The following is a 72,089-nucleotide window of genomic DNA, read 5'->3' as shown; positions in this document are numbered from 1 at the left end:
TGGTGAGCATTGCTGATGTTACAAAGGTGACCCGCAGTGGTCGAGTGTTTTGGCCGGTGCTCCCAAAGGATAAAGAAGAAACAATTGTTGGTAGGAAAGTGGAGGTGCCTAGAATAGACCCAGTTGGTTGTTCAAAAGATAAGTCTGGTGAATCCATCAACTTGAAACCCAATGATGATGATGAGGTACTTCGTTTGATTAAAAGGAGCGAGTTCAATGTGGTGGAGCAGCTGCTCCAGACCCCCTCAAAATTTTTAGTGTTATCTCTGCTAATGAATTCCGAAGCGCACAGAGAAGCACTACTGAGAGTTCTTGAATAAGCATTTGTAGAACATGATGTTACTGTTGATCATTTTGATCACATTATGGCTAACATCACTTCTTGCAACAATCTCAGCTTTTGCGACGAAGAACTCCCTGAGGAGGGCATAAATTATAATTTGGCTTTGCACATCTCGATGAATTGCAAGGAAGATGATTTATCAAACGTGCTTGTTGACACCGGGTCTTCACTGAATGTGCTTCCGAAGTCAACTTTGTCAAAGCTATCTTATCAAGGAGCGCCCGTGAGGTATAGCGGTGTAATCGTCAAAGCTTTTGACGGTTCATGCAAAACAGTAATTGGTGAAGTGGACCTTCCAGTTAAGATAGGTCCGAGTGATTTTCATATTACTTTTCAAGTAATGGATATCCACCCGGCCTACAGTTGTTTATTGGGAAGGCCATGGATTCATGAGGCGGGAGCTGTTACTTCCACTTTACACCAGAAGCTCAAATTTGTCAAGAATGACAAGCTTATGATTGTTGGCGGGGAGAAGGCGGTGTTGGTTAGCCACCTGTCATCTTTCTCTTATGTTGAAGCTGAGGATAAGGTTGGAACTCTATTCCAAGCCTTATCTATTGCTGTTGAGAAGAGAGTTGGGGCACCTATGTCCTCATTGAAAGATGCTCAGAAGGTTGTTGAAGAAGGTACTGTTGATCAGTGGGGGCGCATGGTAAAGGTCTCCGACAACAAGGGCAGAACCGGTTTGGGGTTCCAGAAAGTCTCGTCAACTATTAGACCTGAAGATATGCGACTCAACTTCCGTAGCGGAGGGTTCATTCATGGGAATGAACAACATTTAGCTGCCGTGCTAGAGGATAATAAAGAGGAAGACTACACCAACTTTGTTACGCATGGAGGGACAAGCAACAATTGGACTGTTGTTGATATTCCAGTTATTTTGCATCGATCTAAGTAATTGCTTTTGTATTTTAAAAATCCTTCTCTTATGCCTAAGGGAGAAGTGAACATTGTTTGTGCATTTTAAATTGATCATCAATAAAATTAATTATATTCATCCACATCTATGATGTTTGTTTTTACTTTTTGCTTTATTCTGAAAATGGTAATCACAAAAAACATAAATAAATAATATAATTGTCCATCTGCATGATATTTGGTCACAAGTTCACTTCTCTAAAATCAAAATATCAAATCATTATGCAGGTTGGTTCCTAACCCCATTGAATACAATGATCCTTCTCCTTCTCCAAATTTTGAATTCCCTGTGTTTGAAGCCGAGGAGGAAAGTGATGTAGAATTGAGTGATGAATTATCTCGTCTTCTTGAGCAAGATGAAAAGACTATTCAACCGTTTGAAGAGCAGATTGAGCTAGTCAACTTGGGTTCCGAGGACGATGTGAAGGAAGTCAAGATTGGGTCTCGACTGTGTCCAGATGTTAAGGGGTTGATTGATCTTCTTCGAGAGTATTCAGATGTGTTTGCTTGATCTTATCAAGACATGCCTGGGTTAGATTCTGAGATTGTGGAGCATAAATTGCCGTTGAAGCCAGAATGCCCGCCAGTCAAGCAGAAGTTGAGAAGAATGCATCCTGATATGGCTGTGAAGATCAAAGAGGAAGTGCAAAAGAAGATTGATGTCGGTTTCCTTGTAACCACTGAGTATCCACAGTGGGTGGCCAATATTGTGCATGTACCAAAGAAAGATGGAAAAGTCTGCATGTGTGTCGACTATAGAGATTTGAATAAAGCCAGTACGAAAGATGATTTCCCTCTGTCACACATTGATATGTTGGTAGACAATACTGTTAAATTCAAAGTCTTTTCGTTTATGGACGGATTTTCCGGATATAATCAGATCAAGATGGCACCCGAAGATATGGAGAAGACCACATTCATTACACCTTGGGGAACATTCTGTTATAGAGTGATGCCTTTCGGTTTAAAGAATGCTGGTGCAACTTACCAAAGAGCAATGACTACTCTTTTTCATGATATGTTGCATAAAGAGATTGAAGCTTATGTTGATGACATGATTGCTAAATCGATTGATGAAGAGGGACATGTTAAGCATTTGTTGAAGCTATTCCAACGTTTGAGGAAATATAAACTCCGCTTGAATCCCAATAAGTGTACTTTTGGTGTTCGTTCTGGTAAGTTGTTGGGCTTTATTGTCGGCGAGAAGGGTATTAAAGTTGATCCTGCCAAGGTCAAAGCAATACAAGAGATGCCTGCACCCAAAATTGAGAAGCAAGTCAGAGCTTTTCTCGGCCGCTTGAATTATATTTCCAGATTCATTTCCCACATGACTACCACATGTGCGCCTATATTCAAGCTTCTTCGGAAAGATCACTCTTGTGATTGGACCGAAGATTGCCAGAAAGCTTTTGACAGTATCAAGGAATATTTTCTTGAGCCTCCGATTTTGTCTCCACCTGTTGAAGGAAGACCGTTGATCATGTATCTGACTATTCTCGAAGATAGTATGGGTTGTGTTCTAGGTCAGCAAGATGATACTGGAAAGAAAGAATTTGCAATTTACTACCTCAGTAGGAAATTCACCGACTGTGAGACTCGGTATTCGTTGCTTGAGAAAACTTGTTGCGCATTGGCTTGGGCTGCTAAGTGTCTGCGCCAGTATATGTTGAATCATACCACTTGGTTGATATCCAAAATGGATCCGATCAAGTATACATTTGAGAAAGCCTACTTTAACTGGGAGGATTGCCCGTTGGCAGATGTTGTTATCAAGGTATGATATCGAATACCGATCTCAGAAAGCAATCAAAGGTAGTATCTTGGCTCACCAACCAATTGAAGATTACCAGTCAGTGCAGTATGACTTTCCTGATGAAGAGATTTTGTACTTGAAAATGAAAGATTGTGATGAACCATTGCTTGAAGGAGGGCCAGAACATGGTTCCCGTTGGGGCATGGTATTTGATGGAGCTGTTAATCAATATGGAAATGACATTGGGGCAGTGATTATTATTCCTCAAGGCACGCATCTACCATTTACTGCTAGATTGACTTTCAAGTGTATAAACAACATGGCAGAATATGAAGCTTGCATTATGGGGCTTGAAGAGGCCATGAATCTTAGAATCAAGTATTTGGATGTCTTCAGTGATTCAGCTTTGGTTGTGAATCAAATCAAAGGAGAATGGGAGACAAATCAACCAAGTTTAATACCATATAGAGATTATGCGAGGAGGATTTCAACTTTCTTTACAAAGGTTGAGTTTCATCATATTGCTCGAGATGAAAACCGGATGGCAGATTCTCTTGCAACGTTGGCATCGATGATTGTAGTGAAGTATTGGAATGAAGTTCCCAATTTATCTATGATGCGTCTTGATAGGCCAGCTCATGTGTTTGCTGTTGAAGAGATAAAAGACGAGAAGCCGTGGTACTTTGATATCAAATATTTCCTCCAAAGTCAGATTTACCCGCCTGGGGCATCTTTGAAAGATAAGAAGACTTTGAGAAGATTAGTCGGCAATTTCTACTTGAATGGTGATATACTATACAAGAGAAACTTCGACATGGTTTTTCTCAGATGTGTGGATAGACACGAAGCAGACTTGTTGATGACTGAAGTGCATCAAGGTTCCTTTGGTACTCATTCCAATGGACATGCAATGGCAAAGAAAATGTTGCGAGCATGTTACTATTGGATGATAATGGAATTTGATTGTTGCAAATTGTAGCAGAAAATTCATGATCATCAGGCTATTGACAAGCTAGAGATCAATTAACAAGAGTCGCCACCGCGCTTTTATTGTTTCCAAGGGAAAAGGGAAAAAGTACGAACAAAACCCAAATAGTAAGAAGTTTTCAAATAAAAACTAATAAAAGTCAGAGATCACAGGTAAGGGGGCTGGTTACACAGAGGGAAGGTGTTAGCACCCAAAGTGTCCTAGGTACTCCTAGGGAGCCTTTTTTTGTGTGCATATGTATTTTGTACAAAGTGATGTTTACAAACAAATAGAAGGGATGAGAAAAGAATTCATTAATTATATTTTTTGTGTTTGGCAAGACCTTCGGTCTTGTGCCTACGTACCAACATAAAAATGAGGGATCAAAACCTCGTAGTTCGTGCTATAAATTTCAAAATGAGTGTGTTGGTTTTAACAAAATTTAAGTTTGAAAGGCACAAAGGCCTAAAATGCTTTGAATGAGTTAGTTCTTTTTGGCTTTTTGAAAGTTTAAGTCAAGTATAGTTAAGTTCATTTACAAGTTTGATTTTAGAAAATAAGTTTGAAAATGCAATGGCATAAGGCCAAAGTTTCTATCTTTTTGCAAAAGTGGTCAAGGTTTGGAACAAAAGTTGTTCACACAAAGAAGATTTTGAAAATGGAGGGAGAGATTTTGAAATTAAAGAAATGGGGAGAATATGAAGAGGTTATCCTATGCACAAAATTTAAAAGTTTAAAGTTGAAAAGATCTGACCAAATGGGTAGCAATCCAATAGACAAGTATGTCAATAGAAACCCAGAATTCCCTTGGACTTTTAGAATCAAGCAACACACAAATGCACAATTATATCAATCTTGAAGAGCAGAGGAATCAAATAAAGATGGCCTCATCCAAGCTTATCCACTTCATGATCTTCTTCAAAATAGCCCATGCAATAGATGAACTCCACAAGTCACAGGTTCAACATAACAGCTTAACAATGATCAATGTTGCAGATGAATTGGAGAGATCTTGAATGATGTATCAGATGAATTCAAATTACAAGCACTTGGTTCTTCACAAATTGGCATTGGCCAAGTCCATTAGTAAAGGAATGTTGCCTAAGTTCTAAGTCCAATTGGTCCATAAATCAAGCCAACAGTCCACTCAAAAAGTTTTTTTAGGGTTCTTGTTTTTTATCATGTACATTAAATGGTCAAGGACCACACAAACAAACAAAGCATACACAAACAAAATGATACCACACAATATGGTCCAAGTGGACAAAGTAAAATTTTTACATTAACATAAACAATTAGAATGATATGTATAATGACAAATGAAATAAAGTGCTAAAAGTAAATTGCATTAAATTAAAAGCTTGAATTTAAAAGTTAATGGTTAGTAAGTTAGAAGTTAGTTTTATTTTGCTTTTAATTTCAAGACATTCTTTGGAGAACACTCAACCCACTTGCCACAAACATGTATCCTTGAACCAAAACATCTTCCAAAGGAAGGAAAGAAGACCAAGTTTCCACACAATACCATGGAAGAGGGGAGACTTACAATCTCACTAACTAGAATTCTTATGCCTTTTGTGTCAAAAATTTAGCGCTATATTAAGCAATCGTAATTGGACTTATGTAGAAGTCACAACTATTTGAGGTCGGGCAATAGACTTTTGGTGTTAATGCATGTTGGAAACATAGTATTATGAACTATGTTCGTTAAACATACCACACACAAAAAATATGCAAAAGGTGTGGCCTAATCTCATTCATACTCATGTTAATCTTTCAATCAACTAGCATTAGGACTTTGAGATGTCATTGGCCAATTGGAAATGAATGGATGAAGAATGGGAATTAGATGAAGAGGTAAGGGGATGAATGAGATTACAAATTGGTCAAAGGAGGAATTTTACCAAATTAATATCATTCATTCATTTTGGGAGATGGAATGTACATTCCATCAATCCCCTCAATTCAATGATATTAATTTGACAAAGTTAAATCAACCTTGACCAAGGCCCAACAACAAACAATGAAACTCAATTAAGTCAATACAAATGGTCAACACAATTTAAATGACATTTATTCAATTAAAAAAAATAAAATAATGCATTAAATTCAAATATGTTTTGTCCAAATCCTAAAATCTCATCAAAACACCAAAGAAATGGCCATGAGATTAATCATAGGTCAAACAAGGTCAAAGGACCTTGGATAAAAAAAATCATAATTTTTGGACACTTAAAAATATTTTTAAAAAATTAAAAAACAAATGAAAAATCAATTAATTCATGAAAAATATTAATAATGATCCAAAAAATAATTTTAATTCAGAATATGAAAGAGAAAAATATTTGAAATTTTTTGGTGAAAGTCCCATATTTTTTGGATCAATATTAAATTTAATATGAATTATTGAAGAAAATGGAATTAAAATGAAATTCAGAAAATGCTAAATTACGTGGACCATCAGATCTCCCTCATTAATTGAGGTGGCATATCTGATGATCCAAAACGCGCGTTCTACAAAGGCCTGAGTCAACCGCGTGGCACAAATACACAAGGAACGATTAAGATTAAAACGTGAAACATGGATCAAGTGGCTCACACTTAAGACACATCATCACCGGAGCCAGAGCTCCGGTTGTCTTCTCCGGTGAGCTTCACCGGACTGGTCAAGATGAACCATCACCAAAATATAAAACAGGGACATGATCTTAAAGAAAAAACATCACTGAGCACGAATATGACCTCCAATTCCAAATATATTAAGAGATATGTGGAATTGAAAAATGAGGTTCATGATCTGAGTTGCTTCGATTTGGCCTCAAAGCAACTCAATCTTCTTGCCTACATTGGTAGGACTTCAGACAACCAAAGAATCAATGGAATTGAGCAATAAATTGAGAGAATCGAAGAGTTGAAAATTTCTGCAAATTACCTTCAATGGAGGTATGAACACTATGGATCTTGATCTGAATTGCGCTTGACTTCACTTCAATTGCTTGTAGGAAAGGAATGGAAAGGTTTAGAAGCAATGGACTCCTGGAGAATTGAATTCCAAAACAGTGGAGATTCAAGCTCAAATTCAAATGAATTTATCAGGGTTATCCTATTATGATGATTCATCTATGTCTGAAAAAGATATAGCTGCTGAAGGATTATGCTCTTTAGGGCAAACTTTATCTAGTAAGAAATTTGTGGCATCACCTACTGCCAATGCTTCTCAGTCTAAGAAGCATGATTCTGCAAATAAGGTGATTGACCTAGAAGTTGAGAGTTCAGATGATGAAGATGATAGCTTGCTTCATCACTTGAAGCCTAGTGTGGCAAAGAGGATGAAGACCAGAAAGGGTAGGTATATGGTTGAAATGATGACAGCCAAAACCGCTAAGAAGGCTACTGGTGTAGACCCCTCAAAGTCTTGGAGCAAGGTTGAGGTGAAGAAGAGGAAAGTGAGAGACAGTTCTGACTCAGATGAAGATGTTGAAGAAGATGTCCTTAACATCTCCCCGGTCAAGAGGACAACTGTTAGGAAATCCCCTGCAAAAGTTGTTGTTGTACACCTGGATAATATTTCTTTCCATATTGAAGATGGAGCAGCTAAATAGAAGTTTGTAATCCAAAGACGGGTAGCTGTGGAGAGAGAATTGGGCAAGGATGCTGTGGAGGTTAAAGAGGTCATGGACCTGATTAAAACTGTTGGATTAATGAAAACTGTTGTTGGGTTATCTCAGTGTTATGAAGGACTGGTGAAAGAATTTATGGTCAACATCCCTGAGGACATTGCTGATAAAAATAACAAAGAGTTTTGTAAGGTGTTTGTAAGAGGGAAGTGTATCAATTTTTCTCCAACTGTGATTAACAAGTTTCTAGGAAGAGGAACAAAAGGTGCATGTGAACTAGAAGCCATAGATAATAAGGTCTGTAGGAAAATAACTGCAAGACAGGTCAAGGAGTGGCCTAGCAAGAAGCATCTCCCTGCTGGAAAGCTAACTGTGAAATATGTTATTTTGCACAAGATAGGGTCAGCAAACTGGGTACCAACCAATCACATCTCTACAATCTCAAATGCCCCTGGAAGGTTCATCTTTGTTGTTGGAACCAAGCTAAAATTTGATTATGGTAGATTCATGTTTGAATAAATTGTCAAACATGCTTCTACAAATGCAGTGAAGCTGCCCATAGCTTTTCCCTCAATGATTTGTGGGATTATCCTGAGCCAACAACCTGAAATTCTGAGCATAAATGATCTTCCTAGTAGAAGAAAACCTCCTCTATCAGTTCATTACAAATTGTTTGAAGGCAGTCATGTCAATGATGCCTTGATGTATTTTTTCTGGGTTCTTTTTGGTTTTTCTGGATTTTTATCTCAGCTTGTAAAGTTGTGTATGTTTGTGGATCTGTAACACCTAACAATATGCTTTGACATTCTGTGTGACATGCTGTTTGACTAATAGACATTTATTTTGTCTCTTTGGTCTCTTTTGGCCAAAAAGGGGGAGAAGTATCTAAAGTAGTTGTAGCTAAAGTAGCTATGCTATAAAAAGATGACAGGTGATGTTGAAGAGGATGTATATTGGAGATAATCTTTTTAGTACAGGTGATGTTGAAGGTAATGTCAGATGGGGAGGTGTATGTTACAGGTGATGTTGAAGGTGATGTTTGTGTTGAGCAGACTGAGGGGGAGGTGGAGCACAAGCGCGTGTGTGTTTAATATGTGTTTACTAGTTGCTATTTTAACTAGTAATGTATGTTTTATTACTTCTGTTGCTAAACTGATGATGTGATTATTCTTTTGTGAAACAAATGGTCTGATGTATGTTTTAGCCAAAATCTGCCAAAGGGGGAGTTTGTTGGTTCTATGTGTTGGCATCAATTTTGGTAAAACCTAGAAGTGTTCACAATATGTCACAAGTGTTGTCTTGACATAAGATAACAGGTTCCTATAGGGTGTTTAAAATGTGGATGTGCAGGACTTTGTTGAGATGTCAGGCCCGATGTCATGACATCTGTATATAGAACATTCAGTTTGAATGTTATGTATTGTGTGATTGCGCTTTTTATGCAACTATATGTGTGATTGATGAGATGATTGAACGCGTCATTCAATCAGTAATTACAACCAGATTGACTTATTTTCCAACGAGATATAATCAGTTGTCATAAGAAGATACGAATGGAAAATAGTTTTAGAGTTTTATGATGTCCAAGCCCAGCCAAACACTTCTATATAAAGGGCATGGAAAACCTGGTTTTAAAACACAAGAAATAACGAACAAAACATTGAGAGAGAATAAGGGTTTTAGTCTTGTGTGGTCGTGTGTATTGTGAGCCATTCATTCATCCATAGATGATTGAATTGGACTGACTTTTGAGTTGTAATTTGTCCACTCTAAGCTTTGAAGCATGAGTGTGTGTTTACTTGGTTGAAGCTTTTAAGCAAGAACAAGTATGTGTTCTTGAAGAGTGTCTTATTTCATTGTAATATTTTTTTTACATCACTGCTGTGATTGAGGGGGAATGAGTAGGATCTCATATCTAAGAGTTCTTAGATAGAAGTCACACGGGTAGAGATTAGGTGAAAAGACTGTAACTTGAAGTTGTTTACTGAGAGTCTTTGAAATAATTCTGTTTAGTGGATTTCCTTCCTGGCTTGGCAGCCCCCAGACGTAGGTGAGTTTGCACCAAACTGGGTTAACAATTGCTTGTGTCACTTGTATTATTGTTCTTTATCTTTTATCTTGTTTATATTGTTCAGATATTAGTGTCGTGACATTACCTTCGAAATCTCATATCGGGATACCAGAATTTCACCATTCAATGATAATCTCAAGGCTATACAGGAAGTTTTCTGCTGTGGAGAGTTCGTTCACAAGGATGATCAACACTCAGTTGCCATTACTAAAGACAATGATGAAGACGAAGTTTGTGACAACTTTGTAACACATGGCCAGACTTGCAACAATTGAGTTATTGTTGATGTTCTTGTTGTTATTCACCGTTCAAAGTATTTTTTTTTATTATTTTAAGAAAAATCCTTCTCCTATTCCTAAGGGAGAAGTGAAACATTGTTGGGCATTTTCCTTATTATCATCGATGAAATACAATTTTATTCATCCACATCTAAGATGTTTATTTTTTACTTTTATACTTTTTCTGAAAATGGTAATCACAAAGAACATAAACAAATAATTATCTTTCCATCTACATAATATTTGTTCGCACTCCACTTCTCTAAAATCAAAATATCAAATCATTATGCAGGTTGGTTCTCAAACCTATTGAATGTAATGATCTTATTCCCTCTCCAAATTTTGATTTCCCTGTGTTTGAAGTCGAGGAAGAGAATGATGATGAAGAAGTATCTGATGAGTTATCTCGTTTGCTTAAGCACGAGGAAAAGGCCATTCAGCCATTTTAAGAGCAGATTCAATTAATCAACTTGGGTTCCAAAGATGATGTGAAGGAAGTCAAGGTTGGGTCTCAACTATGTCCAGAAGCTGAGAAGGGGTTGGTTGATCTTCTTCGAGAATATTCTGATGTGTTTGCTTGGTCCTATCAAGATTTTTCTGGTTTGGATTCTGAGATTGTGGAGCATAGATTGTTTTGAAGCCAGAATGTCCGCCAATCAAGCAGAAATTGAGAAGAACTCATCCTGATATGGTAGTGAAGATTAAAGAGGAAGTGCAAAAGTAGATTGATGTTGGTTTTCTTGTTGCCTCCGAGTATCCGTAATGGGTGGCCAATATTGTGCTTGTTCCTAAGACGGACGGAAAAGTCCGTATGTGTGTTAATTACAGAGATTTGAATAAAGTCAGTCCAAAAGATGATTTTCCTCTGCCCCACATTAATATGTTGGTAGACAATACAGCTAAATTCAAAGTCTTTTCGTTTATGGATGGATTTTCTATTTATAATAACATCAAGATGACACCCAAATATATGGAGAAGACCATATTCATTACACCCTGGAAAAATTTTGTTATCGAGTGATGCCTTTAGGTTTAAAGAATGTTGGTACAGCGTACCAGAGTGCTATGACCACTCTTTTTCATGATATGATGCATAACGAGATTGAAGTTTGTGTTGATGATATGATTGCTAAGTCAAGTGATGAAGAAGAGCATGTTGAGCATTTGTTAAAATTATTCCAGTGTTTGAGAAAATATAAACGCCGCTTGAATCCTAATAAGTGTACTTTTAGTGTACATTCTGGTAAGTTGTTGGGATTTATTATCAAAAAAAATAAGGGTATTTAAATTGATCCTGCCAAGGTCAAAGCAATACATGAGATGCATGTGCCCAAAACTAAGAAGGAAGTAAGAGGCTTTCTCGGCCGTTTGAACTATATATCAAGATTTATACTGCATATGAATGCCACATGTGCACCTATATTCAAGCTTCTTTGGAAAGATCAGTCTTGTGATTGGACCGAGGATTACCATAAAGGTTTTGATAGTATCAAAGAGTATCTGCTTGAGTCTCTGATTCTATCTCCGCCTGTTGAAGGAAGATCGTTGATCATGCATTCGACTGTGATTGAAGAGAGTATGAGTTGTGTTCTTGGTCAGCAAGATAAATCTGGTAAGAAAGAATATGATATTTACTACCTCAGTAAGAAGTTCACCGATTGTGAGTCTCAGTATTATATGTTTGAAAAGACATGTTGCGCATTGGCTTAGGCTGCTAAGCATCTGCGCCAGTATATGTTGAATCATACTACTTGGTTGATATCCAAAATTGATCTAATCAAGTACATTTTTGAGAAGCCTGCTTTAACTGGGAGGATCTCCCATTGGCTGGTGTTGTTATTTGAGTATGATATTGAATATTGATCTCAGAAAGCTATTAAAGGTAGTGTTTTGGCTGACCATTTGGCTCACCAACCCATTGAAGATTATCAGTCAGTATAATATGATTTTCCTAACAAAGAGATTTTGTACTTGAAGATGACAGACTGTGATGAACCATTGCTTGAAGAAGGGCCAGAACCTGGTTACCGTTGGGACATGGTATTTGAATAAGCTGTTAATTCCTATGGTAATGGAATTGGGGCAGTGATTATTACTCATCAAGGAACTCATTTTCCGTTTACAGCTATAGTGACCTTCAAATGCACAAACAATATTGTTGAGTATGAAGCTTGCATTGCGAGGCTTAAAGAAGCCATTGATCTTAGAATTAAGTATATTTACGTCTATGGAGATTCAGCTTTGGTTGTAAATCAGATCAAAGGTGAATGGGAGACGAATCATCCAGGTTTAATACCATATAAAGATTATGCAAGGAGGATATCAACTTTCTTTACAAAAGTTGAGTTTCATCATATTCCTCAAGATGAAAATCAGATGGCAGATGCTCTTGCTATGTTGGCTTTCATGATCGTGGTAAATTTTTGGAATGAAGTTCTCAATCTGACTGTGATGCGTCTTGATAGGTCAACTCATGTATTCGCTGTTAAAGAAGTCAAAGATGAAAAGCCATGGTATTTTAATATCAAATGTTTCCTCCAAAGTCATATTCACCTGTCTAGGGCATCTTTGAAAGATAAGAAGAGTTTGAGAAGATTAGTTGGCAATTTCGACCTGAATGGTGATATGCTTTCTAAGAGAAATTTCGATATGGTTCTGCTCAGATGCGTGGATAGATACGAAGTAGACCTGTTGATGACTGAAGTCCATGAAAGTTACTTTGGTACTCATTCCAATGGACACACTATGGCAAAGAAGATATTTAGAGCATGTTACTATTGGCTAACAATGGAATTTGACTGTTGCAAGTTTGTGAAGAAATGCCACGAGTGTTAAATTTATGTAGACAAGATTCATGTTCCTCCGACACTATTGAATGTCATTTCCTCCCCATGGCCCTTCTCCATGTGGGGAATTGATATGATTGGCATGATTGAGCCTAAAGCATCAAATGGACATCGTTTCTTTTTAGTGGCTATTGACTACTTCACAAAGTGGGTTGAAGCGACATCGTATGCAAATGTAACCATGTAAGTTGTTATAAGGTTTATCAAGAATCAGATTATATGTCGTTATGGTGTGCCTAGTAAGATCCTTACTTATACAGGATCGAACTTGAACAATAATATGGTGGAAGCTCTTTGGTTGTTGCATAGTCGTGGCAGTTTCTCCCTTGTGTGAGTCTGCAAATCCGGTTGATATTTGGTATCTTGGAATTGGTTTATTTCTCAATCTCCAAGAAGAGACTGATGATTATTATTTTCCTTTTAAGGAAATTGTTTCTAATCTTTGAATCCTCCTATAGCCTTTGGTTTGTCCTGGCAGATTGTTGTATCCCCAATGAAGCCCGACAGAGATGTTTTTGGATGGAATCCCTAGCAGATTATCTAGTTCTCCTCACTCAGAGTTTTACTTCTTGTTGTGACTTAAGACCCCAACGGACTTCCATTTTCTGATAGGAGCTCTTCCTCCAGGAAGTATTTGGTTCTGAGCAGTATTGATGATGTCCCCTGCAAGGTTGCCTCCCATTTGATATGGTGTTGACTTAAAATCCCCCGCAATATTGACTTATTGCTTCGATGGGATCCTTAGAAGATCCCTCTTTATCCTCACCATTTTGGGTTGGACGCATGTGTCCCCATGCCCTTTTCCGATCCAGAGTTGAATTCATCTTGCAGTTAGGATTTTATATCCTTTATGATTTATTTTCATCCCTAGCAGGTTCTCCAGTTGGTGTTTCCATCTTGTTGAGATTAGTTGAGTATCTAGTTGTGATGATTCAAATATTCATTATTTGTATCCTTTGTGCTCATTCGTCAGCATAATCATATACATACTCATGCATATACATGCATGAAACACAACATCAGATATTTCATTGTGCATTTTTATCACATTGATCTTTTCTTTTGATCCCCTATTTTGGTGATATTATTTCCCGATGCAAATTCCGTGTGTCTTCCCTCCTTCAACTGTAGAGTGTCATCCCCTTTAAGCAGAAAAAGTTTATCTTTTCTCCTTTCCCTAATAAGTTATTTCCTCGTGAATGAATATTGTTTCAGTTTCCTCTCCAGTTCATTGTCTGGATGGAACCACTCCCCTTGAGCTATATCCTCATTAGGTTGAGTCTTGCTTGACCGTTTCTGTCTAGTTCTTACCTAGACGTATCTTTTGGTCCCCCAAGAGTTTATTACCCAGTAACTGGTAATATTCTTCTTGATATTTAGTACTTTATCTGTGTTAATTTACCTAATAACCGGTAAAAGTTAATTTACTTCTTTGATTCTGTTTCGAGTGGATTCACTTTTCGTTTCCCCGGCAAGTTTATCCTTGATATGTTCATATTAACCGATGACGGATATCCTTCCCATTTGGTTTTCTACTCAGTAAAAAGGTAGTTGTAATTCCTATCTTCCCCGGAAGAGTTCATCCTTGATTTAATCACTTTAACCGGTGACAAATTTTCTCTCTCTTCGGTCTTCTACCTAGTAAAAAGGTAGTTGTAATTCCTATTTGCGATATTATGCCCATTAAATGGTAGATATAAATCACATTCTCCCCTATGAGTCTATATTTGATATATTCACTTTAATCGGTGACAAATACTCTCTTTGGTATTCTACCCAGTAACTGGTAGTTGTAAATCCTACTTTCCCCAATAGTCTATCCTTGATATGTTCATCTTAACCCGTGATGGATATTCTTCCCTTTGAGTTTATCCTTGATATGTTCATCTTAACCGGTGACAAATATTCTTCCCTTTGAGTTTATCCTTTATATGTTCAATTTAATCGGTGACGGAGACTCTCTCTTTGGTCTTCTGCCTAGTAACAAGTAGTTGTAAATCCTATTTGATCTCTTTTCCCTAATAGGTCATTCTTACCCAGTAATCGGTAATGAATGTGTCTCACTTTTCTCAGCGAGTAATCCTTAATATGCTTACCCTAACCGATAAAGTATGCCTCTCTGTCTGAGTGTATTGTCTTCTTACCTAGCAACTGGTAGTAGATGATATATCTATTTTTACTCTCGTGTTGAAGTTTTTTTCCCTAGTTGAGTTTGGTTTCGTATTTCTTTGAGAGATTGAATTCCCTTTGGGGTTTGATGATTCAATTTCTGTTTATGAACAAGAACCCCAAGGATTCATAGCCATTTTCACTTCATTCAACTCCTGCAAGCAAGAGGAAGAAGAACCAATTGGAATTGCATCAAGACTTGCTCTCAAAGCTACTACCCAAAGGTGGATTTTCTCAAATTTCAACTCTTCGATTCTCCCTCATTTCTCAACTATTTTACTTGTTTATTGGTTGTCTGAAGTCCTACCAATGTAGGAAACAAGATTGACTTGCTTTGTGGTTAAATCGAAGCAACTCAGACTGTGTACCTAAAAATTCAAATCCTCGTATCTTTCAATATACTTGGAATTAGGAGAAATTGAGGCTAGATTCGAGCTCCTGAGCATTTTCTCTTTAAAATAGTGTGCTCACTTTTTGTTTTAATGGTAGTTGGTGGTGGACCAATCCGGTGAGGTCCATCGGAGAAGATGATCGGAGCTAGGGCTTCGGTGCTGCGCTGGAACATCCCAGACCATCTGATCATAACACCACATTCTAATTTCAGCCCTCCATTTGATTACCACTTGTGTTGCACGTTTGACTCAGGTGTTTGGTGCACTCTAGCGCATGGCCATCAGATCAGCCACCTCAATTAATGAGGGATATCTGATGGCCTTTGTTTTTTTTAATTTCTTTTTATTTTCTGATTTTTTGTTTAATCCATTTATTTTATTTAATGCATATAAATTTCATTTTTAATCCAAAAAATACGGGACTTTCAAAAAAAATCTTTAAATATTTTCCTCTTCTACATTTTGAATTAAAATCATTGTTTGGATTAATTTTGATATTTTTCATGAATTAAATGATTTTGGACTTGTTTTTTAAATATTTTAAAATACCGCTGAGTTTCAAAATTTATGAAATTTTTTGTCTAAGGTCCTTTGACCTTGTTTGACCTAGGATAAATCCTTTGGCCATTTATTTGGTGTTTTGAAGGGATTTGAGGTTTTGTTCATTTAAAAATGCATTTTTATTCATTTTTAGTTTGATTTTTATTCATCTCTATTCTTCCCTAATCCATCATTTACCAATGAATTCTCTTCATGTCTAATGCTAGTTTATTCATCAATGACATTGTGTCAGATGAATCAACATGAGCCTGACTAAGATAGGTCCCTCCCTTTTTTTAGTGTGTGGTATGTTTATATGAGTATGCTCCTTTGTACCATATCTCTAACATGCATTAACACCAATATTTTTATAGCCCGACCTCAGATAGTTGGGACTTCTACATAAGTCCAATTATGTTTGCTTAACATAGAGCTAAATATGTCCCGTAAGTAAATCATTCTAGTAAGTGAGAATGTAAGTCTCCCATTCTTCATGGCATTGTGTGAAAACTTGACATTTTTTCCATTCATGAGAGCTAGTGGCATACTTGTTGATTTATCCAAGTTGGAGCCCTTCTCATGGATGATGTCTTGGTTCATGTATTCATACTTGTGAATGAATGGTTGAGTATTCTCCAAACAATGACCTAAACAATTAAAAATCTTCACTAACATTTAACTAACCATTGACTAACTATATATTAATGTTGCTTTACTTTCAAGTCATTTACTCAATGCAATTTAAGTTTTAGTACTTTTATCATTCATTGCCATTTACATTTCATGCAACTTGTTTATGTTTCAGTCATTTTCACTTTGCTCACTTGAGCCATATCATTTGTGCTTGTAAATATTGTGTGCCCTTTGATTTTGTTTGGAATGTGGTCTTATGACCTTAAAATACCTAATAACAACAAAAATCTTAAAAAATATATTGGTGGACTGTTGAACTCGATCTGAGACTTTGGACTTAGAATTAGACAACGTTCCCTATGCTAAAGGACTTGGCCAATGCCACTATTCTGAGACTGAGTTATCTTGGACAATGCCTTTCGTATGATACAAGCCTTGAGTTCCCCTTAGTTCATATGTCACTTTGTCTCTATGTTTAATTGTTATATTGTTATTTCGATTGTGTTTGATGATTGTTCTGAGTTGATCAAGAAATATTTCATTTGATACATTGGAAGATATTGAAGACTGCTAGCTATTGGAGTGCTTGCTTGGATATTATGGCTATCTTTATTTGATGTCTTGATCTTCATATGGTTTGTTGGATATTTCTTATCCACATTGCTTGCTAAAGTCCAAAGGAAAATGAGTTTCTACATGACATTCTTGTCTGTTGGATTGCATCCCATTGGTCAGATTTTTTCAACCCTTAACTTTTAATTTTTGTCTAGGATAATCCCTTCATCTCCTCCCACTTCTTTAATTTTAAAACCTCTCCCCCTTTTTCAAAATCTTCTTTGTTTGTGTCTTTTTCTTCTTCAATTTAAACATGTTTTAATATTTAGAAACATTGCCTTATGCCATTGAATTTTTAAAATCTTTCTTTAATCAAACTTATGAATAAACTTAATCCTATTGACTTTAATTTCAAAAAGACAAAAAGAACAAACAATCCCATTCAAATATTTGGTCTTTACTGCCTTTCCTTTTAAACTCTTGATTAAAATCAATTCACCAACTTCTTTGAAATTTTTACCACAAACTACGGGGTTTTGATCCCTCATTTTTATGTTGTTACGTAGGCATAATACCGAAGGTCTTGTCAAACACAAAAAATATAATTAATGAATTCTTTTATCATCCCCCCATTCCATTTTATCAAACATATTTTCAACAAATATACTTGTACATAAAAAAGGGCTCCCTAGGAGTATCTACGATACTTTGGGTGCTAATACCTTCCCCCTATGTAACCAACCCCCTTACCTGTAATCTCTGGCATTTTATTTGTTTTGATTTAAAAACTTCTTATCTTTGGGTTTTGTTCGTACTTTTGCCCTTTTCCCTTGGAAACAATAAAAACGCTGTGGTGACTCTGGTTTTATTGATGTCGAGTTAACCAATAGCTCGATGGTCATGAATTTACCGCTATAATGCTATGTTTATGCATGACTATGCATGAATCTGTATATAGTTATGCTGACGAACGAGCACAAAGAATACAAACAATGAAGATCTGAATCATCACAACTAGATACTCGGTTAATCTCAACAAGATGGGAACACCGACTGGAGAACCTGGTAGGGATGAAAATAAATCATCGAGAATAAAACTCCTAACTCAAAATAAATTCAACTATGGCTGGGAAAGGGCATGGAGAACAAGCATTCAGCCACACACTGCTGAAAACTCAGCGCTCAACGAAGATGATATATATATATATATATATATATATATATATATATATATATATATATATATATATATATATATATATATATATATATATATATATATATAGCAATAAGTCAACACTGTGGGGAATTTTAGGTCAACACCATATCAAATGGGAGACAACCCTATAGGAGACAACATCAATATTGCTCAGAATCAAATATTGTCTGAAGGAAGATAACTTCTAGCAGAAGATGGAACTCTGTCGGGGATCCACGTCACAACAAGAGACAAAACTCTGAGTGGGGGGAACCAAACAATTATTGGGGATTCCATCAAAAATCAACTTCGGGGGACCTCACTGGGGATTCAACAATCTGCCAGGACAAATCAAAAGGCCACTCGAGGATACAAAATCAGCAACTCATTCCTTAAAAGGAAAGCTACAGTCATATGACTCTTCTTGGAGATTGAGAAATAAACTAATTCCAAGGTACCAAAGATATCAATCGGATTTGCAGACTCACGCAAGGGAGAAACTGCCACAGCTATGCAACCAAGTAAAGGTGTTAGGGATCTAAAAAACCAAATAAAGGTTCTACGGAGATCCATGGTTCATTCACAACAACGAACGCAAATGAAGATCATAAATTCTCATTTGGGGACAGAGGATGAACTACGAAGAGAACAACATATCATCTCTACTGGAGATAAATGATAAATTGCTTAGGGAGCAACCCATCAACTCTACCGAGGATGATAAACTACTTCTGGAGAAACTCATCAACCACGATGTGGAGGAATAACAAACTGTTGAGGAGGTAAAACCACCAACCAACTTCTTGGGGAAGACAACAATGCTTCACACATGAAGACTTTACCGTTCTCAGATTGTTGTTGACTTTCCTTTTTGAAATCGATTGTTCTTAAAGTAAATGCCTTATTATTGAAGAAAAATTATTATTCATTGATTTATTTATTTCAAAATTATCATCATAAAAATTCAGTTTTATTAAAATAGAAACAAATAAGATAAGAATAATTGGATAAAAGCTCAACTTTACTTAATAGAATGGTAGTCCGCAAATGGCGGAACTCCGTGGATCTTTACAAAATTTGAAAATGGTAATTTACATGTAAAAGGGCTACATTGAATACAATGACCACTACTCTCCCTACCAACTTTGAAATCCATTGTGCTCTTGTCTTCGGTTGAGAATGATGAATCAAAACCAAGTGACTGTTCAAACTGCTCTTCCATGATCAAGACCATCCGGATGCAGTTACTTGCCATAATCCCTAATTTTTGCCTAAGTTTCCCTAAGTTGGGGTACTCAATCTATCGGGATAAATTTTCTATTTTATGTCTCTAACTTTTGTTTGGACTGTCCTTTCGGGTTTTCAACTTAGCGAGTTGTTCTTTTCTTTATTGTTTTAGGCGAAGTATTTCTTGACTGCCTCGGCGTTCACAGGTCGCATGAACTCTTCACCATCCATAGTTGTAAGAATGAAAGCACCTCCTGAAAAGGCTCTCTTAACAACATATGGACCTTCATAATTAGGAGTCCATTTTCCCCTAGCATCAGGTTTGAAAGATAAAATCTTCTTGAGCACGAGGTCACCTTCTCGGAACACACGAGGCCCGACCTTCTTATCAAAAGCTTTCTTCATTTTCTGCTGATATAACTGACCATGACACATGGCAGTCAACCTCTTCTCTTCAATCAAATTGAGCTGGTCAAACCTGTTCTGACACCATTCAACTTTTGTCAACTTGGCTTCCATCAGCACACGCAATGATGGGATCTCAACCTCGACAGGGAGCACAACCTCCATGCCATAAACAAAGAGAGAAAGGGGTTGCCTCTGTTGAAGTGCAGACAGATGTATGGTACCCATGCAAAGCAAATGGGAGCATCTCATGCCAATCTTTATACGTCACAACCATCTTCTAGATAATCTTCTTGATATTCTTGTTCGTAGCTTCAACAACCTCATTCATCTTGGGTTTGTAGGGAGAAGAATTATGATGTGCAATCTTAAAGTCTTTGAAAAGAGCTTCCACCATATTGTTATTCAAGTTTGATCCATTATTAGTAATGATCTTGCTCGGCACACCATAACAGCATATAATCTGATTCTTGATAAACCTTATAACAACTTGCTTGGTCACGTTTGCATATGATGCCGCTTCAACCCACTTTGTGAAGTAATCAATACCCACTTAAATGGAACCATGTCCATTCGATGTTTTGGGCTCAATCATGCCAATAATATCAATTTCCCACATGAAGAAGGGCCATGGAGAGGAAATAACGTTCAAAAGTCGTGGAGGAACATAGATCTTATCCGCATAAATTTTACACTTGTGGCATTTCTTCACCAACTTGCAACAGTCAGATTCCATTGTCAGCCAATAGTAACCTGCTCTCAACATCTTTTTTTCCATGGCATGTTCATTTAAATGAGTACCAAAGGTAGAAGTTTCCAGCTAATCTTCTCAAAGTCTTCTTATCTTTTAAAGATGCCCTAGACAGGTAAATCTGACTTTGGAGGAAACATTTAATATCATAATACCATGGCTTTTCATCTTTAATTTCTTCAACAACAAACACATGAGCTGGTGTATCAAGACGCATCACATTCAGATTAGGAACTTCATTCCAAAACTTCATCATAATCATGGAAGCCAACGTTGTAAGAGCATCTGCCATCCGGTTTTTATCTAGAGGGATATGATGAAACTCAACCTTTGCAAAGAAAGTTGATATCCTCCTCGCATAATCTCTATACGGTATCAAACTGGGTTGATTCGTCTCCCATTCACCTTTGATCAATTAACCACCAAAGATGAATCTCCATAGACCTGAAGATATTTGATCCTAAGATCAATGGCTTCTTTGAGCCTCATAATGCAAGCTTCATGCCCAGCCATATTATTCGTATATTTGAAGGTCAATATAGTTGTAAGCGGAAAATGAGTGCCTTGAGGAGTAATAATCATTTCCCCAATGCCATTACCATATGAATTAACAGCTCCATCAAATACCATGCCCCAACGGGAACCAAGTTCTCACCCTTCTTCAAGAAATGGTTCATCACAATCTTTCATCTTTAAATACAGAATATCTTCGTTAGGAAAATCAAATTTCAATGATTGATAATCTTCAATGGGTTGGTGAGCCAAATGGTCAGCCAAATACACTACCTTTAATAGCTTTCTGAGCTCAATATTTAATATCATACTCAGATAACAACATTTTCCAATGATAAATTCTCCCAATTAAAGTAGGCTTCTAAAAAATATACTTGATTAGATCCATTTTGGATATCAACCAAGTAGTATAGTTCAACATATATTAGCGCAGACGCTTAGCAGCCCAAGCCAGTGCATAACATGTCTTCTCAAGAAAAGAATATCGAGACTCACAGTCGGTGAACTTCTTACTGAGGTAGTAAATTGCATATTTTATCTTACCAGAATCATCTTGCTGACCAAGAACACAACCCTTACTTTCATCTAGCACAATCAAATACATGATCAACGGTCTTCCTTCAACAGGAGGAGACAAAATCAGAGGCTCAAGCAAATATTCTTTGATACTGTCAAAAGCTTTTTGGCAATCCTAGGTCCAATCACAAGACTGATCTTTCCGAAGGAGCTTGAATATAGGCACGCACGTGGCAGTCGTATGTGATCTCAATCTTGATATATAATTTAAGCGGCCGAGAAAACCTCTTACTTGCTTCTCAGTTTTGGGCGCAGGCATCTCTTATATTACTTTGACCTTGGCAGGATCAACTTTAATACCCTACTCGTTGACAATAAAGCTCAACAACTTACCAGAGTGAATACTAAATGTACACTTAGGGATTCGTGTGGAGTTTATATTTCCTCAAACGCTGGAATAGCTTCAACAAATGCTCAACATGCTCTTCTTCATCTCTTGATTTATCAATCATATCATCAACATAGACCTCAATCTCTTTATGCATCATATCATGGAAAAGAGTGGTCATAACTCTCTGGTATATTGCACCAACATTCTTTAAACCGAAAAGCATCACTCGATAACAAAATATTCCCCAAGGTGTAATGAATATGGTATTCTCCATATCTTTGGGTGCCATTTTGATTTGATTATAAATGGAAAATCTGTCCATAAACGAAAAGACTTAGAATTTAGTTGTATTTTCTACCAACATATCAATGTGTGGTAGAGGAAAATCATCTTTTGGACTGGATTTATTCAAATCTCAGTAATCAACGCACATCCGGACTTTTCCATCCTTCTTAGGAACAAGCACAATATTGGCCACCCATTATGGATACCCAAAGGTAACAAGGAAACCATCGTCAATTTGTTTCTACACTTCCTCTTTAATCTTCACTGCCATATCAGGATGATTTCTTCTCAACTTCTGCTTGACCGACGGGCATTCTGGCTTCAAAGGCAATCTATGCTCCACAATATCATAATCCAACCCTGACATATCTTGATAGGACCAAGCAAACACGTCAGAGTACTCACGAAGAAGATCAACCAACCCCTTCTTAACCTCTGGACAAAGTTGAGACCCAATCTTGACTTCATTCACATCATCCTCGGAATCCAAGTTGACTAATTCAATATGCTCTTCAAACGACTGAGTGGTTCTTTCCTCGTGCTCAAGAAAACGAGACAACTCATCAGACACGTCTTCATCATCATTCTCTTCCTCGGATTCAAACATAGGGAAATCAAAGTTTGGAGAGGAAGTAGGATCATTACGTTCAATGGGTTTGAGAACCAATCTGCATAATAATATGATATTTTGATTTTAGAGAAATGGAGTAGAAGCAAATATGATGCAAATATGGGAAAAATTATTGCCTATTTATATTTTTTGTGATTACCATTTTCGGAAAAAAGTAAAAAGTAAAAACAAACAGCATAGATATGGATGAATAAAATTGTATTTTTATTGATGATAATAAACAAATGCCAACAATGTTTCACTTCTCCCTTAGGCATAGGAGAAGGACTTTTCTTTAACAATAAAACATATTAGTTTGAACAATGTACAATGACAGGAACATCTACAGCAACCCAATTGTTGCAAGTCTGTCTGTGTGTCACAAAGTTGGCACAAGTTTCGTCTTCATCGTCGTCTTCAATAATTGTAGATGAGTGTTGATCCTCCTTGTGAATCAACCTACCACTGCGTAAAATTTCTTGCATAAACTTGACATTAACGTTGAACAGCCCTTGCTGAAATCCCAGCCCCGCTCTGTTCTTGTTTTTAACAACTTCTATAACACGAACCCACTTGTCGGTGCTACCAGCCTGAACAACCTCTTATGCATCTTTCAAAGAATACATGGATGCCCCAGTCATCTACAATTCATCAACAACAGACAAAGCTTGTAACGATGTTCCAACTTCCTCTTCGACTTCTACATAGATGAAGGACGACAAATGGCTCACTAAAAGCACTTTCTCCACACCACCAACAACAAGCTTGCCATTTTTAACAAATTTCAATTTCTTATGCAAATTTGATGTTACAACACCAACTTCATGGATCCATGACCTTCCCAATAAACAACTGTAGGCCGGGTGAATGTCCATCACTTGAAAAGTAATTTGAAAATCACTCAGACCTATCTTAACCGGAAGGTCCACCTCACCAATGACAATTTTTCAGGAACCGTTAAATGCTTTAACCACTACACTATTGTACCTCATTAGTGCTCCTTGGTAAGAAAGTCTTGCCAATGTTGACTTGGGCAACACATTCAATGATGAACCAGTATCAACCAATACATTGGCCAAAGCGTCCTCTTTGTAGTTCTTTGAAATGTGAAGCGTCAGGTTGTGATTTCTACCTTCCTCAGGAAGTTCCTCATCACAAAAGCTCAGATTATTACATGAAGTAATATTGGCAACAATGTGGTCAAAATGATCCACAATAACGTCATGCTCTACGTAGGCTTTCTCCAACACTTTCTATAAATCCTCTCTATGCGCCTCGGAGTTCATCAATAATGACATCACAAAAATCTTTGATGGCGTTTGGAGCAGCTGCTCCACAATGTTGAACTCACTTTTCTTAATCAAACATAGAACCTCATCATCTGCAGGAACATCTGCTTTCTTACCCATTGTAATATCTTCCACAACTCTAGAAGGTACAGGGCCAAAAACACGACCACTATGGGTCACCTTCACTATATTTGCAATGCTTACCACTAAATTCATGGTGGGAAGAGGAACCTCTTGCCCATTATTAATCATGGTGGCATTATATTTATATGGCACAACTTTATCGGATGAATAAGGGATGAGGCACTCTAACAGTATAACCAACAGTGATACTGATTTGTTAACATTCTGGCTACTGCTATTGTCAAACTCAATAACTACCCACTCGGAGGTCTTAAACACCAACACTATAATGTTCACGTCATTTCCCCAATCTCGTGGCTGGTTGACCTAAATAAGGCCTTCATCCATTAGTCTCTGAAAATCCCTCTTGACTATCACGCATCCTCGAAGGTTGACGATGCAGATTACACAACCGCCGTGGTCATGTTCACACTCGCTAACCAAGCATATATCTTTATGAATCTCGATCAAAGATCCTCGGATATGATAGACCTCATAAACTCTGGATTCATCGAGACAACCTTCCACCATATTATAGAGGCATTGCCATGAGCAGGCAACAAATTTGCTTTAACATTGGGTGCTAGGTCTTCAAAGGACACCATACCGCTCTTGATTTGCTTCTGAACCTCGTACTTCAAAGGATAACAGTTTTCAATATCATGGCTAGGAGCTCCCTGATGAAAAACACAATGCAAGTCAGGTTTTAACCACCATGGCACATGTTCAGGAGTTTGTGGAGGATTCCTTGGTTTAATAATATTCTTGACAACCAAAGAGGGATATAATTCTGCATACGCCATAGGAATAGGGTCAAATGAGACCTTCTTCATTTCAAAGTTCGGATGATGATTATTTTTGTTGTAGTTGGTACGTTATTGCGGTTGTTGCTGAACAGGAACTGATTGATTTGCAGGATTATTGGTAAAGACTGGAATTACTGATGATACTTGATGATGATGTTGACGTTGACGGGATTGGGAATTATTCCTCACAAGAGGTCTCTTTCACCTCCCCATAAACACTGCATTGGTTTCCCCTTCTTCTTTTTGGAGAAACTATTACCGTATTCTTGCTCACAGACGCTTCATCTGTGGATAACCGGCCCTCTCGGACACCTTCTTTCAACTGCATCCCCATGTTCACCATTTCAATGAAATTATTAGGAGCCCTAGAAATCATGCGTTAATAGTAAAATGAGCTCAGCGTCTTCAAAAAGATCTTGGTCATTCTCTCTCCTCTAGAGGTGGGATAATTTGAGCAGCAAGCTCTCTCCATCTTTGGGCGTACTCCTTGAATGTCTCTTTATCTTTCTGGGACATTGATCTGAGCTGATCCTGATCGAGATCCATATCAATATTATACTTGTATTGCTTGACGAAAGCCTCACCCAAGTCATTAAAAGTACGGACATTATCACTATTCAAGCCCATATACCATTTGAGTGTAGCACCTATTAAACTGTCTTGGAAGTAATGGATGAGTAGCTGATCATTGTCGATCTGAGTAGACATCTTGCGAGCATACATGACAAGATGACTCAGAGGGCAAGTATTTCCTTTATACTTCTCAAAGACTGAGACTTTGAACTTGACTGGGATCTTGACATTAGGCACTAAACACAACTCAACAACACTTTTACCAAACAAGTCTTTCCCCTTTAGGTCTTCATTTCCTTTCGCAGCTCAAGAAATTGGTCTTTCATCTCATCCATCTTCTCATAAACATCGGAGCCTTCAGACGACTCAGAATGATAGATGGTTTCCTCTACACGAGGCAAGGTATGCACAACAGGAGGAGGTACAGACAAGACCGGGTTAGATGCCGGTGTAGAAGCAAAGGTCGAAGCATAATCCTCAAGCACGAAGTTGGGTGGCATTCCCCATGGGAACCCAGCAGGAATGCCAGACACAGACTGACTAGCAACCATATGCACAGATGTTGAAACCACTTCGGAAATAACAGTCCTCTGAGGAGGAGGAGTTGCAGGAGGCGAAGATGGTTGATTCTGAGCAGTAATCACAGACTCCATCAGAGCAGTGAGTCTGGAAATCTCATCCTTGAGTTCCCTATTCTCTTGTTCAAGTTTTCCCATTCTTCTCGAGCGATTAGCGCGAGTGTAGTAGTGATGAGTCAGCTTGACTGATACACAGAAGAAGAACCAATAAGACATCTGGCGGAAGAACCCTGCTTGTGCAAATGATGCATGAAATGCAATGTTTTTTATTTTAATTTAAAGGAACATATAAAATCCTATTTGCAAATATTTCAATTAATAATAATCAACAATAATAACAATTTTGACCATAAAATCTCTTTTTATTCATAAAATTTTGGAAGGATTACATTGAGTACAATTTCAGAAACCAAAAATACAAATACAAGAGAAAAGGAAAATATCATCCTAATGATCCCTAGCAACTAAATAAGCTAAACTGGCCAAGGGAGTATACTTCCTTTGGATGCGTTGGAAGTATGCTTATTTCTTAGAGTTCAAAATTAGGGTTTTCCTTTTGCCCATTTTGCTTGGTACAAGTTGTAACTTGTTCTTGATGCATGATCAATATGAAATGATTTCACCCTTGGTTTTAGTATGCTTTTGTAGACTTTCTTTTGTTGGGAGTTGTTTCATTTGAGTCTTTTCTCATCTAGTTCTCATTTAGGTGTTTATTTTGATGTTTATGCTAGTTTTGACTTGAGAATGGACCCCCAATTTTGATGTTTGATTTCTGTTTCCATATTGATGTTTGCATGACATTTTGGAACATGTTTTCTTCTGTCCACTTTGAATTTTTAGGTCCTTTTCATTTTCATTTAATTTCATGTTTGGTTTGACCTAGTTTTGGCATGTTTAAGTGATACATTGTATGATTAGCACTATAACTTGTTTGCTACTCATCATGAATGCAATCCATGAACATTATTGGTTTTCCATATCATTTTGCTTCATTTCATCTTCCCAAATGTTTTTGATATCATGGTTATATCTTGCACTTTTGGTTCAATTTTCAAGCATGTTGTAGATTAGGGTTTATACCTTGCTAGCATGCCTTGTTTTGATTCCCATTTTGTCAACTTGAATAATTAATGATATGTTTCAATTGCATTTGATTCTGACCTCACTATGTGTCATTTCATATGTTAAGTGTTTTTGTATTTGGATCTTTTTCCATTTTCCATTTCATTTTCTTTAGAAAGCATGTATAATTTGCATTCCATTTGTGACTTGTTTTGATAATCATGTTCGAATCTGCTTTTCTTTGCATGAGAAAAATACCCAAAACATATATGTCATTATGGACTCATACTTTTACATTTCACTTTTTGAAGTTTACTAACAATTTTGATTCTATGTTATAGTTTAAAATTTGTTAAGTCATTGCATTAGCATTGTTTCTCTTCTTGTTACATTCAAGAGCATTTCATTCAAACATGGTGAAAAAGAAAACTGCAAAGAATAAGAGCCATTCCAAATCAAGTGAGGCCAGCAATAGACCAATAAATACCTCATATCTTCATTTTTTTATTTGCTTTCCTTTTTTCCTTTTATTTGTCTTTGAGATTCCATGTGTGGAAGGATAATATCACCTTAGGACTAGTTTATCTTTCTTGATTTTCAAAGTGATGTAATAAGGATACTATGGATACTATGTTTAGGTAGGGGTATGGTACTTTGCATGATGGGTAGGTTAGAGGTTGCATGCTTTAATGCCTTCAAACTAAAATCAACCATTCAAAACTAAAGTTACTTTCTTGCATGAAAAACTTTCCACCTCCTTTGTCCATAACTTAGTAAGTCACCCTTTTTGCATGTCAAAACATTTTGTAAAACACCTAATAAAGGCTTTAACCTAATCAAAGATTAAAAAACACAAAACTCACTTTAATTTTAACCCCCGCATTTACTTGGTCCATATACCAAGCCCCTAACCAATGTTGTAAGTCGATTGTCTTTTTAGCCTAGCAATTAACCGGCCACAAGGGTGGACCACAAAAGAGCAAGCAAGAACAAAATGATGTATAATGGACATTCTCTTAAAAGAGAAGGCCTATTATCACTTGCTCTAATAAAATCAACCCAAACAAACAAAAATAACCTTTTAGGTGAACTACGAAGCTTTGATCCCTCGTTGCACTTGGGTGTACGTAGGCATGAGATATTCACACAAATATTTGCAAGCATAATAAAAATACAACCTCACCCTTTCATTTTATTGTTTTGAACCCACTCACCCTTTTGATACCCATAATAAGGAAAACAATATATGATCAATGATTCTCTTGGAGTATCAAGGATGCGAAGGGTGCCTAACACCTTCCCTTTGCATAACCGACTTGCTTACCTAAATCTCTTTCTTAGGGTTTTATTGATATTTTTGCTTTCCATGTTTCTTTGGATATAATAAAGTTCGGTGGAGACTCATGCTTTAGTGATTCAATTGAGTCAAGATAATCTAATATCTTGCATTCAAAAAATCCCGTTGCGATAGAAGGTTCAGGCATACCAGAGGAAAATAAATCCTCAGGCTCTCTCTGTCTCTTTACTGCACACTCTTCAAGAACCTCAATGAGTGCATCCTTGTCTCTCTACTCAAGTTGCAACTCTACACGCTCTTGGTTCAAGGCATGGAACTGTTCTTCCCACAGGTCCCTTTCTTGATTCATCTTGGAGAATACGTCTTCTAGCTCCTATATATCTTGGTTAGGGAGAGTTTACGGCTCATCCTCAACCATAGACATAGGTCTTTCACAAGCGTACGACATCTTCAGCTCCAAAGCTCTCTTCTTCACCCAAATAGTGCAAGCTTCAAAAGCTACATAGTTGCACGAACCAAGCTTGGATCTTCCTTTCCTATGCACATTGTGCCAAGCATGCACCATTATATTCTTCAAATGTTGGGGATATTTACCCTCTTGATAGAAAAAAACCTCTAACTGAATATTATTAGGTTTATCCCTCAAGGGGAACCCAAGCTGATGTCGAGCCAATGCGGGGTTGTAGTTGATTCCTCCTTGTGTACCAATGAGAGGCACATTAGAGTACTCACCACAACTATCAATAATATCCACGCCATCAAAAGCAGAATCATACCAAACAATATCATCATTAGTGAGAGATATAAGTCTCTAAGACCATTGTAGACATTGTCAGTTCTCCAAGAAAGTTGGTGACTGAGGTGAGTGCGAATAAAATCACTTGTACAGCAGAGGAACATAACACACAATAGTTCCACCACCCTTATAATTCCTTAAATGCAAAGAGAAGTATGTGTCACCCAACAGAGTTGGAACAGGATTCCCAATTAAGCAAATTCTAATGGCATTAATATCAACAAAACTGTCAATATTAGGGGAAAAAAAGCTAGGCCATAAATGAGCAAGACAAAGATGGCTTCAAAAGTATCCATGCTACCGACTTGAGCAAAAGCAGTAGCTCTACCAATGAGAAACTCAGAAGTCAACCCTTGAATCCCTCCTTTCTTTATCAAATTAGCATCAATATCATATTTCTTCAAATGAAGAGCTTCAGCTATGACCTGAGATATGGGAGACTCCTCTTATCCACTGAAGGGAACCTTGTTAGATACGGGTATACCCAAGAGATGGGCATACTGTTCCAACATGGGCATGAGCTGATAATCAGGAAAAGTGAAGCACCGATAAAGAGGATCACAGAAGTGGACCAAGACACTCAGGAGTCCTTCCACAACCTCGGTAGACAACATAGACAAAATATTTCCATGACGTTTCTTGAAATCCAAGGGATCTAATACAAAGGATGACAACTTCCTTAGCTCTTTCAAGTTGGGACATCTAAAACTGTACTTTTTAGTGTTCCTTCGTCCAAAATCCATGGTCTAAAAATTATTTGCAAATACAACCTTAGTTCCTTGAAAATTTATTGTTGTGATGAATGTTATGATGTGCATGAATGCATGAATGCAACAATCACACACAACAAATCACACACAAGGCAAACACAAACAAAGGTCACAGGATGGATTAAGTCGTCATCAAGATCAATCATCTGTTTTGGTGGATTATGGTTTTCACCTTATCAACACCCTAAATCCATTGATTTTGACGAGACCAATCAGATCAACCGAGAACCAAAGGGTTTGTCATGAGTCACGAGCATGGATTCAGGTTAAGAACCATCCCAGAGGAGTGTACTACAGATAAAAACCTGTAGAGCATGTTCTGAAAAGTTCCCAGAGTCATGATCACATCTATCAGATACTATAAGTTTAGATGACTGACTCATCAACCCATAGTATTCTCAAGAAAAACTTGTTTGGGTGTAGTATCGCGTAACAACTATTATCTAGTCTACACTTGAACAGTCTCCGCACTATGTCCTAAATAGGCCAAGTTGGGTTATATGTTCTACGGTCTTTAGCTTCTCAGACTCCCAGGTCGGAAAAAGTAATGTTTATCCATGATTTACTCGTGTGACATTAGTAATTATAAGGGGGGCTCCACTGAGTAGATGGATCTCAAGCCAACTCGTTAAGGAATACTCTACACGAGTCAACATGACTATACAATCCTTTTATCTTAATTGCACTCAAGTTCCGGTTTGAACTTATCTCACCACTCAGAGATCACCAAGCATAACAGACAGAGTACCACACAATAGTATACACAAACAAACATCAAATATCAACAAAATATTGCACACACAAAAATAGGCTAAACCCACTGAAGACTACTCCCCAGCAGAGTCGCCATTTTGTTTTTGTAGCGGTGCATTCGTGACCATCGATCTATGGATAAACTCGACGTCGTTGAAAAATAAGAGTCACCATCGTGCTTTTATTATTTCCAAAGGAAGGGGAAAAAGTACGAACAAAACCCAAAGATAAGATTTTTCAAATCAAAACTAATAAAATGTCAAAGATTACAGGTAAGGGGGTTGGTTACACAGAGGGAAGGTATTAGCATCCAAAGTGTCCTAGGTACCAAGTGTTTTTGTTGAAATGATGTTTGATAAAAATAGAATGGGGGGATGAGAAAATAATTCATTTATTATATTTTTTGTGTTTGACAAGACCTTCGGTCTTACGCCTACGTACCAACATAAAAATGAGGGATCAAACCCTCGTACTTCATGGTAAAAATTTCAAAGAGATTGGTAGATTGATTTTAACAAAAGTTTAAAGATCTTTTGTTATCAATGGGAGAATACTCAACCAAACATCCATCGATAATGAGTGCTTCGCAACATTTAAGAGGGAGGGCTCCAACTTGGATTAAATCAACAAGTATGCCACTAAACCCATAACAAATGGAAAGACTTATAATCAAAATATCATGGAATGAAAGAATTATACCTCAACCAAAGATAACTCAAATCTAAGACTCTCTTTTGCAAAAGTTTAAAGGAAAAAGGCACAAATCCCAAAAGAGTTAGATAAGGTTATTAGTTCTTTTTGTCTTTTGAAATTTAAAGTCAATATAATTAAATATATTCACAAGTTTGATTTAAGAAAAAGTTTTGAAAATCAATGGAATAAGGCCAAAGTTTCTATTCATTAAAATTTGTCTAAGTTGAAAAATACAAACAAATAAAGTTTTTAAAAGGAGGAAGAGATTTTGAAATTTAAGAAAGAAAGGAGGAGATGAAGGGACTACCCTAAAGAAAATTAAAAGTTAAATGTTGAAAATATATGATCAATGGAAAGCAATCCACAGGATAAGAATGTTAGATAGAAACTCATTTCCTTTGGACTATTGAGCAAGCAACAAGCATAAGCAATATCCAAGCAATTAATAATGAAGACCAATGCATCAAATAAAGATAGCCATAACATCCAAGTAAGCACTTCAATAGCAAACAATCTTCAAATGTCTTCTAATGTCTCAGATGAAATATTCCTTGGCAAACTCACATAAATAATCATCAGACATCAACAATAACAACATTATAACATTTAAGCACAAAGACAAAGCAACACATAAACCCAATGGTAAACTCCTAGGGCTTGCATCAGATGAAAGGCACTGTCAAGGATAACTCAGTCTCAAAATAATGGCATTGTCTAAGTCCTTCAAAGCATGGGAATGTTGCCTACTTCTAAGTCCAAGAGTTCAGATCAAGTCAAGGGCAGAAGTCCAACAGTCCACCAATATATTTTTTAGGGTTTTTGTTCTTTATTAAGTATTTTAAGGTCCTAAAACCATAAACATAACAAAATCAAAATCATACAATATATACAAGCACAAATGATATGGCTCAAGTGAGCAAATTAAAAATGGCTGGAACATAAACATCTTGCATGAAATGTAAATGACAATGAATGATAAAGGTGCTTGAATTTAAATTGTATTAAGTATATGACTTGAAAGTAAAACAACGTTAATAAGAAGTTAGTCAAATGTTAGTGAAGAGTTTTAATTCTTTAAGTCATTCTTTGGAGAACACTCAACCATTCATTCACAAGTATGAAGACATGAACCAAGACAACATCAATAAGAAGGGCTCTGTAGCGGTAAATTCATGACCATTAAGCTATGGATAAACTTAACATCAATAAAACCAGAGTCGACACCGCACTTTTATTGTTTCCAAAGGAAAAGGGAAAAGTACGAACAAAACCCAAACATAAGAATTTTTCAAATCAAAACTAATAAAATTCCAGAGATTACAGGTAAGGGGGTTGGTTACACAGAGGGAAGGTGTTAGCATCCAAAGTGTCATAGGTACTCCTAGGGAGCCCTTTTTCATGTGTGTATGTGTTTTTGGTATAAAATGATGTTTGCAATAAATAGAGTATGGGGATGAGAAAAGAATTCATTAATTATATTTTTGTGTTTGACAAGACCTTTGGACTTGTGCCTACGTACCAACATAAAATGAGGGATCAAAACCTCGTAGTTCGTGGTATCAATTTCAAAATGAGTGAATTACTTTTAACAAAAAATTAAGTTTAAAAGAGGAACAAAAGTCCTAAAAGAGTTTGAATGAGTGTTAGTTCTTTTTTGTCTTTTAAAAATTTAAGTCAAGTATGGGTAAGTTCATTTATAAGTTTGATTAAGAAAAAGAAGTTTAAAAATGCAATGGCGTAAGGCCAAAGTTTCTAATTTGCAAAAAGAGTCTAATTTTTGAAATCACAATCAAAGAAGTTTTTGAAAAAAAGGGGAGAGATTTGAAATTTAAGAAGTGGGAAGAGATGAAGAGACTAATCCTAAGCAAAAATTTAAAAGTTGAGAGTCGAAAAGATCTGACCAATGGGATGCAATCCAATAGACAAGAATGTCATATAGAAACCCACTTTTACTTTGGACTTTAAAATCAAGAAATATCAATAAGCAGGCAAGATGAAGAGCAAGGCATCAAATAAAGATAGCCACATCCAAGCTAGCAACTTCATAGTCTTCTTCATAATCTCCCATGCATCAGATGACATACTCCTTGAATGGCTCAGAATAAGGCACTAGACACAGGTTCAAAGTAACATTTGCATCAAGACTATGTAGCAGATGAACTCAAAAGGGATCTCAATACTTGCATCAGATGAAAGTTCAATTCACAATGGCTTGGCTTCAGAAAAGTTGGCATTGGCCAAGTCCTTTTGCATAGGGAGTGTTTTCTAATTCTAAGACCAAGTCTCAGATCAAATCCAATAGTCCACACAAACATTTTTTAAGATTTGTTATTGTTATTATGTACATTAAGGTCCTAAGACCACAAACACAAATAAAATACACAACCCAGTATATACAATCACAATATAATCACAATATATGGATCAAGTGAGCAAAGTAAAAATGACATTAAAATAAACAAGTTAAATGATATGAATAATGGCAAATGATAAAAGGCTTGTATTTAAAGTGCATAAAGTAAATGACTTGAAATTAAAAGTTAGTCAAATGTTATTTGATTAGATGTTAGTATTGTTTTTGCTTTTCAATTGTTTAAGTCATTCTTTGGAGAACACTCAACCCTTTATTCACAAGTATGGATCCTTGAACCAAGACATCTTCAAAAGGAAGGAAAAAGGCCAAGTTTCCATACAATACCATGAAAGGGGGGAGACTTGCAATCTCACTTACTAGAATGCTATGCTTTTGGGTCAAAATTTAGCGCTATGTTAAGCAATCGTAATTGGACTTATGTAGAAGTCACGACTATCTGAGGTCAGACAATAGAAATTTTAGTGTTAATTCATGTTAGAGATATGGTATAGTGGACCACACTCCTAAAACATACCACACTTAAAAAGAAAATGGCAAAAGGGTGGACTTAATCTCATCCATACTTGTATTGGTTTATGAACCAATTACCCTTAGGATATAGAGATATCATGGATCAATGGAATGGATGGGATTGAAGATGAAAAGGGAGGGGAAATGAGACAAAGCCAAATTGGTCATGGGAGGAATTTATCAAATTAAAATTATTCATTCATTTTGGGAGATGAAATGTACATTTCATCAATCCTCTAAATCCAATGATTTTAATCCAACAAAGTCAAATCAACCTTGACCAAGGCCCAAACACAATAGTCAAACTTCACAACTCAATAAAAATAGCTCAACACAATTTATTCACAATTAAACAATTAAAAATCAATTAAAAATGCATTAAATTAAATTATGTTTGATCAAAAACCTAAAACCTCTTTAAAACACCAAATAAATAGCCAAGAGATTTATCATTGGTCACACAAGGTCAAAGGACCTTAGAGAAAAATTTTCATTATTTTTGGAGATTTAAAAGTATTTTTAAACAATAAAAAATATGCACAAAAACAATAAAATCATGAAAAATATTCATATTGATCCAAAAAATAATTTTAATTCAAAAAATGAAAGAGAAAAATATTTTAATTTTTTTGGTGAAAGTCCCATATTTTTTGGATCAATAATAAAATTAATATGAATTATTGAAAATAAAGAAATTAAAATGAAAATCAGAAATTACAAAAATACGTGGACTATCTGATCTTCCTCATTAATTGAGGTGGCATATCAGATGGTCCCAAGCGCGCATTCCATGTGGTCCTGAGTCAACAGCACAACAGGCATGGTAATTACAACCAACGCGTGGGATTAAAATAAATTGGACGGATCATGTGGTTCAAAGACATGTCAACACATCGCCGGGGCCAGAGCTCTGGTCTTCTTCTACGGTGGATCTCACCGGACTAGTCCACCATCAACCATCACCAAAATGAAAAACCAAGATATGGATTTAAAGAAAAAATGCTCAGGAGCTCGAATCTGGCCACAATTTTGTCTAACTCCAAGTATGTTAGAAGATACAGGGAGTTGAATTTTGAGGATCATGATCTGAGTTTCTTTGATTTGACCTTTAAGCAACTCAATCTTGTTGCCTACATTGGTAGGACTTTAGACAACCAAAAATCAACAAGAATAGTGGATAAATAAGAGGGAATCGAAGAGTGGAAAAATCTGGAAATTCACCTTCAATGTAGCTTCAGATTGACACGATCTTGCTCTTAATTATGCTTGGCCTTGCTTCAGATGCTTGATGGAGTAGAAATGAATCAAGGAAAGGGATGGAATCTTGGAGTTTCAATCTCAAAAATAGTGGGTGTAGGTGTTTAAATTGGCTGCATTATATAGTAAAACACTAGATGGTTACTAATGTCTTGACTGATGTCATGACATATAGGTGTGACTACATTGTAGTTACAGCAGGACTAGCTAACACAGGTTTTATTGAATGTCAAACTGGATGCTGTGACATTCATACCTGTGGTTTTATTGAATGTCAAACTGGATGCTGTGACATTCATACCTGTCAACAGATACTAAGGAATAGAACAGCAGGTGTTCTGCTAGAACTTAGTATTCATGTGCAGTCTGGTTATCAAGGAAGAACCAGACCTGGCATAAGGCCTATTGACTGAATGTCAAACTGGATGTTGTGACATTCATCATTGACAGCAGCTACTGAAGATTAGGCAGAGTGGTGTTCTGCTATACTTCAGCATATTATTTAGTTTGTTCTTCAAGAGAATAACAGAACTAACTTAAGGCCAATTGTGTAAATGTTAAGTTGGACACTTTGACATTTATTAATGTAAGTTGTTACTGTAGTATGGTCATTTTGATCATGTACAGGTCAGCAAAATTGTACAGTCTATTTTCTGGAAAAACAGACTCAGCATATGGACCTTGATGTCAAGCTGAATGTCGTGACATTCATGCCTGACAGCATATGCTATATTGTAGGTTGTTCAGTTTTCTGTTTCAGCTTTTTCTCAGGCTATTCTTCAGGAAGTCAACAGCTTAGAGAAAAACCAGGAAATCAACAACCAATCTACATTCAATGAACCTAACAAATAGCCTATTTGTTAGTAACCTAAATGTTGAATTTATGGGAACTTGTGTGACCTTAAATTCAGGAGAATACAGGTGCAAAAGCCCAGGACACTGCAATATAAAAGGAAGGCGTTCCTTCATTCAGTTTCAGGGATTTTGAGGCGTGAAGATTTTGTGTGTCCATCATACTTCACTGCTGTATTTTTGTGAGTCTTGTATTAGACGTATCTTGTAAGCCAAGTCACTATCAAGTAGATGATAGCTTTGGCATAGGGTGTTCATTGAGTTGTAAGTGTTGTGTCGCTCAAAGCTTTTAAGCGTGAGTGCTGTGTATCTTGATTTAAGCTGTGAAGCATAATCAAGAGTGTCTTTGAAGTGCGACTTCAAAGTGTCTTTAATTTTGATTAAAGGTAGTTATCACTGAGGTGATTGAGGGGGAGTGAGTAGGAACTCTGATCTTAGTGTAAGATTGAAATTGCATTGGGTAGGGATTAAGTGAGAAGTTGTAAACGGGTGAGTTTAGCTTTGAATTGATACTACTAATAGTGGATTTCCTCCCTGGCTTGGTAGCCCCCAGATGTAGGTCATGTTGGACTGAACTGGGTTAACAATTACTTGTGTTATTTACTGCACTTAAATTTAAGTTCTGCATAATTCCTGTCTGTGCAGAATTGGATGTCATAACAACCAGTGTGACATCCAAAGTCTGATAACTAGAATTTCAATTGGTATCAGAGCAGGCACCCTGCCTGTGAATTTTTGGGTGAGATCTAGGGAAGTTACTTTCTAGTACCATGGACAAGGATTTAGGACACTCAAACAGACCACCCATGTTGGATGGCTCTAATTATGATGACTGGAAGCCTCGTATGATAGCCTTCTTAAGGTCTCTAGACAGCAGAGTCTGGAGAGCTGTCAACAAAGGATGGGAACATCCAATGAGGACAGGTGAAGATGGAGTCAGTGTGCAGATTCCTGAAGAAGAGTGGGACAAGGAGCAAGAGGCACTAGCTCTTGGAAATTCCAAGGCCTTGAATGCATTGTTCAATGGAATCAGCAAGAACATCTTCAGGCTGGTACACCACTGTGAACTAGCTAAGGAAGTTTGGGATACCCTCAAGGTAACTCATGAAGGTACTTCCAAGGTGAAGATGTCCAAACTTCAGATGTTGACAACCAAATTTGAAAATCTGAGGATGAAAGAGGATGAGACTATTCATGACTTTCACATGAATATTCTTGAAATTGCAAACACCTCTGGTGGACTAGGTGAGAAAATGGCTGAAGAGAAACTTGTGAGAAAGATTCTCAGGTCCTTGCCTAAGAGGTTTGCTATGAAGGTCACAGCCATAGAGGAGGCGCATGACATCTGCAACATGAAGGTGGATGAGCTCATTGGTTCTCTCCAAACCTTTGAAATGGGCTTAGGTGAGCATGCTGAGAAGAAGAACAAAAGCATAGCTTTTGTATCCAACACTGAAGAGGAGTCAGAAGCAGGATATACTGGAGGTGATGAAAGTTTATCAGAAGCCTTAGCCATGCTTGGAAGGCAGTTCAACAAGTTCGTGAAGAAGATTGATCAAAGAGGTAGACCTAATGTCAAGAACATCCCGTCTGACATTAAGAAAAGATCAACTTCTGATGAGAAGTTCAACCACGGCAAGGGAATCCAGTGTCATGGTTGTGAAGGGTATGGACACGTCAGAGCTGAATGCCCTACTTACCTCAAATTGCAAAATAAGGGGCTAGCTATCACATGGTCTGAAGGAGATTCTGAAAGTGAATCTGAAGGAGAATCTGCCAAACATGTCACTGCACTAACCAGTGTTTGTGCCTCTGATGATGACTCAAGTGCAGATGAACTGTCCTTTGATGAACTTGCTTCAGCCTATAAGAAGCCGTGTTCCACCAGTGCAGAAGTGCGTGCACAAGGAGAAAAGCAGAAGAAACTCATCAAGGAACTGGAAGATGAGAGACAAAAGCAACTGTCTGTCATAGAGGGACTAAATGGTGAAATAGCCCTGCTGACCTCCAAGCTGAACCAGATGACAAAATCCATCAGAATGATGAATAAGGGAACTGACACCTTGGAAGAGATCCTAAAAGTGGGACAGCAGTCTGGAACCAAATCTGGCCTAGGATTTGGGAAAAGATCCTCAACTGAACACAAACGCCCAAAGGCTAAAGTTCAGAAGTACCAGCGGAAGTCAACTCCAATGTCACAACATCGAGGAACTAGGATGAATGATCATCAGAAGAGGAAATACCAGGGTTGGAGGTGTCACCACTGTGGTAGGCTTGGTCATATAAAAGCCCTCTGCTACTGGATTCATGGTTTTCCAAACCAAGCCTCGCATGTCAGACCTAAGCATAAAACACATAAGCGATGTGTTCCCATTAAGAAGCAACAATGGTATGCTAAGATAGCACACACTGCCCTAAGGGCATCTTCCAGAGAAGACTGGTACTTTGACAGTGGATGCTCAAGACATATGACTGGTATGGAAAATCTCCTGGTAGATATTCAACCTCACACTACCAGCTATGTGACCTTTGGTGATGGTGCCAAAGGAAAAATAAGAGGTGTGGGCAAACTGGACTGTTCTGGAGTGCCAAAACTGAAAAATGTGTTGTTAGTAAGAGGACTAACTGCAAACCTCATCAGCATAAGTCAGATGTGTGATCAAGGTTTTCATGTTCAGTTTACTAAGGAGCTGTGCATTGTGACAAATTGTGACAATCAGGAAGTTATGAGAGGAACCAGGTCCAAGGACAACTGTTACCTGTGGGAACCTGAAGTCTCTAACTTTTCCACAACATGCTCCTCAGCCAAGGAAGAACAGGAGGTGAAGTTGTGGCATAGACGTCTTGGACATCTCCACTTGCGGGGAATGAAGAAGATTATATCCAAGGAAGCAGTCAGAGGAATTCCAAAGCTGCTGATTGATGAAGGAAGAGTCTGTGGAGAATGCCAGGTGGGCAAGCAAACCAAGATGTCACATCCGAAGCTGGGACATTCCACAACCTCCAGAGTTCTGGAACTATTGCACATGGACCTAATGGGACCCATGCAAGTTGAAAGTCTTGGTGGGAAGAAATATGCCTACGTGGTGGTGGATGACCATTCCAGATACACGTGGATAAGCTTCATCAGAGAGAAGTCAGATACATTTGATGTCTTCAAAGACCTATGCATAAGACTTCAAAGGGAAAAGGACAGTTGTGTGGTCCGGATTAAAAGTGATCATGGTACGGAGTTCAAGAACTCCAAGTTTGATGAGTTCTGCTCGGCTGAAGGAATAAGTCATGAGTTCTCCTCCCCTATAACTCCTCAGCAGAATGGAATAGTTGAAAGAAAAAATAGAACTATTCAAGAATCTGCCAGAGCAATGATTCATGCAAAGAAGCTCCCTATGCACTTTTGGGCTGAAGCAATGAATACCGCGTGCTATGTTCACAACAGAGTCACCTTGAGAAAAGGAACCTCCTCCACTCTGTATGAAATATGGAAGGGCAGAAAACCCACTGTGAAGTACTTTCATATTTTTGGAAGTAAATGCTACATTCTCACAGATCGTGAACAGAGAAGGAATCTAGACCCCAAAAGTGATGAAGGTGTATTCCTGGGATACTCCACTAACAGCAGAGCCTACAGAGTGTTCAACTACAGGACCAATGTCCTGATGGAATCCATAAATGTTATTGTGGATGATAAAGAGGAAGGAACCGATGTCATGGAGGATGTTGAAACATTCCTTGACAGCCCAACTGACAGTCCATTCAAGTCTGAAGAAGTACAGGAACCTCCTCCTGAATGTGAAGTAGAGGCAACCACCAAAGTGCCAGCTATCAGAATTCAGAAAGACCACCCTAAGGATCTTATCATAGGGGATCCCACCAGTGGTGTAACTACCAGGTCAAGAGGAATAAGCTCAAATTCCTGCTTTGTTTCCAAGGTTGAACCAAAGAATGTGAAAGAAGCCCTGACTGATGAATACTGGATCATTGCCATGCAAGAGGAACTCGAGCAGTTCACAAGGCATGAAGTATGGGAGCTAGTTCCAAGACCTGAAGGGTCCAACATCGTTGGTACCAAGTGGATCTACAAAAACAAATCTGATGAGAAAGGAGTAATTACTAGAAATAAAGCAAGACTAGTAGCTCAAGAATACACTCAAGTTGAAGGGGTAGACTTTGATGAGACATTTGCTCCTGTGGCTAGACTTGAGTCCATCAGATTGCTGTTGGGGGTAGCATGCATCCTGAAGTTTAAGCTATTCCAAATGGATGTGAAGAGTGCATTCTTGAATGGCTACCTGAATGAAGAAGTCTATGTGGAACAACCAAAAGGGTTCTGTGACCCTAACCAACCTGAGCATGTATACAAGTTGAAGAAAGCCTTGTATGGGTTGAAGCAAGCACCCAGAGCTTGGTATGAAAGGTTAACCGAATTTCTGACCTCAAATGGATACAGAAAAGGTGGCATAGATAAAACCTTGTTTGTGAAGGATGAAGAAGGCAAAATCACTATAGCTCAAATCTATGTTGATGATATAGTCTTTGGTGGAATGTCAGAACAAATGGTTAAAAAATTTGTTCACCAGATGCAGTCTGAGTTTGAAATGAGTCTAGTGGGAGAACTGACCTATTTCCTTGGAATGCAAGTAAACCAAATGGAGGAATCTATGTTTCTCTCCCAAAGCAAGTATGCCAAGAACATAGTTAAGAAGTTTGGTATGGATAATGCTAGGCACAAGAGGACTCCTGCTCCCACTCATCTGAAGTTGACCAAAGATGATGGAGGGCCTAGTGTTGATCAAAGCCTGTATAGAAGCATGATAGGTAGTCTGCTGTACCTAACTGCAAGTAGACCTGACATTTCTTATGCAGTTGGAGTGTGTGCCAGATACCAAGCAGAGCCCAAGGTGAGCCACTTGAATGAAGTCAAAAGGATTCTCAAGTACATAAATGGGACTTGTGACTATGGGATGCTGTATTCACATGGGTCTGAGCCTGTTCTATCTGGGTATTGTGATGCTGACTGGGCTGGAAGTGCTGATGACAGAAAAAGCACATCAGGTGGATGTTTCTTCTTAGGAGAAAACCTCATATCTTGGTTCAGCAAGAAGCAGAATTGTGTTTCTCTGTCCACTGCAGAGGCTGAATACATAGCTGCTGGAAGCAGTTGCTCCCAACTGGTTTGGATGAAACAGATGCTCACTGAGTACAATGTCACTCAAAATGTCATGACATTGTTCTGTGATAATCTCAGTGCCATCAACATCTCCAAGAATCCCATCCAACACAGCAGGACCAAACATATTGACATTAGGCACCACTTCATCAGAGATCTGGTGGAAGACAAGGTGATCACTTTGGAACATGTAGCCACGGAGCTTCAACTGGCTGACATATTTACAAAGGCGCTGGATGCTACTCAGTTTGAAAATTTAAGGAGCAAACTGGGAATATGTCTCTCGGAGACCTTATAGCAACCACTGATGATTAGGATAAATTGTTTAATATCTCTGCCTGTTAAACAATTTGCACTAGGCTATGATTGGTCACCAGATCATAGCAATGCTACCTGCAACAAGGGTGGTTACAGGAGGGTAAGGAGACACCCTACTGTGAGAAGGCCAATGTATCTGCAGGAGTTCAAGGATGCTGTTCATGCAGGAGTGGTTCTGGATGTCAGAAACAACATCATGGCATCTGATATGGTGGTACCTACTGTAAAGCAAAAGTGGGTGATTACTTGATCAAAGTTGTGAAGCAAGATCAAGTGGATGGTAACTTGGTTGAAACTGTGAAGTAAAACCAAGTCTGTAACTCTGTCGTTATTCTCTGGTTATGGTGTTGGCTTTGGCAACATTTTTGACAAACAGGGGGAGTAAACCCCTGAACAGAGTGGGTGTCTCTACAACAGACACTCATGGGTCTCTACAACAGACTCTCAGGACGACAGATTCCTCCCCTGCAGCAAATGTGTGTGCTGTTGTGTGAAGTTTTTATCTAACTTCTGTATATGTGTGAGTGTGCTGCCACTCTGAGTGTATTAGCTAGTATTATTTCCTGCTAGGTGTGTGATTCCGCTGCCATGAACTCTGTTATGGGGATCAAAGTGTTTTAGCCAAAAATTTGCCAAAGGGGGAGTTTGTAGGTGTTTAAATTGGCTGCATTATATGGTAAAACACTAGATGGTTACTAATGTCTTGACTGATGTCATGACATATAGGTGTGACTACATTGTAGTTACAGCAGGACTAGCTAACACAGGTTTTATTGAATGTCAAACTGGATGCTGTGACATTCATACCTGTGGTTTTATTGAATGTCAAACTGGATGCTGTGACATTCATACCTGTCAACAGATACTAAGGAATAGAACAGCAGGTGTTCTGCTAGAACTTAGTATTCATGTGCAGTCTGGTTATCAAGGAAGAACCAGACCTGGCATAAGGCCTATTGACTGAATGTCAAACTGGATGTTGTGACATTCATCATTGACAGCAGCTACTGAAGATTAGGCAGAGTGGTGTTCTGCTATACTTCAGCATATTATTTAGTTTGTTCTTCAAGAGAATAACAGAACTAACTTAAGGCCAATTGTGTAAATGTTAAGTTGGACACTTTGACATTTATTAATGTAAGCTGTTACTGTAGTATGGTCATTTTGATCATGTACAGGTCAGCAAAATTGTACAGTCTGTTTTCTGGAAAAACAGACTCAGCATATGGACCTTGATGTCAAGCTGAATGTCGTGACATTCATGCCTGACAGCATATGCTATATTGTAGGTTGTTCAGTTTTCTGTTTCAGCTTTTTCTCAGGCTATTCTTCAGGAAGTCAACAGCTTAGAGAAAAACCAGGAAATCAACAACCAATCTACATTCAATGAACCTAACAAATAGCCTATTTGTTAGTAACCTAAATGTTGAATTTATGGGAACTTGTGTGACCTTAAATTCAGGAGAATACAGGTGCAAAAGCCCAGGATACTACAATATAAAAGGAAGGCGTTCCTTCATTCAGTTTCAGGGATTTTGAGGCGTGAAGATTTTGTGTGTCCATCATACTTCACTGCTGTATTTTTGTGAGTCTTGTATTAGACGTATCTTGTAAGCCAAGTCACTATCAAGTAGATGATAGCTTTGGCATAGGGTGTTCATTGAGTTGTAAGTGTTGTGTCGCTCAAAGCTTTTAAGCGTGAGTGTTGTGTATCTTGATTTAAGCTGTGAAGCATAATCAAGAGTGTCTTTGAAGTGCGACTTCAAAGTGTCTTTAATTTTGATTAAAGGTAGTTATCACTGAGGTGATTGAGGGGGAGTGAGTAGGAACTCTGATCTTAGTGTAAGATTGAAATTGCATTGGGTAGGGATTAAGTGAGAAGTTGTAAACGGGTGAGTTTAGCTTTGAATTGATACTACTAATAGTGGATTTCCTCCCTGGCTTGGTAGCCCCCAGATGTAGGTCATGTTGGACTGAACTGGGTTAACAATTACTTGTGTTATTTACTGCACTTACATTTAAGTTCTGCATAATTCCTGTCTGTGCAGAATTGGATGTCATAACAACCAGTGTGACATCCAAAGTCTGATAACTAGAATTTCAGTGGGAGATTCAAACTCGATTTTCAAAGAAAATCTTCAAGCTTATCCTTTAATGTTGAGGGTTTAGGGTTGCTAAATCAAAGATGGCGCATGAGTTGTCAATTCTGAGCATGAAGGGTTTCATTTATAGGGAATGCAATTGGTTTCACACCCTTCATTCCAAAATTCCAAAAATAGCAATTCACCCTTGCATGGATGCATGGGCATGTGCTAGGCCCATGAGATGATGCATTTAGGTCCAAAATTGAATGTAAGCAATGTTGAAATCATGTTGTCAAGCCATGCATTCGTGTATGAAAAGTGGAACTTGAAATCTTCCAAATGATCCTTTAACTTTAAGCCATGTTCAAGTCACATACTTTGTCCAAATGAGATAAATTTGGACTTTTTGGAAAGTTTAGATCAATAGGAACAACTTTAATGTTGAACATGTTTTCATTTGAAGCTTGAATCATGATGAATTTTATGGTGGAAGTTTGGAAAATCAAACATATAAAAAAAAAATCTAAGTACCAAGCCATATGTTCACTTCTTCCACCTTGAATAACTTTTTCTATGGACTTCAAGTGAGAAATGTTCCTTCATAAAAGTTGTATATATTTCAAACACCTTCAATATGGTCACAAATGTGACCTTATTTGGATTTATCATGAAGGAGTTATGCATTTTAGAAGTTGAGGAAAATCACTTGTTCAATGGTATTGGCCCAAAATGACCTATAATGTTTCCTCTTATCACATGTACTTGAAAGTTGAATTCACTATTCCTACAAACATAAAAGTTGAAGTAGACATCTTGAATTAGATCATGCAACTTGAATGGGTTTCAGATCATAAAAAATGAGCAAGTTATGTTCTTGGGAAGTTGTCTACCAAATTAGGGTTTATACAAAATGACCTATAATCTTTCACCATAAGAAATGACTTTCCAAGGAAAACTAGCTCTTGACCTCAACATGAAATTTGTTTGGAATGTTATTTATAGTAAGTTTTCTCTTGGAATCATTTTCATATGATAAATATTGTAGGAGATAGGGTCTAGGGAACCCCAGTTTTGATTAGTTGACTTCCTCTGGTCAACCACCATGAACCAACTTGCTAGCTTGACATTCTCTTGACTTTTGGGACTCATGGAGGATCATATATGCATAAGATGATTAAATGGGAAGTATCCCCTTAAATATTTGATCAATTGGTGAAGAAACTTGTTGAAGAAGTCACACAAGATACCTTAGATGAATTAGGGTTTCCAAGGCAAACCAACTCCAAACTCTTGATGATTTCTTGATCAAAATAACCTGTGAAGATCATGGGGATCCATATATGATACTTAGAGCCATATTAAACCATTTCTTAATTGATCTCCTTGCAATGAGGGTCTTAAACCCTAGATATGACCTTGATAGATCAAAGGTGAGCATGTGCACTACCTACAAAAAATAGTTACAATATACAATGACATATTTTTGGTATTTTGGTTAGGAAACACAGAAAAAATGAAGTATGATACAATAAAATATTCTTGGTGATCTCTCCCAATGCAAACCCACTGAATGAGGGATAAGGAGGATGCCAAGGTGTGATCTCAATGCCAATGCATATGATGAGAATAACATGAGGGATCTTAGGGTCAAAATTGGGGTCTTACAGTTGCCCCTATTTAAGGACGTTATAGCTGAGGAGATGAAGGTTAAAATCTTCGCATCGACTCAGTAGAATGGACTTAAATGACAACATATAGAAACAAATTTTGGTCCCTAAGAGACCTCATGATGCATATGATATGAATGCAAAATAATTTTTGTCGGGAAAATGTTGCTACAAAGGAAAAGAACCCAGAGAGACCGAAAATCCGCAGGAGTATAATGCATTATGTAAGGAAAACTCACTAGGGAGACAAAGACTCTGGGGGATAAAAAGGTTGCGCATAGGCCAGGCTACGACTTTAAAACTGTTGGGGGACTCGAGGGATTCCATGAAAATAAATCAATGGAAAGTCTTAGCCGGGGAATAAAAGGAACCATCTGCAGCAGAAACAGGTAGATCAGAACAAAGCTGAAATACTCGAACCAAACAGGAAAAAGCGATCTCACTAGGAAATACGCACTCAAACTCAACTGAGGAAGAAAAGATCTTCAACACAAAAGTAGCAGAAGTATATTATCCATTACCGGTTACTGGGTAAGGAGATAACATAATTTGTCAGATTGGACATCCGTTACCAGTTAGGGTAAACATATCAAGGATGACTCGCTTAGGAAAGAACCAAATCAAATAGGATTTATAACTATCGGTCACTGGGCAGAAGACCACAAAGAAAGAGAATATCTATCATCGGCTAAGATGAACATATCAAGGATAGACTTACCTAGGGACATTAGGAAGAATATCCGTTACCGGTTAGGGTAAACATATCAAGGATAAACTGCCTGAAAAAGTAGGAATTATATCTATCGGCTACTGGATAGAATACCGGAAAGAGAATATCAGTCATCGGTTAAGATGAACATATCAAGGATAAACTCTGAGGGGAGAAATAGGAATTACATCTATCAATTACTAGATAGAATACCGGAAAGAGAATATCTGTCATCGGTTAAGATGAACATATCAAGGATAGACCCCGCAAAAGGGGAAGCAGGATTTACATAGCAGAGGATCAGAGGAATAATGAATTACAAAGTGCGTTAATGATGTAGTAAAGAAATCCATAGCAGAGGGGGGGAAGGATACCACCATAGCAAAGGATCAGAGGAATAATGAATTACAAAGTGCGTTAATGATATAGTAATGAAATCCATGAATGTATATGTATATGTATATATATATATATGTATATATGATGATTATGCTGACCAAACGATCACAAAAGATACAAACGTCACTGGTCTGCGCCACCAATACAATACTCAACCAATCCTCAAAGGAGGGAAGCATCTACTGGAGAGAAAGAGTTACAAATGATGAACGGGAATCATCTACCTCAAAGGCTTAACCCTGGATGGGGAAAATGAAAAGATTTTTTGAAAAACTGCACTATTAACTCTACGGGGAATTTTAGGTCAACACCATATCAAATGGGAGACAACCTTGTAGAGGACCGAAAAATACTGCTCTAGAGTCAGGGCTAGCAGGGGTCAGGGACAACTCTGTTGGCGACTTTAGGGGAAATAAAATTTGCTGAATCTATGCAACCTGCTACAATAATGCGCCTACAACTCGAGGGAGGCAAATACGAACTCAGCTGGGGAAACCAACAAAACTTGGCTAGAGATGCTGAAATGTCGTTGGGGAAGAAACAGAAATCACACCAACTGCTTGGGGATAAAACCAATAATGCTTCGCATTTTCAGGGCTTGCTGTTTCTCGGACCGCTGTGGATATTCCTTAAGTGAAATTTATTGCTCTTTAAAAAGTAATTGCTTTTATTATTTAAGAAAACATGATTTTTATTTTTAAAAAACTTTAATTTCAAAATGATCACAATAAAATTTAATTATATCTAGCTGAATAGATAAGAGTAGAAACAAATGGATAAAAATCTCAGCTTTATTTAATAGAATGATAGTCTGTAAATGACAAGACTCCATAGATCTGTACAAAAGTTGAAAATGGTAATTTACATGGAAAAGGCAACATTGAATACAATGATCACTAATCCTTCTACCGCCTTCAATATCCACTATGCTCTTGGCTTTGGTTGAAGATGAATCAGAACCAAATATTGTGCTCAAGAAAGTCTTCAAAGTTGAAGATCAGCAACTTGCAGTTACTTGCCATAATCCCTAATTTTTGCATAAATTTCCCCAAGGTGGGGTACTCAATTTATCGGGACAATTTTTTCTGTTTTATGTCTCTAACTTTTTCCTGGATTGCCCTTTCGGGTTTCAATCCACCGAGATGCTCATTTTTGCCTAAGCCGCCCTTTCAGGTTTTCAACTTAGCGAGTTGTTCTTTTCTTTTTAGGCGAAGTATTTCTTGTCTGCATTGGTGTTCACAGGACGTGTGAACTCTTCACTATCCATAGTTGTAAGAATCAAAGCACCGCCTGAAAAGGCTCTCTTAATAACATATGGGCCTTCATAATTAGGAGTCCATTTTCCCATAGCATCAAGTTTGAAAGATAGAATCTTCTTGAACACAAGGTCACCTTCTCTGAATACACGGGGCCTGAACTTCTTATGAAAAGATTTCTTCATTCTCTGTTGATATAACTGACCATGACACATGGCAGTTGGCCTCTTTTCTTTGATTAGGTTTAACTGGTCATACCTGGTCTGACACCATTTAGCTTCAGCCAACTTGGCTTCCATCAGCACACGCAATGATGGGATCTCAACCTCTACTGGGAGCACAACCTCCATGCCATAAACAAGTGAGAAAGGGGTTGCCCCTGTTGAAGTGCGGATGGATGTATGATACCTATGCAAAGCGAATGAGAGCATATCATGCCAATCCTTTTACATCACAACCATCTTCTGAATGATCTTCTTCATGTTCTTGTTTGCAGCTTCAACATCCCCATTCATCTTAGGTCTGTTGGGAGAAGAATTATGATGTTCAATCTTGAAGTCTTTGGAAAAAGCTTCCACCATATTATTATTCAAGGTATATCCATTATCAGTAATGATCTTACTTGGCACACCATACCGGAATATAATCTAATTCTTGATAAACCTCACAACAACTTGCTTGGTTACATTTGCATACGATGTCGCTTCAACCCACTTTGTGAAGTAATCAATAGCCACCAAAATAAAATGATGCCCGTTCGAAGCTTTGGGCTTAATCATGCCAATCATATCAATTCCCTACATGGAGAAGGGCCATGGGGAGGAAATGACGTTCAACAGTGTCGGAGGAACATGAATCTTATCTGCATAGATTTAACACTTATGGCATTTCTTCACAAACTTGCAACAGTCAGATTCCATTGTCAGCCAATAGTAACTTGCTCTCAACATCTTCTTAGCCATAGCATGTCCATTGGAATGAGTACCAAAGGAACCTCCATGGACTTCAGTCATCAATAAGTTTGCTTCGTGTTTATCCACACATTTGAGCAGAACCATATCGAAGTTTCTCTTGTAAATCACATCACCATTTAGGTAGAAGTTGCCAGCTAATCTTATCAAAGTCTTCTTATCTTTCAGAGATGCCCCAGACGGGTAAATCTGACTTTGGAGAAAACACTTGACATCAAAATACCACGGCTTCTCATCCTCGATCTCTTCAACAACAAGCACATGAGTTGGCCTATCAAGACGCATCACGATCAAATTGGGAACTTCATTCCAACACTTCACCATAATCATTGAAGCCAATGTTGCAAGAGCATCTGCCATTCGGTTTTCATCTCAAGGGGTTTGATGAAATTCAACCTTTGTAAAAAAAGTTGAAATCCTCCCCGCATATTCTTTATATGGTATCAAACCGGGATGAATGAGAATACAAATTGGTCAAAGGAGGACTTTTACCAAATTAATATCATTCATTCATTTTGGGAGATGGAATGTACATTCCATCAATCCCCTAAATCCAACGATATTAACTTGACAAAGTCCAATCAACCTTGAACAAGGCCCAACAACAAGAGTTAAACATAAACAAAGTCATCACAATTGGTCAACAAATTTATTTGGCATTTATTCAATTAAAAATAATAAAATAGTGCATTTAAATTAAATATGGTTTGTCCCATTCCTAAAATCTCATCAAAACACCAAAGAAATGGCCATGAGATTTATCATAGGTCAACCAAGGTCAAAGGACCTTGGAGAAAAAATGTCATAATTTTTGGACATTTAAAAATATTTTTAAACAATTAAAAACAAATGTAAAATCAATTAATTCGTGAAAAATATTAATAATGATCCAAAAAATAATTTTAATTCAGAATATGAAAGAGAAAAATATTTGAATTTTTTTGGTGAAAGTCCCATATTTTTTGGATCAATATTGAATTTAATATGAATTATTGAAAATAAAGCAAATAAAATGAAAATTCAGAAATTCAAAAATACGTGGACCATCTGATCTCCCTCATTAATTGAGGTGACAGATCAGATGGTCCCTAGCGCGCGTTCCATGTGGTCATTAGTCAACTATGTTGCACATGTGGTAATCAAAACCAACGCTTAAGATTAAAACAAAATGAATGGATCATGTGGTTCAGAGACTTGCCAACGCATCGCCGGAGCCAGAGCTCCGGTCATCTTCTCCGGTGGACCTCACCGGACTGGTCCACCATCAACCATCACCAAAATGAAAAATAAGGACATGATTTTAAAGTAAAAATGGCACTGAGCTCGAATCTGGCCTCAATTCACTCTAACTCCAAGTATATTGAGAGATGCATGGAGTTGAAATTTGAGGTACATGAACTGAGTTGCTTCGATTTGGCCTCAAAGCAACTCAATCTTCTTGCCTATATTGGTAGGACTTCAGACAACCAAAGAATCAATAGAATTGAGCAAGAATTTGAGAGAATCGAAGAGTTCAAAATTTCTGGAAAATACCTTCAATGGAGGTCTGGATTCAACTGATCTTGATCTTGCTTGTGCTTGGTCTCACTCCACTTGCTTGCAGAAGAAGGATTAGATGCTTGAAAGGCTATGGATTCCTGGAGAATTGAATTTCAAAACAGTGGAAATTCAACCTCAAATTCAAAAGAATTTCTCAGGCTTATCCTTTGCAAAGTGAGGGTTTGAGATGGGGGGATCAAAGCTGGCGCGAATGTGTGTGAAATTCTGAGCAATTGAAGCTCTATTTATAGCTAAAACAGTTGATAATTGCACACTTCAAATCACTTTCCAATTTTGGCAAATGGTGATGCAAGGGTGCATGGGCGTGCACAGGCCCATGAAATCATTGCTTGAGGTCCACAAATGAATGTTGGATAGTCTGAATTAAGCTTGGATTGCAAGGCAAGTGTGCATTGATGTTTGAAGTTTGATCCTTGCCAAGTGATATCACCATGTTCATGCCATGCGCAGCCTATGCATTCCTTGTCCAAAATGAATGAATTTGAGCTCTTTGGAAAGGTGAGATCAAGAGAACAACTTTCATGTTCAACACTTTTTTATTTGGACCTTGGAACTTGGAGAAATTTGAGGTGGAAGTTTGGAAATTTTTGACATATCAAATTTTTTCTAAGTGTCAAGCCATATGTCTCAATATTCCACCTTTCTTAACTTTTTATATGAGATTCAAATGAGAAAAGTGTCTTCATCAAAGTTGTAGCTATTTTAAAAACCTTAAAAATGGTTACCAATTTCATGTCATTTTGATTTGAAATGATAGAGTTATGCATTTTTGGATTTTGGAAAAATCACTTGATCAATGGTATAGGTCAAAAGTGACTTATAATGTAACCTCATATTACATGCTCAAAAAAGTTGAATTAGCTCCTACTACAAACATCAAAGTTGAAATAGACACATTGAATTTGATTTTTCAACTTGGAAATATTTCATCTCATAAAAATTGAGCAAGTTATGTCCTTGGGAAGTTGACTTTCAAATTAGGGTTTAGACAAAATGACCTATAATGTTTCAACATAGAAAATGATTTTCCAAGCAAAACTAGCTCTAGGTATCAACATGAAAGTTGTTTGGAATGTCATTTAGAGTAAGTTTTCTCTTGGGATCATTTTTATATGGTAAAAAGTGTAGGAGATAGGGTCTAGGGAGACCCAGTTTTGATCAGATGAATTCATCTGGCCAACCACCATCAACCAACTTGCTAACCTCCAATTCTATTGACTTTCTTGGCTAATGGTAGATCATATATGCATAATATAGTGAATTTTGAAGTGTAACTTGAGAAATTTGATCAATTGATGAGATATCTTGTCGGAGAAGTTACTCAAGATACCCAGTCAAACTAGGGTTTCTAAGGCAAATCACCCTCAAACTCTTGAAGAAAACTTGACCAATATAACATGTAGAGATCATTGAGACTCATATATGATGCTCATAATCATTATTGAATCAATTCTTGATTGTGCTCTTTTTTCATGAGGGTCTCAAACCCTAGATGTGAACTTGATGAATCAATGAGATCATGCCCTTCCTACAAAAGAGTTAGGGAAATGCAAAGACATATTTTTGATATTTTGGTTAGTGAAATGATAAAATACAAGTATGATATAATCACAAAGTGCTTGGTGATCTCTCCCAAAACAAACCCAATGAAAAAGGGGTAAGGAGGATGCCAAGACATGATCCCAACGCTAATGCTTATGATGGAATTGCATGAGGGATCTTGGGGTCAAAATTAGGGTCTTACATATACTACCTTTAATTGTTTTCTGAGATCGGTATTCAATATCATACTCTGATAACAACATCTACCAACAGGCAATCCTCCTAGTTAAAGCAGGCTTCTCAAAAATAGACTTGATTGGATCCATTTTGGAATATCAACCAAGTGGTATAATTCAACATATACTGGCGCAGACACTTAGCGGCCCAAGCCAATGCACAACAAGTCTTCTCAAGCATAGAATAACGAGTCTCACAGTCGGTGAATTTCTTAATGAGATAGTAAATATCATACTCTTCCTTTCCAGTTTCGTGTTGCTGACCTAGAACACAACCCATACTTTCATCGAGCACAGTCAAATACATGATCAAAGGTCTTCCTTCAACAGGCAGAGACAGAATCAGAGGTGTAAGCATATACTCTTTGATACTGTCAAAAGCTTTCTGGAAGTCTTCGGTCCAATCACAAGACTGATCTTTCTGAAGGAGCTTGAATATAGGCACACATGTGGCAGTCATATGCAAAATGAATCTTGAGATATAATTCAAGCGGCCAAGAAAACCTCTGAATTGCTTCTTGGTTTTGGGCGCAGGCATCTCTTGTATTGCTTTGACCTTGGCAGGATCAACCTCAATACCCTTCTCACTGATAATAAAGCCCCACAACTTACCAGAACGAACACCAAAAGTACATTTATTGGGATTCAAGCGGACTTTATACTTCCTCAAAAGCTGGAATAGCTTTAACAAATGCTAAACATGTTCTTCTTCATCACTAGATTTAGCAATCATATCATCAACATAGACTTTGATCTCTTTATGCATCATATCATGAAAAAGAGTGGTCATAGCTCTTTGGTAAGTTGCACCAGCATTCTTTAGACCGAAAGGCATCACTATATAATAGAATGTTCCCCAGGGTGTAATGAATGTGGTCTTCTCGATATCCTCGGGTGCCATTTTAAACTGATTATAACCGGAAAATCTGTCCATAAATGAAAAGACTTTGAATTTAGTTGTATTGTCTACCAACATATCAATGTGTGGCAGAGGAAAATCATATTTTGGACTAGCTTTGTTCAAATCTCTATAATCAACGTACATGCGGACTTTTCCATCTTTCTTCAGAACAGACATAATGTTGGCCACCCACTGCGGATACTTAGCAGTAACAAGGAAACCGGCGCAATATGCTTTTACACTTCTTCTTTGATTTTCACTGCCATATGAGGATGAGTCCTCCTCAACTTCTGCTTGATTGGCGGGTGTCGCATCGCGCGAAAAACCGGCGGGAAAACAAGAACAACAGAGCCGCCACCGTGCGTTATTTATCCCAAAAGAGGGAAAGGAAACGCTCGAAGTAAACCTGGGAAAGAACATGGTCTCGCGACCAAAGAGAATGGGTTCGGGAGTCGGTTATGCGAAGGGAAGGTATTAGCACCCCTACGCATCCGTAGTACTCTACGGGATCCACGCACAAAAGGAAGGAAAATTGGTTGCTAAACGCTGCTCAAATACTCACACACACTGGCTGAAAGAAACGCAAGAAACTGACTGAAACTGACTCGGCAGGATATCGTATCCTGGGCCTACTTAGTCTATCAGGCATAGACATCAGAGTCGAAGTAGTTCGGACTGGGGAGACGACACATGCTCGCTAGGATATCGCATCCTATGCATACGTATCTTCTCGGACGAGAGAAGAATCAGAGCATTCGTAGCTCGGCTGACACGCACACAAACAAACACAGGCAAAGGCAAACGTGGAGCCCGACTGCCAATCACTGGACTTATGTCGGCATCCGAACCAAAACACACACAAGAAGGCAAACATGGAGCCCAAATGCCAATTGCTGGACTTACATCAGCATCCGAACCAAAACACACGCACACTGGAACCTAACTGCCACTCGATGGACTTACATCAGCTTCCAAGCACACAACAACACAACAGGTTGATAGGGAGTCGGGAACTCGAGCCTATAACTGTCAAGCACACACTCAAACAGACAGACAACAAATTGCTAAGGAGTCAGGCACTCGAGCCTAGCAACTGTCAGACAACACACACAAAAAAGAAAAAGGGCGCCCAGAGAGATCAGCTCAATCTCCTGCCTACATACTTCATCTGGTATGAAGATCAGGGCGATGTAGTTCCCCTACGCAGGGATAAAGGACTAGCCTAACCAGATAACAGAGGGAGACACAACTAGGGAGACTACGACTCGAGCCTAGATGTTATCATGCAAATCATCCCTAAGTTATGGTTTCTAGCTAAATGGCACAAGGGCCAACCTATCCAAGGCAAACACAGGAGAAGCAAGGTCTCAATTGCAACTAGGGCAAGAGACAGGGGATATCTCAATCACAACAGGGGTGAGAGAAAAGAGTTAGTGTTAGTGGTTAGTCAAACTCGACAAGACATCGCATCTTGTGCCTACGTATCTCATCTGAACATGAGAATCAGAGTTGCCGTAGTTCGGCCAAACAACTCTAAACATGGCTCACACAGGGAGCAAACCACACAGACTTGACTTTGCACAAGGGCAAGTCAAGCACAACCTATATTGCACAAGGGCAAGACTAAGCTAAACCTAGAGAGGCAAAGCAAACAGGCAATCACAATCACAAGAAGCACACTCTATATGCATACAAGAGGCTCAAGCAAAAGGTTAGGCACTAGGGCCAACTGGAATAGGGTAAAAGGTGCTCTTAACCTTGCCATTGAGGGGCTAAGGTGAAGCAGATGAAAGGTGAGTGAAGATAAGACTTCACAGCTCTTATCCCTGGCCTGGGAGAGCTCAAGACAAGAATGTGTGGGTTCAGAAAGTGGGAACCCTTCTACACATTTAAAACTGACTCAACTGTACAATTGTACAAGATCTTGGGTTTGTATCTGAAATGCATCAACACAGTGGTGTGAGCAAAGCAGATGACACACTGAATAGTGGGGGATAGACTGCATATCCCTACCTTCCACCAATTGCCTCTTCACTTAGGAGGACTTTGACTCTATGCAAGGACAAAAGTAAACAATCACAAACATTGCCTCTTAAGGAGGACTTCAGACAGTTGCCTGGCCAAGTAACAGGCCAGGTCTTCCAGACTACATGAAGATGAAGAGACATACCTCAATGCAAATTGCTTATACAAGCAAAGCAAAGCAAAAAGTTCACAAGGAACTAAGCAACTAAAGCACCTGAAACAGTCAAATAGATGTTAGTATGCAACTTCAAACAAAGCAAAAAGAAACAGACATCAACCAGTCAATCAGAGGCACATGGATGTGCAAGGCACAAGGCTTTAGGCATGTGAGCCAAGCCACCTACAAAACAAACAAGTTAGTCATGGCATTTAGGCAATCTCAATCAAAAGAAATTGGTCTCGTTGGTCATTTGTTGGTCAACCTGAAAACACAAGCTCAAAGGTGAGTAGTAGGACCACTAGGGCAAGCCTAGGGTCAAAAGTGAATGAGAAAGTTAAAACAGCAAAGGGCAAGCATCCCAAATCATGTTCAAACAATTAGGAAACACAACCAATTGGATTCACACTCATATCAATCATCATCATCATTTCATGAACCATTCAGGTCAAAGCAAGGCAAATGAAAGCACAAAGAGGTCAACAGAATGACTTGCATCAAAAGTCAACTCAAACAATTTCAAAAATCACCAAATAAATCACACTCAATCCTAACATCTAGCATGGTAAGCATGTCAAATTTCATGGCATTTGGATGAGAGGAAGGCAGTCAATGAAAATCATGAAGTCAACATAATTTCAAGTAAGCACAATGAAAGTCAACAAACATGGGTCAACTTCAAAAAATCATATCAAATTGAAAACAGATGAGAAATGAATGAGATTAACACCAATGCAAAGCTCAAGATGTCTAGTTATTACATATGAAATTTCATGATCATACAATATGGTATGAGAATTTCCCAAATGATATGGCAATGTGTAGCACAAAAAGTCAACATTTGACTAGGCAGGGAAGAAAATTCTCAAATAAATGGAAAACAGCACAATCAATTCCAGGAAAAATCACACATGAACTAGACATGTAAGGGAGGGATCATGCAAAATTTGGGGTCATTTGGATGCCAGGAAGTGTGTGAACAAAAATCAAGAAAATGCATATCATTCATGTAGCACCAAATGTAACACTTAACTTCAAAAAATCAAAGCTCACACACCACATATGATAAATGCACAAACTTTATACCAAAATGAAGGTGAATGTGTCTAGTTTTACCACAAAAAATTTCAGGACCAATGGATGCAACATGAGTATTTCACAATTGTTTTGGCAATATGTATCATTTTTGGTCATATAACAAGAACCCTAGAGCCAATTAAAATCCAATGATCCAAAAAATCTGTAAAAATAATGATAAAAAACTAGACATTTTCATGAGTTTGATGCAAAAAATCCCACAATTTTTGGAGTTAAAATGAATGAAATATGAATTTTGGAAGATGAGTGAAATATTGGATGAAGCATGAACAAAAGACATGGAAGGGAGGTCAAACATGGTTGACCGCGTGGCATATTGGTAAATACCCCCTTCATTTAACAAAACGACACAGCTTAGGGCGTGGCCACGAAATGTTGTGATTGGTCCATATCCAATGGAACAGTAACAATATCAACAACAGCCAATCAACTTCAAATTTTCTGGGCAGAATTCATACATCTAGGGTTTGGCTATGCAGCATACGAATCATCATCTCCAACATTCCTCAATCAATCATTAAACATGAACAACACGTATTCAACATCAAGAAACAAACATGGCCATGCAACATTAACCAACAACAAACAAACATAATCAAAAGAGAATTCTGGGAAATGCACTAAGGTTTCAACATGAACAGCATAACTTCATTCAAACATGAAAAATCGAAATGTCCAGAAAATGAAATCAAGCCTACCAATAGCCTCATTCAAACATGGTGATGACAAAACCAAGCATAGTTTTCAGTATAACACATCATGGAGTGAGGTTCGAACAAAAACTCATATGTGTATAAAACTTAAATCACAGATTTCTTACAAATTAATCAACCAATTCATGTGAGACAAAGCGCATAAGCTTCAGCATGTTAAGACCTACACTAAACATGTGGTGGTTTGGCAAAATAAAGGATTCGAAAAAATACCAAGTTGAAGAGCAGAAGAAGATGCAGCCACCTTTTGCTTGTAAATGCTTGCAACAGTTATCCTTTATGCTTTCAAATGAAGAATGAATGAGGAATTTTGGCTTGCAACACAGCAATTCAGTTCTGGATCCTTTATGCCATGGCAGGTGCTGGAAGATGACAGAGCTCGAGGGTGGAGTTCCAGCAAGGTTTTGGTGGCTCAAAGGACTCTCAAACGAGGTTCAAATGATGATAGAAGCAAAGGATGCTCATGTGTTTTGAAGCTTTTGGTCAGAAATCCCAAATGTGCCAAATTGCAAGAAGGGAGAAAAGAAATGGATGATTTTGGTCGTGTGGCTGCTGTAGCAGGGGTTTTGGTTGGAAAAATGAGTGAAGGTTCTTTGTGGTTTTTGAGCCTTGACAGTTTTCTTCAAATCTGTCAATAGCAAGGTGAATGAAAGATGAGTGGAATATGGTTGGTCATGTGTTGCAAGGCAGGGTTTGACAATGTTTGCAAATGAAGGTTGCTAGGCTGCTGCAGGTTTTGACAGGGTTTGCCAATGAAGGTTGCTAGGTTGCTGCTGTTAGAAGTTGGCAAGGTTGGTCTATGGCAGGTTTTTTACCCTATGCTGTTGGATACTGCAGGGTTTTCCAAAATGGTCCAATGGCAAGGTGAGGTTTTGAGTGAAAAATCAGAGGGCAAGTCTGGCCTGCTGTTGGTTTCATGGCAGGGTTACAAGGCAAGGCTTGGTTTTGCAAGTAAGCAAAAGCTTTGGTTGGTCTGCTACTGTTTGTTCATGGCAGAAAAATAGTGAGGAGCATTGTGCAAGGCAAGGCAAGGCAGGGTTTATGTCATTTGGAAGCTTGGCAAGAAAAAATGGAGAATGCAAAGCAAGGTGAGTGAGAGTTTTTGCTGGTCTGCTATGTGATACTTTATGCCATTGTCTTTTGGACAGAAAAAATCCAAAGCCAAGAGCAGGGTCCCTTTTCTTTTTTTGATCTGCGCAGCAAAAAGTGAATTCCAAAATACCAATGTATCTTTTTGATGGATGCTAGTTGGCTACCAGTGACAGCAAGAAAAATGAAAGGCCCTGCTAGGTGGTAGTACAGTCCAAGGCAAGGTCCTTGTCCTCTTGGCAATCCTTTTTTAAAATGCAAGCAAGATGATCCTCTTGAAAAGTGAATCAAGTTCTGTCCTTTTTTGCTATCAAAATGGCTGCCAATTGTGTTCAAAATGACAGAAAAAACATGATGAATTCTGCTGTCTTGTGGTCAAAGCAATGGCTCATGGATGTGGTTGTAGAAGCATGGTGAACACATGTACTTTTGCCCAATTTTTAGCAACTAAGCATGGCCTTCTATTGTTGTTGGTTTTGGCTGCAAGATAAGGTCTCAAATGACAGAAAAAATGCTGCATAATTGCTGTTCTTTTGAGGTACAAGGCAAGGCATGGTGGATGGTATGGACAAGTATGGTGAGATTGTACTTTTCTTACAATTCAAGCAACCAAGCCATGGCCTCATGTACTGCATATTTTGACTTTGCAAACACATTCTAAATGACATTTCTGAGCTTTCCCAATTGGCCAAATGTTGAAAAAATGTTTATATCAAAAAGTCAACTCTTGGTCAAACTTGCATTTAAATGAAAAAGGTCAAAATATGCCATTTTGATTGGTGAAGTTTTGGCTCATGAAATTTATATTTTTGGAAAGAGGGGATCAAATGTGACTTATAGGAAAAAACCCCACCAAAATTGGCCAAACGGTTTGAGAGATATGGCCCTTTGAAGTTCAAGATTTTCTGAAATCGATTCGATCATAACTTGCCAACCACACATGGGAGTTGGGAGTTCTAGGACTTTTTGGAAATGGGAGAACAAGATCTTCAACTTTCATGTTGGGCAAAAATTCATTTGAGGCTTGTATCAAGATGTAAGTTTGAGGATCAAGACTTTCCATTTATGGCAGGTTTCAGTTACAGGCCCAGTTTCCATTTTTGGAAATTCATGATCTGGCTTCAAATTCTTCCATGATGGTGTTTGGCATGATATATGATGACTATTTGGCCATGAATGAGCTCTCACAAACCAATTCCAATCACCCAATCACTGATTAAATGGACAGTTGACCAACAGTTGACTTTTAGGGTTTCTGTCTGATTGTGCATTGACTGGTGACTCCCAAACCCTAATTCCTTGAGAACTTGACTTCAAATGATGTCCCAAGTTGTATGAACTCTTGATTATTGACCATGGTGCCCAAATTCCACGAGAATGACCACCATCCACTGCTTTGACTGACAGTTGACTTTTTTAGGGTTTTTGACTGTCTGTGTATGAACTGCTGACCTCTGAGCCTTCAACCCTTGCCTTGAACACTTCAAATAGACCTCCAAGCCATGTGAACTTGTTGGACAAACCTCAAGGCCTTGATTCAATGAGAAATTCCTTTGCCTGCTTGGTTGACTGATCAGGAGATTAGTTTGACCTAATTCTTGATTGCTTGCACTTGAGGCAACTGAGGGACAATGCAAATGCTATGCAATGGATCATGATATGCTATTACCTAACATAAAAAATGTATGCATAATGATAGGTACAAATTTGAGGTGCTACAGCTGCCCCTATTCAATCAGCTGGGAACCCGAATGGATGATAGCAACGGCTGTCAGACTTTCAGGGTAAACAGGGATTGAATACCAAAGAACCGTAGAATTTGCACCGACTGGATATGATACAAAAGGAACCATGTCATTTACCGATGACGCCTGCAATTGACAACTTCAGAAAGGCGAAACCATTTACCGATGGTTAGAAACTGTAACTTGATATTTACCGATATCAACTTCAGCGAGACCATTTACCGATGGCGGCTGGGGAAAACAAATTTCTGAAAAACAAAACCATTTACCGATGGTTAAAACTGGGACCTTGATATTTACCGATATCAACTTCAGCCAGACCATTTACCGATGGCGGCTGGGGAAAACAAATTTCTGAAAAACAAAACCATTTACCGATGGTTAAAACTGGGACCTTGATATTTACCGATATCAACTTCAGCCAGACCATTTACCGATGGCTGCTGGGAAAACAACTTGGTGTAGAAAAGGAAGCAAGACCATTTACCGATGGTGGCTTCAAAGCAAACCTGATATTTACCGATATCAAGGCCATCTACCGATGGCTGCTGCAACTGGGAATTCGATATTTACCGATATCGAAGAAAACTGGGCCATTTACCGATGGCATCTCCGCTTGGGGAGGAACAAAATCTTTGTGGTGATACCAGACAAACCGTTTACCGACGACTTCTGGGGATTTTGATTTTATTGACCAGACATTTACCGATGACTGGGATGAGACTCAATGTTTACCGACATCGAAAGATGATGTTTACCGACATCAAAAGAAATGACCAGACATTTACCGATGACTGGGATGAGACTCGATGTTTACCGACATCGAAAGATGATGTTTACCGACATCAAAAGAAATGACCAGACATTTACCGATGACTGGGTGAGAAATTTATTGGGGAGATACAAATATTTGCAACTGGAAACCAGATGGGACATTTACAGATGACTCTACTGGGGATTTCTAGCTGGGGGTTATCAGACATTTACCGATGAATGGGAGGGCTCGACCAGACATCGACGGATGAATGGGAGAAAACTCGACGTTTACAGACATCGAAAGATGATGTTTACAGACACTAAAAAAGATCGACCAGACATTTACTGATGAATGGGAATAAGCGAGACACAACCAGACGTCAACGGACGACTGGGAAAAACTCGTCGTTTATCGAAACCAACGGAGAGGTAAGTCCACATGGGGAGGGTACAACTAGACATCACCGGATGACTAGGAAAAACTCGACGTTTATCGACACCAACGGAGAGGAGGAAAACTCTTCTGGGAGAGTGAACACATCCAAATCATCAACGGATGATCGGGAAAAACTCGACGTTTATCGACACCAACGGAGAGGAGAATACTTCACTTGGGAAGAAGGACACAACCAAATCATCAACGGATGATCGGGAAAAACTCGACGTTTATCGACACCAACGGAGAGGAGAATACTTCTTCGGTCTGAATACCGGAAAAACATGAGACATATTATCTATAGCCGTCAAAACGTAGATAATACACTCGCATGGAAGATTATCCATAACCGGGTTGTAGGTTGTTAAATGAATAATCGACCGAAAAGAAAGGCATCTGGGTACCAGACTAGGTATGCAAAAGATGACCAATCAAAAGGGGATAAAGCTGTTTACTCGGAGCAAGTATCCAAAAGGAAGGGGAAGACCCAATGGGGACAATACTGCTTGATCGAGGCAAGTATCCAGAGGGGAAAGAATATCAATACCACAAACCGGATACTGATAACTGCGAAGAGGGGATTACATCTACCGGTTAGTAGGCAGAAAACCACGGGAAAGTAACCAGTCATCCATAGGATGAGCACAAACGGTCAACTCCAACAAGGGGATGAAAGTGGGATTTTACAACTACCAGCTAGTGGGTAGAAAACCACAAAGATAGGACTTACAACTACCGGTTTGGTGGTAGAGGCCCACAAATTCCGCTGAGGATGAGATGAATGAGTGCCGGTTAGTGAGCGACTATTCATTTATGCCCCAGGGCAGCACAAGAGATAGTCAACAAGAAGCCAATTTAGGATCGATCCAAAAAGGCAGACTGAATCAATGACTCATCCTAATGAGGAAAGAACTCAATAGGGAAAACCCATCCCATTAGGGAGGGAACGGAAGCAACCGTCATCCACGAGGATGTATCTCAGTGGGGAAATGGCAGGAAAAGATTGACACTTTCTGCTTAAGGGGTAGACTCTACATGGAGAGATCAGACACATCCATATCTGCTTAAGGAAAAAGACCCAAGCTGGCAAGACGCTAACAATTGGGGAGTAACACTGCTGGGGATACCCACTCGACTGAGGAATCACTTGTTGGGAAAAACACCAACCTTTCAACCATGCTGATGAACCCGATTCTGAAGCCGATCCAATGGCGCGATGCTAAACTCTTTCCAACAACCCAATCTCGGCTGGTCGCCACGGCCTAGGGTTAATGGATATGCTTGCAATGTTGATGCATGAGTCTTTTCTTGCTTTACACAATGCCCCATGATTATGGAAATGCTATGCACTAATGATGCGATATGCTATGCTTATCTAAATGATGAATGCATAAACACACGTCTCCTTCAGAGACAACACCGGGGAACTCCGGGAACTGTGCTGGGGATCCTATAACCAAGTCAACTTCCATCCTGCTGGGGAAAGACAAACCTTGCTGGGGAAAAACCATCAACACAACTTCTGCTGGGAAGACAACTTCAGACTTGGAAAACAGTCACAACTCCGTTGGGGATACGGATATCAGTCTATTACAGAAACCCGTCCAATCCACTGGTAGGATGAACTCTGTTGGAGAAATAAATGCTACTTCACTAGGGACGACCCAACCAATCCATATGTAGGAGAATCACTGCTGGAGATGTATTTCATGAGACCCGCTCCACTCGGGGAACTTGCTGAGGAAAAACCACACCATTCTGCTGAGGAGAACGATCCTAGTGGAGAGAACAACCATAGTGGTGAGAGTAACAACTCTGTTGAGGATGATAACACGTCATATCATACTGGAGATGAATTCCCACAAACCTGCTTGGGATAGGCACTCACGGCCATACTGGAGATAATAGCATCACAAAACCAATTGTTGGGGAACACACCAACGGTCTACAGATAAACTCCACTAGGGGACTCCCGGGGAAAATAACTGCCAGGCGCTCAGCGGGGATTCTCAACTGGGGGGATCTGCAAGCATAGGCCTGCTGGGGAAAAACAATCCTTAGATCTGCTGGGGAAAGAAGGTACTGTCTACAGGCATCTCTGCAGGGAAAATAATTCTGATAGCTTCAATACTGGCTTGGGCTGGGGACGTCCTCCACCCTGAGAAATATCCTGCCCCTGCCCCTGCTGGGGACGTGACAACCTTCAGGCTTGCTGAGGAGACAACGATCTCGAATCTGCCAGGGAGATCACACTCTCAATCCTCTGGGGAGATACAGCTTGTTTGACAGGGACGTCGGTCGACTCGTCGAACACTGGTGTCCATCATCCACCCATAGTGTTGGCCTTTCCATTTTTAAGAACTCCCAGACTCTTCTGGACTTTTCTGCTCCATCATCTCGTATTCCCAACTCGGCCATACTTCACGGAGGTTGAACTCTTGGGATTCATACATACTTTCCAATCATCAGACTTTGAAGAGTCTTCTTGATTAACTTTCCAGGATCGTTGTCGTAATCCTTCACCGTCTTTTCACGGTTCATCTATCCCTTGCCCCTGGTTGGACTCTGAGGGGATCTCTTTTTCAAAAGGGTTCATGTTATAACTGGTAAGTGAATGAAGATGTCTAACTGCACTTGCACCAGAGATCGTTAGATAAAAAAAACGTGCCCCAGGTATGCCCCATGATAAAGCTCAAACAACACTCTACTGGGGATGCCGCACAATAGAGCTAATAGGGACTTGGAGGGAGAAATGTTGCACTACTGGGGACATGAAGATGAACATCTTTCAACCAAACACTGCACTGAGCAACCTCACTGAGGAGAGACCATACGAGGTTCTGCAGGACAAAGATACAGTCATGCTCGAGATACGAACAATTGTCTTACCTGTTGGTAATCATACCACCCTTGGGAGAGCACTGTGGGTCTCCTAAGTATCCTTCCATCATTGCGAACGTTCGCTTTGTTTAAGAACAGTTTTTGTGAAAAAATTGTTTATTTTGAAAACAATGATACTTTATCAATTAAAACATGCAAAACGTTTGTTGAGTTGAAACAAATAAGAGTGCAAATAATTGGATAAAAGCTCAAATTGATGTGATGGAATGGTAGTCTGCAAAGGGTGAGACTCCATAGATCTGTACAAGTTTGAAATCGGTGATATATATTGGAGAGGGCTACATTGAACATAATGACCTTTCCTCTACCATTCTGAATTTTCGATGTATTCAAAACTTCAGTCGACGACAAATCGAGAATTCCTGACGGATGACAGATATAGAGCACAGTCTTGTCAAGATGCAGTTACTTGCCAAATCCCTAATTTTTGCCTAGATTGCCCCAGTGTGAGGTGCTCAATCTAGCGGGATGTAAATTCTTTTTTCAATGTCTCTAACTTTTGCCTGGATTGCCCTTTCGGGTTTTCAATCCACCGAGATGCTCCTTTTTGCCTAAGTCGCCTTTTGGGGTGTTCGACTTAGCGAGCTTTTGCTTTTTTGTCTTAGGCGAAGTATTTCTTGACTGCATCGGGATTCACAGGACGAGTGAACTTCTTCATCCATTGTAGTAAGTGTTAAAGCACTGCCTGAAAAGGCTCTCTTGACAACATATGGACATCCATAATTTGGGGTTCACTTTGCCCCTGGAATCGGGCACGAAAGACAAGACTTTCTTGAGCACCAGGTCACCTTCTCGGAACACACGAGATTTGACCTTTTTGTCGAATGCTTTTCTCACTCTCTGCTGATATGACTGACCATGACACATGGTAGTTGATCTCTTCCTTTCGATCGAATTCAGCATCAGCCAACTTGGGACTTTGAGGGTGCTATTTCTCTTTTGTTTTTTTTTCTTTCTTTTTCTTTCTTTTGATTTCTTTTGATTTTGATTGATTTCTTTTTTTTTTGATTTTGCACCCTCCTCTTTCTCTTTTTTCTCTTTTTTTTGATAATGCCCCAGTTGGCTGTTCTGCTGATTCTCGAGATGCAGCTGAGTGATCTTCTTTTCTTGCTCAAGAAGTCGGGAAATCTCGTCAGGAATCCCTTCAACATCATCTTCGTCCGCTTCAAATACAGGGAATTCAAAATTGGGAGATGACGTCCGATCACTATGTTCAATGGGTTTGAGAAACAACCTGCATAATGATTTGATATGAAAAGCTCTTTGAAAATCAAACAAGACAATCGTTATGCAGATGAAAAGATTGCTTTTATTCTTGTTTTTTAGGGTTTTTTGTGATCACCAATTTCATGCAAAAAAGCAAAAAGGGAAAACAAATGGAAAACAAATGTTTTAACATGAATTATTTGAATGAAAATATCATTGCACAAAATGTTGCCAACAATGTCATCACTTCTCCTTTTGGCATGGGAGAAGGGTTTTTAAACAAAGTGATTGTTACAAAGACTTATGAACAACTGTAGGAAAGCCCACAGTGACCCAATTGTGATAGATCCCATCAGGGACGACAACTGTCAGTATTTCTTGCATCAGCAGCTTCTGCTTTTCTAACAACCCTTCTGAAGAAAAGTCGGCGCCAGCCCCGGACTTGTTATCTTCAAACTTGATTAGCATTGGGACCTAAGTCCTCCAAGATCAGAATACCTGACCTCACAAGGTCTTGAACCTTCATCTTCAGCTGGAAACAACTATCCACGTCATGACCAGGAGCACCCGAATGATACATACAATGCTGTTCAGGCCTATACCACCACCGAGGGTTGACGGGTATGGGCGGCGGGTCTCTGGGAGTGATCAAGTTCTGCTCTATCAGAGTGGGATACAGTTCGGCGTAGGACATGGGGATTGGATCAAAAATGATCTTCTTCCTCTCATTACTCGTACTGGCTTGTTGGGAAGCCTGCTGCTGAGGACGACGTTGTTGATGCTGATATTGTGGAGTTGATCTTCTCGGCTGTTGTCGAGTTTGAGTTGCTGGAATAGTCACAGCAGCGACTTGCCGATATGGTCCTCTATTTGCACTCCTTCGACGGTGCACAGCATTTGTTTCATTCTCTCCCCTTTTGGGTGCCCCAGAGTATAGCTTCTTAGAATTTGACGAGTTTGAAGAGCCAGGATGGCGAACCGGAGTGCGGGTTGCTCTGACATTAACAGTCTCTGCAGCAAGAGGCTGTTCACTGATTCTGATCCCCCTCAATTCATCACTCACGGCATAATCATCGACGAGAATGGTGACAGTAACATCCTCATGAGCGGGTACATCCACTGGTGGAGCACGGTGGACTGGTGGAATCACGGCTTCCAGTCTCTGGGCTAAAGCACGCAGCCCCTCTTGCCCCTGAACAACTCCTTGCATCATCGTCATAAAATGGGCCATGTTAGCCCTCATCTCAGCCAACTCTGTCTGAACTTGGTCCATAATCCTCTGATGATTCAATCTGGTTGAGTAACGATGCGGTCGGCGGTCAGCAATCCTCTCTCAGTCAAGAACCGAAGTGAGAAGTCCCTCCAAACATGTCTGTAATGCAAGGATGCTATGTGCATGATATGCATGATATGGGTACTATTTTGTCATGAATGATCCTGATAAAGGATATGCATATGCAAGTTAACTTTTCTTTTTCATGCATTACTATTTTTTGGAAAATAAACATGCTATGATGCAAATGATGCAACACGACTGGTCAGGCTGTGCGTCTCAAGGCACCGGGTCAAAGCTTCGGCTTGAACTCGGAGTCACAATTCATCTGAAACCCAAAGTCAATCTGATCAACTGGCATCTGAAACCAATCTGAGGAACCAAGTCACCATAAATCCGACTTGGGGAGTTCCGAAATAAACGAAACTGGAGATTACATCACTATCATCACAGGAACATCCATTGAACGGATGACAGCCAGCTCCTCTGAACAGGTACTTTCAAACTCAACCCGGGGATCCGAAGTAAACGGAACCCGCTGATAAACCACGAACAGAACTCCGGCGTCCCAGAAATAAATGTCCATAATTCACAGTCACCATCTGTACCGAGAGTCACCAACTGTACCTGTTAAAATGATCAATCCCCCCCACTCACGGGTGTCATCTAGGCCAGGGTAAGGTCGAGAGAAACGCAGCATAAATAACCTTTCGCAGAATATCATCCTGTGCACACCCGATGTATGCACCGATAATATCCCACCAGGGTCTGAACTGCTCGTGATATCAATGTTCCGCTAAGTGGCGTACGCCACCCGCTTCCCATGAATCACTCTATTCCTAGGTTTCCTAGATTTCACTCATAGCCTGGGTATTGGGCCTTTTACCTCGAGTAATCCCCACCCCAACAGAGAGACACAGCACAGCCAACAGATGAATATGAATGCAAACATTAATGCAAACAATAAATGCAAACAGTAAATGCAAATATATACAAATGAATGCAATAAATAAAACAGCACAAAGCAACCAAAACCCTAACCTAGAGAGCGCTAGGAGAGACTCGCCTAGGGAAGATGGACCAGCATAGGTCAACTGCTCTATAGTCCCCAGCAGAGTCGCCAGCTGTCGCATCGCGCGAAAAACCGGCGGGAAAACAAGAACAACAGAGCCGCCACCGTGCGTTATTTATCCCAAAAGAGGGAAAGGAAACGCTCGAAGTAAACCTGGGAAAGAACATGGTCTCGCGACCAAAGAGAATGGGTTCGGGAGTCGGTTATGCGAAGGGAAGGTATTAGCACCCCTACGCATCCGTAGTACTCTACGGGATCCACGCACAAAAGGAAGGAAAATTGGTTGCTAAACGCTGCTCAAATACTCACACACACTGGCTGAAAGAAACGCAAGAAACTGACTGAAACTGACTCGGCAGGATATCGTATCCTGGGCCTACTTAGTCTATCAGGCATAGACATCAGAGTCGAAGTAGTTCGGACTGGGGAGACGACACATGCTCGCTAGGATATCGCATCCTATGCATACGTATCTTCTCGGACGAGAGAAGAATCAGAGCATTCGTAGCTCGGCTGACACGCACACAAACAAACACAGGCAAAGGCAAACGTGGAGCCCGACTGCCAATCACTGGACTTATGTCGGCATCCGAACCAAAACACACACAAGAAGGCAAACATGGAGCCCAAATGCCAATTACTGGACTTACATCAGCATCCGAACCAAAACACACGCACACTGGAACCTAACTGCCACTCGATGGACTTACATCAGCTTCCAAGCACACAACAACACAACAGGTTGATAGGGAGTCGGGAACTCGAGCCTATAACTGTCAAGCACACACTCAAACAGACAGACAACAAATTGCTAAGGAGTCAGGCACTCGAGCCTAGCAACTGTCAGACAACACACACAAAAAAGAAAAAGGGCGCCCGGAGAGATCAGCTCAATCTCCTGCCTACATACTTCATCTGGTATGAAGATCAGGGCGATGTAGTTCCCCTACGCAGGGATAAAGGACTAGCCTAACCAGATAACAGAGGGAGACACAACTAGGGAGACTACGACTCGAGCCTAGATGTTATCATGCAAATCATCCCTAAGTTATGGTTTCTAGCTAAATGGCACAAGGGCCAACCTATCCAAGGCAAACACAGGAGAAGCAAGGTCTCAATTGCAACTAGGGCAAGAGACAGGGGATATCTCAATCACAACAGGGGTGAGAGAAAAGAGTTAGTGTTAGTGGTTAGTCAAACTCGACAAGACATCGCATCTCGTGCCTACGTATCTCATCTGAACATGAGAATCAGAGTTGCCGTAGTTCGGCCAAACAACTCTAAACATGGCTCACACAGGGAGCAAACCACACAGACTTGACTTTGCACAAGGGCAAGTCAAGCACAACCTATATTGCACAAGGGCAAGACTAAGCTAAACCTAGAGAGGCAAAGCAAACAGGCAATCACAATCACAAGAAGCACACTCTATATGCATACAAGAGGCTCAAGCAAAAGGTTAGGCACTAGGGCCAACTGGAATAGGGTAAAAGGTGCTCTTAACCTTGCCATTGAGGGGCTAAGGTGAAGCAGATGAAAGGTGAGTGAAGATAAGACTTCACAGCTCTTATCCCTGGCCTGGGAGAGCTCAAGACAAGAATGTGTGGGTTCAGAAAGTGGGAACCCTTCTACACATTTAAAACTGACTCAACTGTACAATTGTACAAGATCTTGGGTTTGTATCTGAAATGCATCAACACAGTGGTGTGAGCAAAGCAGATGACACACTGAATAGTGGGGGATAGACTGCATATCCCTACCTTCCACCAATTGCCTCTTCACTTAGGAGGACTTTGACTCTATGCAAGGACAAAAGTAAACAATCACAAACATTGCCTCTTAAGGAGGACTTCAGACAGTTGCCTGGCCAAGTAACAGGCCAGGTCTTCCAGACTACATGAAGATGAAGAGACATACCTCAATGCAAATTGCTTATACAAGCAAAGCAAAGCAAAAAGTTCACAAGGAACTAAGCAACTAAAGCACCTGAAACAGTCAAATAGATGTTAGTATGCAACTTCAAACAAAGCAAAAAGAAACAGACATCAACCAGTCAATCAGAGGCACATGGATGTGCAAGGCACAAGGCTTTAGGCATGTGAGCCAAGCCACCTACAAAACAAACAAGTTAGTCATGGCATTTAGGCAATCTCAATCAAAAGAAATTGGTCTCGTTGGTCATTTGTTGGTCAACCTGAAAACACAAGCTCAAAGGTGAGTAGTAGGACCACTAGGGCAAGCCTAGGGTCAAAAGTGAATGAGAAAGTTAAAACAGCAAAGGGCAAGCATCCCAAATCATGTTCAAACAATTAGGAAACACAACCAATTGGATTCACACTCATATCAATCATCATCATCATTTCATGAACCATTCAGGTCAAAGCAAGGCAAATGAAAGCACAAAGAGGTCAACAGAATGACTTGCATCAAAAGTCAACTCAAACAATTTCAAAAATCACCAAATAAATCACACTCAATCCTAACATCTAGCATGGTAAGCATGTCAAATTTCATGGCATTTGGATGAGAGGAAGGCAGTCAATGAAAATCATGAAGTCAACATAATTTCAAGTAAGCACAATGAAAGTCAACAAACATGGGTCAACTTCAAAAAATCATATCAAATTGAAAACAGATGAGAAATGAATGAGATTAACACCAATGCAAAGCTCAAGATGTCTAGTTATTACATATGAAATTTCATGATCATACAATATGGTATGAGAATTTCCCAAATGATATGGCAATGTGTAGCACAAAAAGTCAACATTTGACTAGGCAGGGAAGAAAATTCTCAAATAAATGGAAAACAGCACAATCAATTCCAGGAAAAATCACACATGAACTAGACATGTAAGGGAGGGATCATGCAAAATTTGGGGTCATTTGGATGCCAGGAAGTGTGTGAACAAAAATCAAGAAAATGCATATCATTCATGTAGCACCAAATGTAACACTTAACTTCAAAAAATCAAAGCTCACACACCACATATGATAAATGCACAAACTTTATACCAAAATGAAGGTGAATGTGTCTAGTTTTACCACAAAAAATTTCAGGACCAATGGATGCAACATGAGTATTTCACAATTGTTTTGGCAATATGTATCATTTTTGGTCATATAACAAGAACCCTAGAGCCAATTAAAATCCAATGATCCAAAAAATCTGTAAAAATAATGATAAAAAACTAGACATTTTCATGAGTTTGATGCAAAAAATCCCACAATTTTTGGAGTTAAAATGAATGAAATATGAATTTTGGAAGATGAGTGAAATATTGGATGAAGCATGAACAAAAGACATGGAAGGGAGGTCAAACATGGTTGACCGCGTGGCATATTGGTAAATACCCCCTTCATTTAACAAAACGACACAGCTTAGGGCGTGGCCACGAAATGTTGTGATTGGTCCATATCCAATGGAACAGTAACAATATCAACAACAGCCAATCAACTTCAAATTTTCTGGGCAGAATTCATACATCTAGGGTTTGGCTATGCAGCATACGAATCATCATCTCCAACATTCCTCAATCAATCATTAAACATGAACAACACGTATTCAACATCAAGAAACAAACATGGCCATGCAACATTAACCAACAACAAACAAACATAATCAAAAGAGAATTCTGGGAAATGCACTAAGGTTTCAACATGAACAGCATAACTTCATTCAAACATGAAAAATCGAAATGTCCAGAAAATGAAATCAAGCCTACCAATAGCCTCATTCAAACATGGTGATGACAAAACCAAGCATAGTTTTCAGTATAACACATCATGGAGTGAGGTTCGAACAAAAACTCATATGTGTATAAAACTTAAATCACAGATTTCTTACAAATTAATCAACCAATTCATGTGAGACAAAGCGCATAAGCTTCAGCATGTTAAGACCTACACTAAACATGTGGTGGTTTGGCAAAATAAAGGATTCGAAAAAATACCAAGTTGAAGAGCAGAAGAAGATGCAGCCACCTTTTGCTTGTAAATGCTTGCAACAGTTATCCTTTATGCTTTCAAATGAAGAATGAATGAGGAATTTTGGCTTGCAACACAGCAATTCAGTTCTGGATCCTTTATGCCAT

Source organism: Lathyrus oleraceus, chromosome 6, assembly GCF_024323335.1.
Source record: "Lathyrus oleraceus cultivar Zhongwan6 chromosome 6, CAAS_Psat_ZW6_1.0, whole genome shotgun sequence".
NCBI classification, from domain to species: domain Eukaryota; kingdom Viridiplantae; phylum Streptophyta; class Magnoliopsida; order Fabales; family Fabaceae; genus Lathyrus; species Lathyrus oleraceus.
The sequence above is the reverse complement of the archived record's forward strand: the minus strand, read 5'-3'. Positions refer to the sequence as shown.